General features: G+C 43.8%; 7 protein-coding genes across 7 annotated transcripts in view; 2 read left to right on the forward strand and 5 right to left on the reverse strand.

Annotated features, from left to right (window-relative positions):
• Positions 1–1,149: 1,149 nt before the first annotated feature.
• LOC121460394 (cystatin-9-like) lies at positions 1,150–4,456 on the forward strand. Its single transcript, XM_041670753.1, has 3 exons — positions 1,150–1,359; positions 3,340–3,453; positions 4,370–4,456. Exons 1-3 carry the CDS (start codon positions 1,150–1,152, stop codon positions 4,454–4,456), a joined length of 411 nt encoding a protein of 136 aa, XP_041526687.1.
• A 5,204-nt stretch (positions 4,457–9,660) lies between these two features.
• LOC121460395 (cystatin-9-like) lies at positions 9,661–12,643 on the reverse strand. Its single transcript, XM_041670754.1, has 3 exons — positions 12,422–12,643; positions 10,793–10,906; positions 9,661–9,766 (listed from the first exon to the last, which is right to left on the reverse strand). The coding sequence occupies exons 1-3, from the start codon at positions 12,641–12,643 to the stop codon at positions 9,689–9,691; spliced, it is 414 nt and encodes a 137-aa protein (XP_041526688.1). The 3' UTR covers positions 9,661–9,688.
• A 5,966-nt stretch (positions 12,644–18,609) lies between these two features.
• LOC121460025 (cystatin-13) lies at positions 18,610–22,578 on the reverse strand. The gene is made up of 3 exons (XM_041670124.1): positions 22,351–22,578; positions 21,341–21,454; positions 18,610–18,693 (listed from the first exon to the last, which is right to left on the reverse strand). The coding sequence occupies exons 1-3, from the start codon at positions 22,576–22,578 to the stop codon at positions 18,610–18,612; spliced, it is 426 nt and encodes a 141-aa protein (XP_041526058.1).
• Positions 22,579–38,690: 16,112 nt separating this feature from the next.
• Cst8 (cystatin 8) lies at positions 38,691–45,920 on the reverse strand. The gene is made up of 3 exons (XM_041670105.1): positions 45,690–45,920; positions 42,341–42,454; positions 38,691–38,774 (listed from the first exon to the last, which is right to left on the reverse strand). The coding sequence occupies exons 1-3, from the start codon at positions 45,918–45,920 to the stop codon at positions 38,691–38,693; spliced, it is 429 nt and encodes a 142-aa protein (XP_041526039.1).
• Positions 45,921–48,922: 3,002 nt separating this feature from the next.
• LOC121460014 (cystatin-12-like) lies at positions 48,923–53,487 on the reverse strand. Its single transcript, XM_041670107.1, has 3 exons — positions 53,293–53,487; positions 49,911–50,021; positions 48,923–49,038 (listed from the first exon to the last, which is right to left on the reverse strand). Exons 1-3 carry the CDS (start codon positions 53,485–53,487, stop codon positions 48,958–48,960), a joined length of 387 nt encoding a protein of 128 aa, XP_041526041.1. The 3' UTR covers positions 48,923–48,957.
• A 3,220-nt stretch (positions 53,488–56,707) lies between these two features.
• On the reverse strand, positions 56,708–63,153 carry LOC121460396 (cystatin-14). Its single transcript, XM_041670755.1, has 4 exons — positions 63,109–63,153; positions 58,446–58,672; positions 57,897–58,007; positions 56,708–56,788 (listed from the first exon to the last, which is right to left on the reverse strand). The coding sequence occupies exons 2-4, from the start codon at positions 58,659–58,661 to the stop codon at positions 56,708–56,710; spliced, it is 408 nt and encodes a 135-aa protein (XP_041526689.1). The 5' UTR covers positions 58,662–58,672; positions 63,109–63,153.
• Positions 63,154–67,466: 4,313 nt separating this feature from the next.
• Cst11 (cystatin 11) overlaps positions 67,467–69,512 on the forward strand; it is a 2,279-nt gene continuing 233 nt past the window's right edge. Inside the window, exons 1-2 of the mRNA XM_041670085.1 lie at positions 67,467–67,694; positions 68,418–68,522. Coding sequence (XP_041526019.1) covers positions 67,467–67,694; positions 68,418–68,522 — 333 coding nt within the window. The remainder of the gene's footprint in view (positions 67,695–68,417; positions 68,523–69,512) is intronic.

Here is a 69,512-nt window from a genome sequence, read left to right on the forward strand (position 1 = left end):
TGCTTGTAATTTCAACTTTCAGGAAGACAAATGCCTTGAAAAATAAGACCTAGGTTCCTAAAAGGGCAGAAGACTGAATTTCGGTGTGCTATAATGTGGATATGGCTTTTTCCCACATAACTTACAGTGAGACTCAGATTCCCACTTCGCCGTGGGAACAAGGCCTCGGTTTTATTCAAAGGAGTGGTTCAGATATGTCTTCCCAGTTAGCTGCTTGGATTGGAGATTATGGCCATCTCTCCAGAAATCCCACCCAGAAATTGTACTTCCTGAGCTGTAATGATCCGGACCACAAGAGGGCACCAGCGCCCACAGAACAGGCACATTCCTCACCACCCTGAGGGATCTCTTCCCCCCTCTAGTCCCCGTAATCTATCCGTAATCTATGTGCAAATGCCCGCCCCTCTGTTGAACCCCTCGAGGAGATAGCTCTGACGTGCTAGCTAGGATGAGGCACAGTGCGGTGGAGCGGCACACCCCTGGGACTAAGAAACCGGATTTAGGAAGTGCGCCTGAGATTGGATCTCGCCACTCTGGACACCTCAAGGCCTGCAACATCTCCCAGGGTCCTGCAGAAGAATGCCTGCTCCGGCTGGGACTCAGAGGAACATTCCTTGGGAATGTCAAGTCAAGAGCAGACAACTGACATCAATTCAAGAGGCTCCAATTCTCCCTTATCAAAATGCTCATCTTCTCACACATCTTAAATCTCTCCTTTCCTGGGTTATTGTCTCCTCCAGTGGCCCGCCCAGAAATGACCTTTCCCTAAAACCTGGTGCCAGCATAAATCTTTCAGCCCTTTCCTGTGGAGCATCGTGTGAAGGCTCTGCTGCACACTGAGAGGCACAGGAAACAAGGGTGGCTAGACTCAGATCAGGGGCCCCTCTGCCTCCCCCTTGCTTGTTCTCCCCCAAACCACCTGCCTGGCCCCTTTTGCTCCATCTAGGACAGGAGGCGAAAGAACAGTTTTGCCTGGGAGAGGTGGTACCAACTGTGGAAGGAACTTACTGTGATGGCAGAGAGGAGGCCCTGAGGGAGGAGTTTTGGGCCCAGGAAATGAACTTAAGGGTTAGACCTAAGCAAGTAGGGCTGTAAAAGCTAAGACAGGTGGCAGACCTTACAGGAGGCATACCGTGCCCAGCTGGGAAGATGGCTCTGCCTTGGGCATTATGGTTACTTCTCTTGGGTTTCCAAGCCCAGGGAGCTCACACATGGTGTTCTGAAAAGGATAAACTCTACATTGATAAGCCAGTCAGTGACCCTGACATAGTGAAGTTTGCTGTGAGTGCATTCAACAGTCAGAACAAGGACGAGTATGCCTACAGACCGGTTCACATCATGGGTTTCTCAAAGGTACAGGTGGGTGACCTTGTCTACTACAGTTACTCTTTCCTGACAGAGCAGGCAAGACAGTCTCAGACATTTGCAGTCTGTGGCTGAGTTACATATGACAAATCAGTTGTTCTCAGTGGTTTAGAATGCTTTTTTAGCCTTTACATTCATGAAATCTACTCACATACAGAAGGCTCTGGATATTTATGTCAAAATAACAATAATAATAATTAATAATAATAACTTTAGAATAGGTGCATCTAGGGAGATATTTCTACTGAGTAAAGAAAATATTTGCACAAAAGTTCCACAGACAAAGACTGAAAATATGTCAAATCACAATTTAAGATTTTTGCTAGTGTATATTTACCGTACACAATAATAGGCTTTGTGTGACGGTTCATAAATGCATATAGTGTATTTTCACAGTATCCATCTCCCATTTCTCTCTCTCTTGTCCCTCTCCCACCCTTGTTTATTTCTTTCCTCTTCCCAACTCATACCTTTTCTGCTTGTCTATCTTTTTTGTTATTGATCAAATGAGTTTAATTAGGGGTACTTACAGGAACATGGTCAGGTTTTCTTTAGAGGACCATGGGAAACTTACAAAGATATTCAAATGGTAAAGCAATTCGCAGGCTGGGAAGATGGCTCTGCCAGTAAAATGCTTGCCAGATAAATGGAGAGATGATAGTTGGGATCCCCATCACCCATGTGAAAAGCCTGACTCACAGGTACACACGTGATCCTAGCACTGGGAAGGCAGAGACAGGAAGGTCTGGAGAGGGATTGGTTTTGACCAGCCTAGTCTAGCTGGGCTTCAGTTTCAGTGAGATATCCTGTGTCAAAAAGTAAAGAGAAGAGCTGCTGAGAAAAACTTCTGGTGTCACTCTAGGCTCCATGCACACACATGTGTACACACATGCACACAAATGAGCAATTACAAAAATTGAGAGAGTGAACAAAAGAGTAGGCGGTGAGGACTCGCTAGCTGTCTTGTGGCCAGGGACAAACAGTCTTGAGAGCCACCTGCCAGCTCAGCTCCTTCTCTCAATTCTCTCCTACTCTGGGCCCCTGGCAGACTCACTCGGCTCATTGATCACATCAGAGCATCTTCTTCATCCTAAAATGATCCCTGGTAATGGGATGCCTACAGAATGTCCTCAAGATGTCAATACCCATCTCCTAATGTCACCCTTGTGGTCATGGGTGGGGGATACTTTGTTCCTCCTTTCTCAGCAGAAGAAAGGCAGAGGGCTTTCAGCCCTACACAGCGCTGTGACCTCTGGGAATCTCTGCAGAGCACTAGATGACTCTATTGTCTGAGCTCTCTTGGCTGGAGTCTCACCCGTGGACTATGGCTATGGATGAGCTATCGGCAGGATTGGCCTTGTGGGAAGAAAGAATGGGAAGGATGAGAGACTAGGGAAAGGATGAGGGAGAGACCGTGGGAAAACGCAGGAGAAGGTTTCTAGAGCACACATTATAAAAACTTATCCCTAAAGCCACCATTCCGATCCTGTGTGCTGGTGCATAGTGACTGAAACACGAGCATTTTTTCTTGATGTAGATCAGGTGACAGTTGTGACAGTATACTGCAGATCTGGCTTCATCTCTTTGGGCTGAGTTATCAGCAGAGCCACTACCCTCCCAGAGCCTGTCCTCTAGGAATTCAGGTATTGGTTCCGGCACCTATTGAGAGTGAAGCTTAGGCCTCATTTGGTAGAGTAGAATGTGGACACTTGAGGCAGATGATATATTAGTGGTATATGACTCAGCCTGTGACTTCACCTAGCTTCTACCAGACTGCCACCTCCAAACTCTTAACTCTCCAAGGTAGAGACTATGCCCTTGATTTTCACCTCCAAGAAAGAGATGCCAGGCCTTGGAAAGCTCCAAATTCATGAGACAGTCCAGGTCTCTCCCCATACTGACCACAGACCTGAGGCCGGTATATAAACAGGCAGCAAGAAGGGTCTGCTCATGTCAGGCTTTTTCTCTCTTCAGGAAAAGCTACCAGCAACTTTCCTCGTGAAGCTGAGGCTGAGAAGGACCATCTGTAAGACATTCGAGGATAGCCTGGACACCTGCCCTTTTCAGGATGACCCTGAACTGGAAAAAGTAAGGCGGGGCACCAGCATCCACCCCTTTCACAGTTGTGGGTGCTGCCAGGGAGAGAGAGGGGGTGCAAGAGCAGATGACAGAGCAATCCTTAAGGACCCAGGAAGTGACTAGTGGCAAATTTCCCAGAATTCCTTCCTAAGCCTTAATGAGAAAAGAGTCCCAAAAGGCAGGCAGCCTGGGTACAAGATACAGAGGCCTGGCCAACCTGTGCCCCCAACTCTGCCCACTCCCAGTATTAGCTGCCTGTTCCTTGTTGATGTCAAGGCTTCATGATGCCCATGCATCCTGGGCATGAGTAGCAATTGCTCATTGTTTGGTGGTCATCCTCCTCTCCTGGATTCAGGGGAAAGAACCTGGTGAATTCTGATGCTATATTAGGGACCCTTCACTGACATACAGCCTGAAAAAGGAGTGAGAGAAGGGGCCCCACTGTCTGCACTTCAGAACCTATGCCCAGCAGAAGGACCAGCAGCTTTTCTGAGGGACAATGAGAATGGCAACCTAATTCTTGGGATAATGCCATCCAGGGCTGGTAGACTTTCATCAAGAAAAATTAGTAGCTTAACTAATGACTTATGTCTGACAGTAGTCAACTCCTTCTGGAACAGAGCATCCTCTACTGTTCCTGGGAGCTTGCATCACACAGTAACAGTCCAGAAGTTCTTCTGTGGGTCACTTATTTATCGGGTAAGGACAATCACCCAAATGCCTCTGGATCAAGAGAAATCCCAGATGCAGACAGTTCACCACTCAATCAGAGTTTGAGTTGGTGGTTATACCTGTAGATCAAAGGCCCAAATCTTCCAACTGCTGGTCAAGAAAGGGATAAAGTTGAGTAGACAGGATCCTGACAATAAACCACAGGCTTCCTGAGCCTCCTTCATCCCCTGTTCTATTTTGATTGCTTCCTTAGACCTTCATCTGCTCCTTCACCATCAGCACCCCACGCTCAAAACAGTTCAACATGTTGAAAAATACTTGTTCTACTGGGCTTCCCTGACTGGGACCCACAGCACTGGTCCACGCCTGCTCCTTTTTCTGAAGCAGCAAATACAGGCTTAAGAAGCTCTATGCTTTTTGCAAGTGTCTGGGATTATATGTGTTTATTTCACGTCTCATCTCTTTATTTTCTGGCTCCTACATTTTTTTCTGTTCCTTCTTCCACAATGTTCTCTGAATTTTAGAAAATCCTTTCTAAAAACTATTATTATTAATGTGTATTTGTGTGTAGTATGTATATGTTCATGTGCCTAAGAAGGTCAGAGGTGGCCCCTGGAGGTGAAGATACAGAAGACACAATCATTCCAAAGATAAATGCAGCATCTGTGGATGTCTTCCCTAAGTCTACACAGGTACCATCCCATCAACAGTCAGTCATGGACAGAAGGACTCAGAGAACCTAGTCTTCACTGGTGAACTATTAGGAGACGAAGAATCATTGCATTTAGTTGTGTATCTACTGATGATTCCATCAAACTCCAAAAGGTAGTCCCAATCCAAGTGTCATACAAAGGTCCCTGATAAACTAGATGGTCACAAAACAAAGCCATAGGTCACGAATCTGGTAAAAATGTGGGGATGGTGGAAAGGTGGGGTATTAACAGGGATGAGAGGAAGATAAGGATAAGGGAATCAGAATACATAGAACACAGGCAAAAAAAATTCAAATAACAAAATCAGTAAAAAGAAAAAAATGTAATCTACTCTACCAATAAAATAAAAACCAGAAATTACCTCAACATGTTCGCGGAGCTAAAACTCTAGCTGCCTTGAAAATAATGCTTTTCAAAGATATAAAAAAAAACCCTATAATTGCCTAGAACCTTTTATTACACTCTGTCTCCAGAAAACAAACACTTAGGCCCTCCTCTCACAAAGTACACATATAATCAACTACTTAGCCATTGAAATATGGTGTATCTTCAGCTTTCTTCTCCTTTCAGTCCGTAAAATCTTGTTGTTCATGATGCGTATGCTGGCTAGCTTACATTAACTTGACACAAGCTAAAATTATTTGGAAAAATAAAAAGGAACCTCAATTGGGAGAATGTTTCCATAAGATCCAGCTTTGGGGCATTTTTAAAATTAATGATTGATGAGGAAGGATCGAACCCACTCTAAGTGATACCATCACTGGGCTGGCGGTCCTGGGTTCTCTAAGAAAGCAGGCTAAGTAAGTCAGTAAGCAGCACTCATTAGTGACCTCTGCAATAGCTCCTCTCCCTGGGTCCTGCCCTGTTTGAGTTCCTGTCTTGGCTTCCTTTAATGGACTGACTGTGACTTTGGATATGTAAGTCAAAAACAAAAACAAAAACATTTATTCTCCAGGTTGCTTTTGGTCATAATGTTTCATCACAGCAATAGTAACCCTAATAAAGACAATGGTAGAACATAGCTTTGTCATTGGACATTCCTGATGCATATAATATATGTATGTATATTGTGTGTGTGTGTGTGTGTGTGTTCTTCTTTGCCCAAATGAAGGCTACGAGTTTTATTTCTAAAAGTTTTCTTTATCTTAGTTTTTTATCAGATGTGAGATCCTAAGGAGGCCTCCAGCAACATAAGGATCTACTGACCAGGTGGTGCTCCCACAGGACCAATTGTGCTCAGTGCTCTCTGATGCAGTTGGAAGTCTTGGATGAGCCCCCTCCCACTGCAGGCTCCCTTGCTTTCAGTGTTGAGCTCTTTCGCTTTTGTTGAGCATCTCCTTAGAGATGCACCATATAAAATTATACTGTATTCAATATATAATGGTAGTTGGACCAGTCGTGAGGCCTTGCAGACTATAGGTTTTAGTGCATTTGCTAGAGCATATATTCACCAGATAAAAGAAGTTTTTCTGTGTGTTCATCAGCCGATGAAAGTCAGACCTTTCATGATCTAGAACCTGGAGTCTGGGTATGAAACAATACACTGGGAAAAGCGCTGTTAAAAACCACCATAAAAGAGCTGGGGATGTGACTAGTGCCTGCTTAGCATGCATAATGCTCAGTAATTGACCCCAGTACCACGGAAAAATAAAACCAAACCACTGGAAGGAGACAAATTGAGTTCTTCTCACCACTCACATGACAACAAAATCTTAGAACCTTAAGCCCTGGGTCCCCATCTCTCCACTCAAGAGGCCCCTGAAGACCCTCAGTTCTGGTATTCATGGAAGACCTCAAGGTAATACTAAACCAAGACTTTATTTTTCCCCTCAAACAGAGACTATCTTAGACCTGAACCACTCACCCAAGACCATAGAGAAAGAGTTCTTACTAGTATTACCCTCATGAAACACATGCCCCCTTTCCTCTCAGCTTGTGCCTGTTCCTATGTGGCTGGCTGGTGCTGGGTTTGGGACCTCACACTCACACCCCCAACAAGAAGCACTGACTGAATACAGAAAATGCCCACTTCAACCCAAGCTCTTCCTGTTTTCAAAACACTAGTTCCTTCCGTAAGCATGTTTACTGATGCTCCACGTGCATCTGATTGTTGAATTGCACCTTGACTTTTTCCAAGAGGTTTTTTCTTTCAGATTACAATCCATTGTTAAAATCTAACAACAAACAAAATATATTTCTAGACTATTATAAGAAAACTAAAAAGAGAAATAATTTGACAGTAACACAAATCCACTATCTGCAAATAGCTTCCCACCTGCAGTGATTTGATAATGGAATATTATATAAAAATTTCGAGTGACTATTTGCTGGTAGTCTGGGACACAAAAGATGCCACCCCCAGAGGACAGTCTGTTGGAACCCTTTAGAATGGGTAGTTTTCTCTGGGAAATTTGACAGTCAACTGTTCCAGTGAGCATTTCCAGGTCTCAGTAAGTAGGAAGAAAGAAGACAAAGATTTGAGATTCTTTTTTTTTGTAATTTTTTAAATTTATTTATTATGTATACAATGTTCTGTCTCTGTGTGTGCCTGCAGGTCAGAAGAGGGCACCAGACCCCATTATAGATGGCTGTGAGCCACCATGTGGTTGCTGGGAATTGAACTCAGGACCTTTGGAAGAGCAGGCAATGCTCTTAACCACTGAGCCATCTCTCCAGCCCCTAGATTTGAGATTCTAACAGCTTGACTGTCACTCAAAAGCTGAGCATTGGTCAACTCCTGCTAATTTTTACTACAGATCACAGAGGGGTTATCAAGCAGGTACAAGTCTCTCCTTTCTTGGGAATGTTTGGGAAAATAGCCTTTCTCTCTTGGCATCAATGTAATGAGGTGATTAAAAAGAAAATACTAGTTTCCATGCTATACTGCAAAGATTATAACTGTACAACAAACAGTTGTGAATTCTCTCGCTGGAATTGTTTGAAGTAACAGAATTGCCTAGGACGACTAAGGATCCAGAAGCTCTGAGCTGACAGGGCATCAGTGGTAGTTAGGGTGACAGCTGGCAGTGGGATGGCATCTGAGTGAGTCCCAGAACCACCCAGAGAGCTCTTATGAAGGTTTTGGAACCCAAGATCAAGAATTACCTAAACCACAACATGCTCATGTTTAGTAGCACATCCTGTTGAAACGCAGCCACTCTTCCTTGATCATACAGGGTTCATAACTGCATTCTACATATGAGATCAACTTAGTGGAATGAGGAACCATGGGGATCACAAAGGCCATGTGTGTCTAGACAATGCTTCTAAATTCAAAGGAAATTAGGACACAAAAAGAAAACAAAAGATTGATGTCCACATATCTCTTATAAGTAAGTATCCCCATGATCTAGCTTTCATCACTAGGTTCCAGCTTCTGACCTAAGCCTGGGACAAGCAAGGTATAACAGGTGATGGTTTAGATATTGGCCTGAAGAGCTGGGCCTAGCCCATGTCTATATGGTCATCCTGAAAACAAACCTGCTAACATGGTTGGACAATGGAATCTATCAAAATAGGCCTATTTGCTGGAACATGATGGACCCATGATTCTTGTTCTGCTGTGGTCAAGATAAAGCTTAGATCATGGAAGAATAGCCTAGAAACTGGGGAAGGTTTGTAGCTCTGATCACTAGGGACAACCTGGCTGACATGGTATGCCAGATTCTCCTTGGGTTGTTCTAGACTCTATAACCAATAAAAGCATCCTTACTCAGAGTGGGGCTAGAATCCCAGACTGTGGGCCTGCTTGGTACTGAGGTTGGTGTACAATATGGCTTTACTTGGAAGTCACCAAGGCAAATCTATTGTTGGCATCCAAAGCAGATTATAGTCTTCTCTCACCACCAGAGAGAACATTTGTTTCCTGAAGATGGGGACAGTTGAAAAGGGTGATGTAAAACTGTCATTCCTGGTGAGCGTGTCTCCTTTTATTTCTGCACTTACTTTAGGTGCTAAAATCTCACCTGATTTCTGAGCATTTGTGAGGATATGTTCACATGGCCACCCTTGCTCAAACTGAGGTTTCTATGGTGAATACTATGAAGCCCTCTCTCACCAGCTAGGTGAGGTCATGCAGAGATTATTAAGATTTAGTTTACTTTTAATGATGTGTATGGGAGTATGTGCAGCTGTGGGTACGGGTGCCCACAGAGCCCAGAAGAGGGCCCTGAAATTCAAATTCAGGTTCTCTGTAAAAAGCAGCTCATGCTCTTAATTGTTCTCTCGCCAGCCCAGAGTCCAGTGATTTTTAGTTAGCATTTAAGTGTCCTTGTTACTAATCTTGGGAATTGAGTTTTCCAAATTCTATATTCTTAACTATTTTATGGACACCTTGACTGATTAAGAAATCAGCAATTCTTTAGCAAATCAAAACCCTGCTTGCTCATTTTGTCACCAGGGAATCATGAAAGCCACTCTCTGAAGATCAGAGGCTACACACATACGCTAAGGTAAGAGTGGCAGAAGATCTACCTGGGCCCTGTATGGATATTTGATACCCTGGGAGACCACAGCCCTTGTGCTTCCTGACTTTGTGACAGCAATTCTGATACATCTTACTTACTTATGTCTCCTTTGTTCCCCCATCAGGAGCGTCAAGGTTAGGGGAACATCTTAGAAACTCAAACTGTCCCCACCACCAGCCCATGATGCTTCCTCTAAAAACACACATGGAAAGTTGTCAGAAATGCAATATTTAATGAGCTATTCTAAATGATGAAACAAGAGCAATATGAAATTTTCTTGGTTCTTATCCGCATAGTCAGTCTTGACACTACACAATGTTGCAAAACAAGGAACATGAGCACACAGAGGCCCTGCCAAGGATAACCGCTTCATGATGACTCCAACCTGAGGAACTATGAGCACTCATGCTTGTAGAGCTTGAACTCTGTTACCCAGGGAAAGGTACCAACAGTGAACAGGCAGATGAAGGTCTGAGGGAAAAGAATAAGAGAAGACATTGAAAGGAGACGGTGAAGGAAGTTTGTGGCTTGTGCTCCAAATAGTATCCATTTCACCCTTTCACTTCCATAGACCAATAGGTAGTAGAAGGAGACAAGGGCCTTTAGACATGATTATCCAGTGAACCCTTGGCAAGTGTTGACCCATATCTTGATCTAAAGCCCCATGGTAACCCAGGACACTTGCTTCCGTTCCATGGGCAGCAAACAGTGACCTATAGGCAAATATCTCGGATGTCCCTGTGTGATTCACATACCTAACAGTAATGGTAGAAAGCACCCTGCTAGGATTACCAACTGTGATGCTTGGTTTCAACTATCAACCTAACATGATCTAGAATCATCTGGGATGATGTGGGATTTCCCTCTGTATGCTGTGATGACCATTGGTTAACAAAGAAACTGTCTTGGGCCTGCACAGGGAACAGAGCTAGGTGGGGAAAACTAAACCGAAGAAGGAAGAAGGCAGAGTCAGAGAGAAGCCATGTAGTCCACTGGAGACAGACACTAGAAACTTTAGCTGCTAAGCGACAGCCCCCATGGCAATACATGGATTAATAGAAATGGGTTAAATTTATATGTAAGAGTTAGCCAATAAGAAGCTAGAGCTAATGGGCCCAGCAGTGATTTAATTAATACAGTTTCTGTGTGGTTATTTTGGGGCTAAGCTGCCAGGAACAAACTAGCGGCATCCTTATTACAAATCTGGGAAGATCGTTTCAAGTGAGGAATGACATAGATCAGGTTGGCCTACAAGAATGTTGATAGGGGATTGTCTTGATTACATTAATTACAAAAAGACCCAGCCTACTTAGGGGTGGCACTATTCCCTGGGTTTGGAACCTGCACTGTAATCACAAGAAACTTGTGTCCATTCGTTTTTTTCTCTACTTGTGACCACAGATGTCTTATGACTAACTGCCCAGTTCCTACTCTCCCTGCCTGTCCCTGTAGCCCTCACAGCTGTAAAAACCATGGAGGTGTGTGCTCTTGCCTTACATTATTCGGACTGTAGCTCTGCTGAAAGTGGCAAGTGTCGAGGCTTTCCTCAAATTTCTTGCACACGGTTCTACGCAGCTGAAGCTTCATGGAGTATACAGCTGGAAAATTCACCTGCACACAGAAAAAAAAATTGAAGTGAACAGACCTTTCTTGCCACTTAAGAGACTCTGTGACTGTGCTCAGTGTGTGATCCAGCTTCTTCTCCATTTGGAGTTCTTCCAAGGCCTGGTGTCAACTCTATGGAGACAGAAGCCAGGGAGGCAGTCTCTAGATTAGAGAGTTAAGAACCCAAAGTGGAAGAACCTGTTGGAAAGCAGAGACATCAAGGCTGAGTCCATTATCTCCAGTCCCTGTAACCCACATTCGGCCATAAAAACCCAGACTTCACTCTCAGCAGACACCTGAACTTACACCTGCATTCCCAGAGAACACAGGACATGCTCTGGCAGGGTGGTGGCTTTACCAGTGCTTACTGGATAGTCAGCCCTGACACAGATCTCCAGATACTTTCTCAACTGAGCTATAAGTAACACACCTGCAGTGCAAGCACAGCCCAAAGCAGTGTTTCAGGAGAAGCCTTGTTCCTTTTACAGTATGTGCTTCTGAAAACCGCTTAGATGTTGAGCAGTGATCTCAGAGGCCTCAGCGCTGGGCAGGGCTAGAGGTCCCTCGGCCTTTCCCTTGCCAGGGAAGGAGAATTGAGTGCCCCTCCCTCACAGCCAGAAGTGCAACATTGGAGATGAGCGTTGCTATCCTCACCACATTCTGTAAGGGTGTTATAGGAAGGTAAAGAGGGTCTGATGTGGTCAGTGGGCAGAGTGGGCCAGCCAGGGGCCCAGAGCAGGAGGGAATTGAGAAGAGGAGCTGTCTGGTGCTCTCTTTCTGTGCTCCATGAATCCCCAGCCTCTTTTCTGTTTATCTTTGTTTTACTTTATCCATTTTTTACCAATTACTGTTTCGGTTTGTTTGTTTTAAATTTTGTGTCTGACTTATGTTTCAGCTTCATCTACCAGCACCTTTATGTGTGTGAATCTTTTACTTACTGAGTGGTTTTATCTGCTTAAAAATGTCTGTTCTGGGGCCAGTGAGATGGCTCATCAGGTAAAGGCACTTGTCACCAAGGATGACAGCCTGAACTCAATATCCAATGTTTACATGGTGGAAAAAGAGAACCGACTCCCCTCTTTATTCTCTGACCTCTGTGTGTGCCAACACACATACACCACACACACACAGACTCACACACACACACACACACACTCACACACACACACTCACACACACACTCACACACACACACACACACACATACACTCACACACACATTAAATGAATGAATGAATGAATGAATGAATATAATAAAAATCTTTAAAAAGAAATGCTCACTCTAAAAATACTCATTTAAAGTGTTTCAAACCAATAAGAATGACATATGTATCTTGCATGTGGATAGAACATGATCTAATTTTAAAAGAATTTGTGTGGAAAAAGTATGTTAAACATTGAAATTGGCTGAATTAGGTTATGCATAACCTGCAAAAAAAAAAGTGGATTGCCCTCTCCTGTCCCTCACTGAGTGAGTAGCAGGTATATTCAGGCAGGACAGGCAAGGATGTGGTCACTTACCTCCTCCTTCCAGGAACTCAGGATATGTTCCACCCTGTAGGCGTATTCCTCCTGACTTTTCTGGTTGAATGTGTCCACAGCAAACTCCACTGTGGGAAGGAAATAAATAGAGGTGGCCGTTTCCTCATCGGCCTTTGAGACAGGCGTGATGAGGGACTGGAAGCTCAGGAAGAGCAGCAGAAGAACATGAGGGAGAGTTTTCCTTTCCTGTGTATAGGACATGGTGCCAGAATTTCACAGTCACTGCCTTGCCTGTCTCAGCCCGTCGGCCCCACGGGAGCTTGCTTATCAGGCCCAGCTCTAGCCCTATCATAGACTCTTCAGCTGGGGCACAGACTCCACCTTCTCAGATGTCTCTCTGAGTTACACCCTCTCCTATTCTTGTTTGCTCCAACAAAGATGTTTTGTTTTGTTTTTGATTTTTGGGTTTATTTGTTTTTTGGTTGGGTTTTGGCTTTGTATTTTTTGTTTGTTTGTGTTTGTTTGTTTTTGTTTTTGAGACAGGGTTTCTCTGTGTACCCAGGTTGTCCCTGGAACTCACTATATAGACCAGGCTGGCCTTGAATTTGGAGCTCTGCCTGCCCCTGCCTTCTGAGTGCTGGGATTAAGTGCATGTGCCACCATGGTCTGGTTTTTAAATCACCCCCAGTCCTGGAAAGAGGAACAGGACACCAAACAGGATGTGCTGGAGAGAATCAGCCAATGGGGAAGAGCATACTTAGATGTGGTCAGCCACATCTGCTCCTGATCTTCAATGAGACAGAGGAGTTGTCTTCAGAACCCTCCAGATTTGAATACTAAATCTAAGACATGGCCCTAAGACATGTGTGTGTTAGTGGAAGTCAGTGAGGCAAGGAGCGACTGAGATGCAAAGAATAAGAGAGAAGAATAAACTTTGAGTCTGAGGAGGCACAGCTGCTGGAGGCTCATGGGACATGCACAAAGCCTGCCTGAGCACCACTGGCCTGGGGCCTACGGGATTAGGTTGAGATGAAGACCACTGTCCTGTGTCACTTCCTAGTTGCTTCATAGCTTTGGTCCAACTACTGACAGAGCAATTGGTTGTGCAGTTGGAGGTTCAGTGAGAGACACTGTCTCAAGGAAATATGTGTGAGCAATAAAGACAACTGACCTCAGATGTGGTCTCTGTGTGCATGTGCACACACACACACACACACACACACACACACACACACTTTTATTGCTGACCACACATCTTCCAAATGTCCCTAGTGAAAAGGCAATGAAATAAACTTCCTTTACTATAGTTGTGGCACTTGATCACATCTTTTGAAAAGCAAAATTTTTAACCATCACCATGTTTCAGTTCTTTAAATATATATATGCATATATATATGGGTTTTATTTTATATTTCTAACTCATTGGTAGATGCATGTAGGACTATGGTGACTTCTTTCTCTATTCTTTTGATTTTATTGTTATGTTTGTTTTGTTTGTTTGTTTTGAGAATAGGGTATCAGTATACAGCCTAGACAAGTCATGAACTCATAATCCTTCTGTGTCTCTTTCTGAGGTTATGGGATTACAGACATAGAGATAGCTGGATAGATAGATAGATAGATAGATAGATAGATAGATAGATAGTAGATAGATAGATAGAACATTAGGGGTTTTTTTTCTCTGTCACTTTGCTTTCTGTCCCTTGAGCTTTGTTCTGGCCTCTGATTTTTTTCCCTTCTCATCCTTGCAGTATTCTCAGCAATGGTCTCCACTAGTGGACTCTCGTGTGCCTTGGTAACACGTTGTTGTTAATATAAACCTTGTTGCCTCCACACCCCTTTATGTTGAGTAACCCTATGAGTAACCCTAAGCTATGGCCACACACAACCTTTGCCTGTCTCCTTCCTGGATGTGGGGACCATTTTCTCCCTGCTTCCCAATGGTTGCACATGGTTCCCACCCTTGTCTTTTAATGATAGATTGTCAACTATGTCCCAAGAGCTATTTCCCGGCCACCATCTGCTGTGTAAATGTGGTTTATTGATCCTGGATTGCCCTCCTTCGTTTATGCATTGCTCATAGCTGTTCTTAAGACACAGGAGTAGCACTGAGTTGTTGGACAGAGAGCCCATGCCCCCCAAACACAAAAACAGTTTATCTTTTCATATTTTTCTTCCATAAGTAGTGTGCTTAGCTGGGCGGTGGTGGTGCACACCTTTAATCCCAGCACTCAGGAGGCAGAGGCAGGAGGATCTCAATGAGTTTGAGGCCAGCTTCGTCTACAAGAGCTAGTTCTAGGACAGGCTCCAAAGCTACAGAGGAGAAACCCTGTCTCGAAAACAAAAACAAATGAACAAAAAAGGTAGTGTGCTTAACCCTGTCTCAGACCATCCAGATATGGTCTTTGTAGTCTCTGATATATCATAGTACCTCAGTTATTCATGTTAGCTGCATTTCTGGGGATCTGTGACATGCAGTTCCTTCATGTATGTTGGTCTCCATAGAAGGCATACCTGGGAACATCTTGACTCATGTCTCTTTCTTTACCCAGAAGAAAGAGGTGTTACCTTGTTCAGAAAAAGAACCATGCTCCTTCTTCACCAACATCTCAGAAGATACACTCTTTCTATGATAAGAGAAGTAAATAATCAAAACTGGCAAAAATTTCCAGGCTTGTTGCCTATATTAGGGAATATACACGAAAGACAGAGCTCCAAGTTCTGAAGCTTAGACTGAGCGTGTGCCCTGGCCAGCCTGAACAAATTGTTAGGGCAAGGAGAAAGACTTTTTAGAGAGTTGACAAACTGAAAAGATGTAGCCTGTGACCAACAAAGACCACTTGCCTGGATGTTGTAGGTATAAGACTTGCATAGAAAACTGGCAAGGTAAGCTGAGCGGTGGTGGCGCACGCCTTTAATCCCAGCACTCGGGAGGCAGAGGCAGGCGGATCTCTGTGAGTTCGAGACCAGCCTGGTCTACAAGAGCTAGTTCCAGGACAGGCTCCAAAACCACAGAGAAACCCTGTCTCGAGAAACCAAAAGAAAAAAAAGAAAGAAAAAAGAAAACTGGAAAGGTGGCTCAGCAGGTAAAAGCACTTGCTGTCAAGCCTGAGGTTTGAGCCTGAGAACCCATATGGTGGAAGAACAAACAGACTCCCCCAACTTATCATTAGAGGCATACCCAAGTGTGCCTGATCACACACACATACCCAATAAACAAATAAGCAAACATGCATGGAGTCTAAAATGCATGCCAGATAGGTTGGCTGGCAGCAGAGTGGTTAGAAACTTCTGGAGTCTACTCTTCTGATACTAAGGCAGAGCTGTTGCTATCTGTAGGACGTTCTGAGTTCTGTGAATCTGAAGGAAAAAAAAATGCTGATTAGAAAGTCCCAGGGACTCACATCTTTTAGTTCCTTTCCCACGAATGGTTGATTCTGTGGATCATTGTTAGGACAGAAAAGGCTTCTTTTCAGGAGAGAAGGGGGAAGATAGCAAAGGGCTACGTTTCTAGGACATAGATAATGAAAAGCTACTCTTCCAGGGTGGGTGGGGAAGATAGAAGCAACTTTCCCTGGGAGACAGGAAAAGGGGAGACATTCTCTAGATAATAGTTTTCAGTTCTTGGGTGGCTTCAGTCAGATGTATTTCCTAACAAAGCCTGTGAAAACCAACAATATATTGCACAGCCTCATAGTCTTCAGAGTGACTTTTCAAATCAGCGAAAAGCTTGCAGCCTAGAGAGTTCACTCATCTCCCCTTGCTAAGAGTTCCCCCCGACCTGGAACTGCCCTTTTCAGGTCCACAGCTCTTTCTATATGTTGCTCTTCTCCAGTCAACGGTACAGATAGATCCAAGACTTAGAACAACACCTAGGGCAAGTGTAAAGGGATATTTTAATGGTACTCCCCTGGGGTGGATATGTATTTTAGTCCTAATGACATGAAATAAGATTCCTCCTTGGTCCCATGATCCTTATGGTTACGGACCAGATGATCTTTTGAACAAGGTCAGAATGAGACATTTTGCCAGTGTGTATGTGCCATTAGTTGGTTAAATTCCCTAAAAATAACTCATCTTTAAAAATAGGCCATTTATTTTTTATAAGAATGGGCATTAAGAGCCTGAGGAGATGGCTCAATTGGTAAGCTACTTGTCTTGCAGAGACAAGGATCCAAGTTTGTATCCACAGCTCAATATGGTGACACATGCTTGTGATCCTAGCCCTGAGGAGACAGAAACAAGAGGATTTCTGGAGCTCACTGACCAGCAAAGTTTTGTCAAATCATTGAGCTCTGGGTTCAGTGAGAGACCTTATCTCAAAAGATAAAGTGGAGATGGATAGAAGAAGAAGATAACCCATATCAACCTTTGGCTTACACACACGCACGTGCGTGCGCACACTCACACACACATGCATGCATGTATACTCACATGACAATACTTACATATGCATACACTATATACCACACTACATATATGCAAAAAAGAATTTATGTCAAAAATTAGAGTTGAGATGGAAAATACAACAATGAAAGCACTAGGTTTGGCTGACCCAATACAGTGTCCCTCCTGATGGAGACGGCACAGTGTGGCAGAGATCAGGAGAAGTAAATGGATCTGATGAAAAGTGAACTAAGAGTATTGGACTCCATTTTCTGGGACCAAGGTCATTCCTATGCAGAACCAAGTAACGCACTGAACTGTGTTCGGGTCTGTATAATTTCCCTCAGTGAAGGTCAAAGCTCTTTCTTCTTCCAGCACCATTTCCACAGCCCCCATGCACATAGCTAGGGGAGCAGCACCACAACACAACTGCCTGAGTTTCCCCATAGGGAACTCTAGATGATACAGTAGTGACTCTGCCAAAGGCCAGTGACTGGCTCTGCACAGGGACATTAACCCTAATCTCCCTCCATGCTCTATCTTATCGGTGCATGTATCTCAGATTCGGAAAGAGCCAGCAGGAACATCACCCCACCTTTCTCTAGGATCAACCAAGACTTGCTAACAAACATTCCAAGAGCTGGTATCCCAAGGTCTGTGTACCTTGCCCATAGGGAAGACCAGATAGAAATATGTACACAGCAGTGAGAAGGGGGAAAGACCACAGAGAAGCCACAAGGAGCAGTAGAGACAGTCTGCTCTCAGGGCAGGGAGGCTAATTCTATAAAACTTCCTTTCCTAGAGTCCTACACCCTGTTCCCAATCACTACACAGTCAGGGATCAGAAAGAGTGCCATTACGTTTAACCTTTCATCAAAAGAGGCACAGGCAATTATACCTGCTATCTGACCCTATACCAGGTCTCTGGGTGGCAACCTCACCCACCACACACAGAAGACAATGCCAGAAGTTGCTGCTCTCTGTGAGCCTTGTGTCACCTTGATCTCCTCCCTAAGCTCCAGAACGACTATGAAGGCAACATAGATTATCTGGACTTGTAGGTCCCGACCAGCCATCTCTGCAAATGAACTACAGTCCAGCTGTGCTATGAAGTGTAACTGGTGTTCTGGTTGACCCCAACAAATCCGCCCTCCCCTTATTTGTTTATAGGCAGGGAATATACCACTCAACCAGAAAATCATTGGAGAATTCTTTGTGAATTTTGCCAGATTGCGTCTTGAGCCAAGCAGAACCAAACAGAACTTGGAGGCTAAGGGAGCTCTGATACAAGACCACAACTGTCTTTCTCCATCTGCCCAAACCCTTACTTAAGATTATGGAAAAAAAAAGCCTTCTCTAGAGGATTCCTTAGCCTGTCATGCATGAGCCAAGTGGGAACTGATTTTCTCTGGAATGATCTGAAAGTGAAATGGGAAAATGAATGACTTCAAAGATGGTGACGCAACTGATAGGCACTTTGCTAGTGTTCTGCTAATTCCATGCACTTGTGTGAACTTCAATGAGTGAAGAAGGGACCCCATGGAGCAACTGTGAACATTGGAAAGTATTTATGTTTGGGACTTGGTTAGGTTAGAAATCGCATCCATCTATTAGAAGCAGATTGTCTTTCCTCAGAGATAAAGACACCACCTAGAGAAGGCTGCAAAACCTCAGAAAATAGCATCACTCTTTCTCAGTGTCAAATCCAAACCACACACACACACACACACACACACACACACACACACAATTAATGAAGTCAGTGGGTCAGCTGTGGTGGTCCTTTATCTTGCAAGCATCTTTATTTAAAAGTGAGAGTGGCAAGGTATACTGGATGCTGATTAGATATCTTTGCATTGTTTCTTCAGCATTTTAAGTTCAAATTTCCATGGTTTGGATCTAACAATAAAAATGCAAAACACCATCTAAAAAAGACAAGAATATAATTAATTAGGGAGCTATGGAGAAGGCCTAGTACAGTACCTGAATTTAGATCCCGAGCACCCATGTGAAAAATTCCGTCATAGTTTCACACACAAGGTGAGCAGAGACAGGCAGATCCCAGTAGCCAACCAGTCTACCAATCAATGAGCTCAATGAGAGAACTTATGCCCCCAAATAAAGTAGAGAATGGTCCAGATGTACATGTACATATACATAAAAACACACAGAGTTATATACCCCTAGAGAGAGATGGGGAGGGGGACAGAGTGTGTGTTAGTATGAAAAAAAGGGAAACGACACAAGTCCCTTTTTCCAGGTCCCAGGATTTAACTTAAGAAGACTAAGAGAATGAGTTGAGCATACCCATTGCACAGTGTGGATGGTCAATCTTGATCCTTAAGACAGATCCTGCGTTAAGATTCTGAACACAGGAAATGTTTGACCTTTCAAGTCTGCCTCCAGTTACAACCCATTTTCCTGTGATCAACAGAGGCCCTCTGCTGTGCCTAGATCCCAGTGGATCCTATTTTGTGGAATCAATGAAACTAGAACAGCACAGAGCCATGTGCTTCTCAGAGAACGTAGAAAATCTGTCCAGACACCAAGCAAAAACATCCTTCATGTGGAGAACCTCAGAGAGATGTGTGACCCGGTCTCAGAAGGGCAGCTCCCGCTCATGATAGGCAATGAGCACCCTTGTGTTTCTAGTCTCTCTCCTAAAAATCCACGTTAACTTAGAATAAAAATAAAAAGTTGAAATACCTCTATGGCACCAAAAGTGAATGATACGTGAATAATATCCTTAAGCAAAGATGATCAAGAAATTGCATCAAAATACGCATCATGCATAACAATTTAAAAAGCAGAGAGAATAAAAGCTTCAATATATAGGAATCTCTATGAAGGTTATCTTGACCTAGATGGGGCCCAAAGTCACTCCTGGAAGTGAGAAACTGGACAATTATCAAGAGTCCCATGGGGCTGGAGAGATGGCTCAGCGGTTAACAGCATTGCCTGCTCTTCCAAAGGTCCTGAGTTCAATTCCCGGCAACCACATGGTGGCTCACAACCATCTGTAATGAGGTCTGGTGCCCTCTTCTGGCCTGCAGGCATACAGGCAGACAGAACACTGTATACATAACAAGTAAATAAATAAATATTTTTAAAAAAGAGTCCCAGAAGGACCCACACTACCATTTTTATCTCTAGTACAATTTCATGAAGTTTTAGAATACATTTATGTACACATATACAACCTAATTCACTTATACAGCACAAACTGAGATATAAAATGTCTGTTTATCTGGCATTAATATTCATCCCATTGTGATAGACTGGCCCCTGTGTACCCATCAGGGCACAAGGTCTGGTAACACTAGAGCACAGCTGTGATGAGCCTCAACTCTAACACCAAAGATCAAAAGACAGTACATGGGATTCTATGTTGGACATCTAGAGCCATTCAGAAGCCCCACAGCCTCCCATGGCTTCCATGCAACAGCAGGCCTAATAGAATCAGACAAGAAGATTTCTTCCTGACACTCCCTGCTTCCAGGGTTTCAGTGAAGTGGTCATGCCACCCTGTTCACTGGCTCAGCTCCTCCTTGTACATGGCACTTGGGGAAGGGTATCTAGCAAGATGACCACTATCCAGGACTGCTAGCAGGGTCTGCTTATCTCTTCTTTAAGAAGGTAGGGCTGCAGAGATAGGTCAGTGGGTAAAGAATGCTGCACAAGCACGAAGACCTGAATTCAGACTCCGGCATCATGTAAAAGCTGGGGACAACATCACACATCTGTAACGTCAGCGCTGTGAGGAACAGAGACAGGCAGATCCCACAGGCTTCCTAGACAGCCCACCTACCCCAAATGGCAAGTTCCATCCTCAGTAAAAGACTGTGTCTCCAAAAGTAACATGAAGAGCAAGAGAGGAAGATAGCCATCATCAGCCTCTGGCATGCGCTTGCACAGGAACAAGCATATATACATCTACCACTACTGCTGCTGCTGCTGCTGCTGCTGCTGCTCCTGCTGCTGCTGCTGCTGCTGCTACTATTGATAATGGTAATGATGATGATGATAAAATATTATTTTTAGTAATAATAAAACTATTTTCCCTCTATGACTTTGTACCAGAGAAGCCTCAAACAGAAGGAATGAAGCTTGAGTAGCTCCAGCTTTATCAGCCATCCTCTGTGAGGCACTGCACCTATGATAGTGAGTGACCCACCATTCTGGAATATTCCTGCCAGTATACACCATAGGAGCAAAGTGATTGTTCAGAAGAACTCTATCCAGAATTCACAATAGCATGAAATAATGAACTGGCTTTGCTTTAAGCCTACTTTCATGTGTAATATACATGTCCCCCTCTATGTGTGCTTGTATGTATTTGTGTGTCTTCCTGGTTGTTTGAGCATGTATATGTGTATGTATATGTCTTGTAGAATGGAGTAGGATGGTGTCAATGATAGATAATAGAAACATCTCAGGTCTGAAGTCTGGCTACTACAGTCTCAAACAGCACAGAGTTTAAATAAGAAACTAGCAAATGTGTTAGACCTGGCCTGACAGTGTTCTTTTTACAGAGGTAAGACAGGGGCCATTTTTCTCATGTCACTTACATACCTTTTTCATTTTAGGATTTTGTTGAAGCAAGCAGTTTTCATTTTCTCCAACACTTTTCTTGCACATTGTCCGGGCAATGTTTACTTCAAGATAGTACTCCAGACTGTCTGTAATCTGTCAATGAGTCATACAAGTTAAATGTCATAGAAGAAACCAGCACCAAGTAACCCCTCTCTCTGGTAAGCCAATATGCCATTGGCTTCTTAGGGCTAGACTATTTTTCTTGCTCTTCTTTGACTCCATATCTCCTGGCAGAAGTTTTGAGATTATTTGAGGGAATTCTTATCTTGACATCTTTCTCATTTCCCTCTCACAATTGTTTTATATTTGTTTATTGACCTTTTTTGTTTTTGGGGGGGTTTGTTTTTTTGGGGGGTTTCTCTGTAGCTTTGGAGCTTTTCCTGGAACTAGCTCTTGTAGACCAGGCTGACCTCAAAACTCACAGAAATTTGCCTGCCTCTGCCTTCCAAGTGCTGGGATGAAAAGAATGTGCCACCACCACCTGGCTGACATTATTTTGTTATTGTGTGTATACATGTATATGGTATATGTATGTATCCATGTGGGTAGGTATATTCGTGCATATGGGTGCCTGCATGCACCAAGAGGCCACAGGTTGATGTCTTTTTGGATCACTTTCACTGAACCTGGAGCTCATTGATTTTGCTAAGCTAGATGACAAAAAAGATTCAGGGGTCTGCTTATCTCTGCCAACTGCCCCAAGAGCCATGCACTGTCATGTCCAACATTTAAATAGATGCTGGAGATCAAATTCAGGTCCTCACTTTACCAAGCCCCCTTCTTAGCCCCTGGGTTTTTTCTTTTAAATAGCAAGGATCCTGAGAAGGAAACAAGGAAATTAAAAAGAGTATTCTCCAGTGAGAACTAACCATAGAGACATCTTTTGGCCTTGTTTCCATTCCTATGTAGTAGCTATCCCTGACACTAATCTTTGTCCCCCCCAAAAAAAGACCAAGGGAAAAGGAATTAGGAGCAGACACTGCACCTACCTGCTCCTGAGATTTTAGGATGTTCACCACCTTGAAATTGTACAGGTCCTTGCTGGCCTTGTTATACTCTTTCATGGCATACCAGAGTGCTTGCTGCACATAGACATAGGTTTCGGGGATGTCTTCAAATGGCCTCACAATCTTCGGTGAGCCCCAGGCTTGGACCCTCCTAGACACAAGGCCCACTGTGATCACCAGGAGCAGCAGGGCCTGTAATAATCTGGCCATGGTATCTCATTTAAGGAGACACATGCCAAATTCTTTTCTTCTTTCTAGAGCTGGTGTGGATGTAGTCAGTAAGGCCCTGCTGCCTCCGCAGGTCAAATAATCCTTTCACCTCAACTCCTGACACTGCTGTGGGTTAAAAGGAAGGGATTTCTTTTAACATCATTACGATACTGTACTATAACGAGAAATACATATTTGATTCCCACCCCCCACCCCCCACCCCATATTTCTATCATTAGAACCCTGGTATTCCTGAGTGATGGTGAGAGAAAGATATATACTGTAGCAAGTCCTTTTCAGCCATGTAGAAGTTAACTCTTGGTGGGCCCTTTGGTAACAAAAAAGACAGGACTCATTGCCTGAGATTCTATACAGGCCTTAAAGGCTGTGTCCCCAGAACTTCCCCCATTGGCTGGGCAGCTAATTAGAACTCAGACCTTCTTGCTATCCTGAGACTTGTTAGGCCCTGTGTCTCTTATCACTCACTCGTTGCCATCTTCCATGGGGGTTGAATGCTGAGTGGCCCCTTTACGAGGAAGGAAAATGAGCTTAGTAAGAAGCCAAGAAAATGCCTAAGGCTGCTTGATGGAGGCTTCCAGACTAACTACTGCTGGTCCCACCCTGTTAACCTACCTCAATCTAGGAGACATTCGCATGTTAAGTCACGACCTGGAATACATATGTGCTTTGGAGGTTATCCCATCTTACCAGAGAAGATAAATTGAGTTGAAATATCTAAGCTCTGGGCAAACTGGTTAAGGCGTGTACAGTATAGACAGTAGCAAACAGCTTAAGAGACACTGCAAGATTCTTGAGAAGTGGAAAGGCTACACTTAGGTGGTGCATAGAATGTGCGGGCAGACAGACTTTGTTGACTCCCCATGGGAGGTCTTATTCTGAGGAGCAGATGGGGATGGAGTGGAGAGGAGGGGGGAATGGAAGGAGGGGAGAGAGGGGCAACTGTGGTTAGTATGTTAAAAAAAATCTTTTAAATAAAAAAAAAATGATGGTAGAACTAAGAGACATGCATCTCGCACTGAGTGTGAGCATGACACATATAACCAGGGTACTTCTGAGGTTTTAATCCACTCACTCTCTGACACATCATTCTGGCCCCGTGCATCCTCTCCACAGGTAATGTTCATCTACTCATGCAGCAGGCTCTCTCAAGTGGACAACTGTGTTTCTTTATTGATGTGTTACAGGTGAATCAGAGCTAACTGTTCAGTGAGTCTTTGTGTTCTCTGTTCTCTGGATTACTTTCCTGGCCCTCGAAGACCACCCTGGATACTCTTTTCTGTACCATGTCTAAACCAAGCTCTCAGCCATGCTGCTGATCTTTGGGCCTTAAAGAAACTGCTCTGCCCCATAACTGGTACCTGTGTCTGCAGTGAAGATGAAGATTAAACGGCCTCTAGCCCCAGGTTGTTCTCCATCACTATTCCAGCTCAGGCATCTGTGGGAGTTTAAGTCCCAGGTGCTTCTGGCCTATGACTCCACTCTCCTACCAGGTGGTCATACCTGCATCCCTTTGTGAGGTAAGCCAGCCTCTCTGATGCCGTTTTAGTCAGGATACCTCAGACAACCCCATCAACCTCTGGCCCACTGCTCTTGTGTGGCGTAGGAGGTTTTTCTGTTCATGTGTTGCTTTCATTGGCTAATGAATAAAGAAACTGCTTTGGGCCTGATAGGGCAGAACTTAGGTAAGCAGAGAAGACAGAACTGGATGCTTGGAAGAAGAGCAGAGTGTGAGAAGCCATGGATCTTCTGCCTGAGATGGATGCTGGTTAGAATCTTGCCAGTAAGCCACAGTCACGTGGCAATACACAGATTAATAGAAATGGGTTAAATTAAGATGTAAGAATTAGCCAATAAGAAACTAGAGCTAATGGGCCAAGCAATGTTTTAATGAATACAGTTTCTGTGTGATTATTTCAGGTGTAAGCTAGCCGGGTGGCCAGGACAAACAAAGGGCCCCCCTCACCCCTTGCAACATTTGTATTGTGTGACACTATTCCAGGGAGAAATGAACAAAACTATATATTCGTTCCAGCTAGGAAACCAAAAGCAGAAAAAGTAAAAACACCCCCAAAGACAAACTTGGTAAACCAATAAGTTTTATTAGGGTTACTTGCAGAAATATAAGTGAGGGCTTTCTCATAGGAGTAGAAAGGACTCAAAGACAGCTGCATCAAATTTGTCTCTAGTCTTTTTAATGATAGCCATCCTAACAAGTTGATGTGAAACAACTGATAATGATTTGACAACTATGTGACAGTTTTTAATTGCTATATCAAAGAGCTATTGTTGGCTAACCTAAAAGCTTCCTCCATCCTGACTAGTTTTCTTGGTACTAGAAGGTTCTATGCCCTCTTCCAGGGGAGAAGAGTAATCAATAGTCTTACTCAGTTACGAGTCCTGCAAGTCATCATAATGACTGGCCTGGCAAGCTATGCCTACTGGTGCAATAGAGGCACAAATGTTACAGAGTAAATAAACACTTTCTGCTTGGATTTAAAACCCACTCTACAAGATGAAACTTATGCCTAGTACCATTAATTGGGTCAAAAACTCATTATACTAAATGGTCATATTATTAAACTGCTCCCTAAGTTCTCATCTTCATGCCCTCTCAACCCTCATCAGAAAAGCTCCTTTTACTGGTAGAATGTGATTGTCTTAGCTAGGGTTTCTATTGCTATGCTGAAAACACGATGATCAAAAAGCAAGTTGGAGAAGAAAAGATTTCTTTGGCTTCCATATCACTGATCATGATTAAAGGAAGTCAGTACAGAAACTCAAGATGGGCACGAACCTGGAGGCAGCTGATGCAGAAGCCATCGAAGGGTGCTGCTTACTGGCTTGCTCAACCTGCTTTCTTATAGAACTCAGGATAACCAGCCCAGGAAAGGCACCACCCACAATGATGGTCCCTCCCCCATCAAACACTAAGAAAATACGCTATAGGCTTGCATACAGCTAATCCTTCTTTATTTTACATACCAACACACTTTCCCCTCCTTTTTCTTCTCCCTTCCCTCTTCCCACTCCTTTTCTACCCTCCCCCCATTCACTCCTCCTTCATCTCCATTCAGAAGGGGTAAGGTATTCCATGGGAGTCAATACAGCATAGCATATCAAGTTGAGGCAGTGCCAAGCTCCTCCTCCTTGCATCAAGGCTGGGTACAATAGGGAATAGATTTCAAAGAACTAATTCATGTGTCAGGGACAACTCCTGGTCAAACTAGGTGCCCCCAAAAAGACCAAGCTACACAACTGTCACTCACATGCAGAGAACCTAGGTGGTCCCATGCCAACTCTTTAGCTATCGGTCCAGAGTCCATGAGCTCCTACAAACTCAGGTCAGCTGCCCCTTTGGGTTTCCCCATCATGATCTTGACCCCTTCCCTTGCTCATATGATTCCTCCTCCCTCTCTTCAACTGGACTCCCAGAGTTTGGCACAGGGCTTGATTGTGGATCTCTGCATCTGCTTCCATCAGTTACTGGACCAAGACTCTGTAAAGACAATTAGGGTAGTCACTAATCTGATTCCAGGAGAAGGCCAGTTGAGGCACCCTCTACACTATTGCTAGGAGTCTTAGTCCTGAAAGTTTCTCTAACACCATGTTTCTCTCTAAGCCCATAGTGGCCCCCTCTATCAAGATATCTTGTTCATTACTCTCCCCCTCCATCCCAGCCCCAACTGGACCAACCTGATCCCTCATATTCCCATCCCCCAAACCCTTTATCCCTGCCCCACCCCCAATTCATCCAGGACATCTCATCAATTTCCTCTCCCCAGGGGGAGATCCAAGTGTTTCTCTTAGGGTCCTCGTTATTACCTAGCTTCTCTGGGGCTGAGGATTGTAGCCTGGTTATCCTTTGCTTTACATCTAATATCCATTTATGAGTAAGTACATGTCGTGTTTATCTTTCTGGGTTACCTCACTCAGGATGATTTTTTTCTATTTCCATCTTTTTGCCTGCAAATTTCATAATGCTTTGTTTTTTCTGCTGAGTAACATTCCATTGTATACATGTATCACATTCTCTTTATCCATTCTTTGTTTGAAGGGCATCTAGGTTGTTTCCAGGTTGTGGATATTATGAATAATGCTTCTGTGGACATAGTTGAGCAAGTGTCCTTGTGATATGATTGAGCATTCTTTGGCTATATGCCAAAGAGTGGTAATGCTGGGTCTTGAGGTAGATTGATTCCCAATTTTTCTCAAAAACCACCATACTGATTTCCAAAGTGACTGTACAAGTTTGCACTCCCACCAATAATGGAGGAGTGTTCCCCTTACTGCACATCCTCTCCAACATAGGCTGTCAATAGTGTTTTGATCTCAGCCATTCTAACAAGTGTAAGATTGTATCTCAGTTATTTTTGATTTGCATTTCCCTGATGACTAAGGATGTCGAACAATGCTTAATGTGTATCTAAGCCATTAAAGATTCTTCTGTTGATAAGTCTCTGTTTAAGTTTGTACCCCCTTTTTAAGGGGATTATTTGTTATTTTGATGTCTAGTTTCTTGAATTCTTTATGTATTTTATAAAAATATATGTATATTCTTTTTATGTAGTATATATACATACATATGTGTGTGTGTGTATTATCAGTTCTCTGTCAGATGAGGGGGTGGTGAAAATACTTTCCCATTTTGTAAGCTGCCATTTTGTTTTATTGATAGTGTCCTTTGCCTTACAGAAGTTTTTCAGTTTTAGGGGGTCCCATTCATTAACTGTTGATCACAGTGACTGTGCTGCTGGTGTTATATTCAGGAAGTGGACTCCTGTGCCAACACATTCAAGGCTACTTCCCACTTTCTCTTCTATCAGCTTCAGTGTAACTGAATTTATGTTGAGGTCTTCAATCCACTTGGACTTGAGTTTTGTGCAGGACTATAGCTATGGATCTATTTGCATTCTTCTACATACAATTATCCAGTTATGCCAGTACCATTTGTTGAAGATGCTTTCTTTTTTTTCCATTGTATATTTTTGACTTCTTTGTCAAAAATCGGGTGTTCCTAGTTGTGTGGACTTATATCGGGGTCTTCAAATCGATTCCATTGATCAACATGTCTGTTTCTAATGCCCATACAAAACTGTTTCTATTACTATAGTTCCATAGTAGAGCTTGAAATCAGGTATGTTGATACCACCAGAAGTTCCTTTATTGTACAGGATTGTTTTAGTTATCCTGGGTTTTTCTTATTCCATGTGAAGTTGAGTATTGTTCTTTTGAGGTCTGTGAAAAGTTGTATTGGTATTTTAATGAGTATTGCATTGAATCTGTAGATTGCTTTTGAAAGATCACCATTTTTACTATCTTAATACTGATTCATGAACATGAGAGATCTTTTCATTTTCTGATTTCTTCTTTTATTTCCTTCTTTAAAGACTTAAAATTCTTTTAATATAGTTTGCCTTTCACTTGTTTGATTAGAGTTACCACAAGATATTTTATATTATTTGTGGTTGTTATAAAGGGTGCTGTTCCTCTGAGTTCTTTCTTAGTCCATTTATCATTTGAGTATCATAGGGCTACTGATTTTTTTTAATTTTGTATCCAACTACATTACTGAAGGTGTTTGTCAGCTATAGGAATTCCCTGGTAGAATTTTTGTCATTTATATATGCTATAATATTATCTTCAAATAATGGAAGTTTCACTTCTTCCTTTCCAATTGGTGTCCTCTTGGTCTCCTTTTGTTGCCTTATTGCTCTAACTAGAACCTCAAGCACTATACTGAATAGATATGGAGAGAGTGGACAGATTTGTCTTGCCTCTGATTTTAGTGGGATTGCATTGAGTTTCTCACTGTTTAGTTTGATGTTTACTGTCAGATTGCTGTATGTTGCCTTTATTATGTTTATGTATGATCCCTGTGTCCTTCTCTCCAGAACCTTTATCATGAAGAGGTTTTGGATTTTGTCAAGGCTTTTCCAGGATCAAATGAGATGATCATGTGGGTTTTTCCTTTCAGTTTGTTTATATGGTGGATTACATTGACAGATTTTTATACATTGAGCCATTCCTGCATCTTTGGAATGACGTCTACTTGATTATGGTAGATGATGTTTTTGGTGTGATTTTGATGTTTTGATGTGTTAGATTACATTTGCCAGTATTTTATTAAGTATTTGCATCAATGTTCATGAGGGAAAATGGTCTGTACTTCTCTTTCTTTGTTGCATCATTGTTTGGTTTAGGTATCAGGGTAACTGTAGCCTCATAAATAGAATTTGGAAATAGTCCTTCTATTTCTCTTGTGTGAAATAATTTGAGGAGTACTGGAATTACGTCTTTGGAATTCTAAGTGAATTCTGCATTGAAACCATCTTACCCTAGGTTGTTTTTGGTTGGGAGACTTTTAATGACTGTTTCCATTTCTTTAGAAGGTACATGTCTTTTTCAATTGTTTATCTGGCCTTGATTTAATTTTGGTATGTAGTACCATATCAGAACATTTTGTACACCATAACTATATATAATCCTGACATGAATTTTAAATCAGTTTAAGGGATAACATTCCGCATCATGGGTCTAACAGTCCCTCCACACGGTTGTGAAAACTATGATTTAAATAAAATATGGTATTTCTGTAAAAAAAATTGTCCATTTCTTTTATATTTTTCAATTTTGTAGAGTACAAAATTTAATCTAATGATTCTCTGGATTTTTCTCAGTGTCTCCTGTTATGTCCTCTTTTTTGTTTCCGACATTTTTAATTTTGGATATTCTCTCACTGCCTCTTTTGGCTAGTTTGGATAAGAGTTTGTTTATCTTGTTGATTTTCTCAAAGAACCAACTCTTTGTTTCATTGATTCTTTGTATTGTTTTCTTTGTTTCCATTTTATTGATTTAAGCCAGAGTTTGATTAGTTCCCACCATCTACTCCTCCTGTGTGAATTGATTCTTTTTGTTCTAAAGCTTTCAGGTGTGCTATTAAATCACTCCTGTGAGATTTTTCCAAATTCTTTACATAGGAACTTAGTGCTATGAATTTTTCTCTTAGCACTGCTTTCATTGTGTCCCATAAGTTTGAGTATGTTGTGGATTCATTTTTCATTGAATTTTAGGAAGTCTTTCATTTCTTTATTTCATCCTTAATCCAGGTTGTTAATATGAGAGTTGTTTATTTTCCGTGAGTTTGTAGCCTTTCTGTAGTTTGTGTTGTTGTTAAGCTCAACTTCCATGGTGATCCAGTAAGATACAAGGGGTTATTCCAATTTTTTGTATCTGTTGAGATTTACTTTATGACCAAGTAAGTCATCAGTTTTAGAGAAGATTCCATGAGGTGCTGAGAAGAAGGTATATTCTTTTGTGTTTGGGTGAAATGTTTTTAGATGTCTATTAAGTTCATTTGAGTCATAACTTCCAATAGTTCCCTTGTTTCTGTGTTAAATTTCTATCTGGAAGGCCTGTTGATTGGTGAGAGTGGGGTGTTGAAGTCTCCTACTATTAGTGTGTGGGGTTTGATGTGTGATTTAAGCTTTAGTAATATCTCTTTTACAAATGTGGGTGCCCTTGGAGCATAGATGTTCAGAACTGAGACTTAATTTTGATGGTATTTTCCTGTCGTGAATATGAAATGTCTTTCTCCATCTCTTTTGATTAATTTTGTTTTGAAGTCTATTTTGTTAAATATTGGGATAGCTGGCATTCAGGCATTTACACCGGATGCTCCCAGTGACTCAGCAGGACACCTCAGCAGTAGCAGCCAAGATGTGACACTATAGCCGAGCGGTGGTGGCACACAACTTTAATCCCAACACTAGGGAGGCAGAGGCAGGCAGATCTCTGTGAGTTCGAGGCCAGCCTGGTCTACAAGAGCTAGTTCCAGGCATATTGGCAAATACAAAAGGCAAAACAAATCAAAGGCTGAGTGAAATAAGGAGACAAGTGAATCCATGATTAGTTTCTGTGAATCAAACTTCTAACTCAGTAAGTGAAGTTTCTGTGCACACATAAAGTACCTGGCACACATCACCTTACCACATGAAAGCCAACAAAGGGCATGGGGGAGTGCAGATAAGGAAACTTTAAAAACAGGAAGAAAAATGCAACTGGGTAGATGGAAGGATCAAAGGCTGGTTTTGAGCTGAGACGAGGTGCCAGGTAGGACCCACATGTTCCCTGGGCAGGACAACAAAAGGAACCTGCCCACTGGGGCCTCTTCCTCTGCCTCCCACACCTGCACCTCCTAAGTCTCTGAATGCTCTCTTGGGGTGGGGTCTGGAGGCTGAGCTTTACTCTTCCTCCCTCTACTTTCATCTTCCCTGCCAGGTGAATTTCTTCCATGGACCATCAACTCCCAGTTATGAGCTCCAGTCTCCTGAAGAACTGGTTTCTGACTTTCAGATCTACCAAAGTCTGGGCAATAGACTCTGCAAGTGACCCTCAGATGAGCACTTCACTGTGAGCCATGCCTCCTCTGTCACTTCCTGATGTGAGTGCCCAAGCAGTGTGTGTGACAATACTCATATCCTTGGGGTGTGTACTTGTCACCTGGCAATTCTGCCAACATTTGCTATTTTGAGGTACTGATATAATTTGAAATACATTCAGATTCAAAATTATTACATCTCTGAAATGAATCATGCTTAACACATTAAACACCAGAATATGTAGTATAAGTATTTGCTGGAATCTTCCAGTTTGTCTGGCCCTGCTCTAGACAGTGTCGGGGACCCATCAAGCAGGGAGAAATTGGTGGCACTCTGTGTGCAGGTGGGTCACAGGGAACCCGCTAACTAAGCAGCCCAAATCACAGTTTGCAAAGGCTTAAGACAGAAAAACCCATAATTCATGGTATTTCCCATCAGGTCCAATCAGGCGCAAGCATACATCCTGACGAACATCTAGCCTGTGAACCTCCCTGCCACGTGTGATCAAGCATATAGGTGCAGCTGGGTCTAACAAATTAGTTTAGAGGAATGAAAAACAGGCTGCTTATTATCTCCCATAAACAACAGCCTCCAGCATTTCAGGAACTATCTGTCCTTGGGCTTGCAGATCAGAGGCATTTTATGGATCTCTAAGGCATAGTAATTAAAACTTAGAATATAACTTTGGCTCTTTTCTTAGGAAAATTTGTCTCATTCATATCTTTGAGATCACTAATGTCATTTTAATCCACTCATAGATGATTATAGTTGTTGCTTTTTGTTTTCTGTCCCAGCAGTGGTGCTCATAGCATTGTTTTCTCCTCTAGTAAACTGAAAATCCTCCATGACAGTTCTTTTATTTTATTATATTTTATTTCTATGTATATGGGTTTCTCCCTGCATATATGCCTGTGCACCACATGTGTGCCTGGTGCCTCCAGAGGTCAAATGAAGACATCAGAGTCCCTAAAATTATAGTTATAGACAGTTGTCAGTTGTGATGTGGGTTCCAGGAATTAAACCTTGGCTTTCTGAAAACACAGGAGGTGCTCTTAACCTCTGAACCATCTGGCTACCCAGCCCCAGGCACCACTATAGTTCTTTCTACTCATTTAGTTCTTGCATATTATGAAATCTTAGAGATGTTGAGATGGAGGAGCCTGTACAATGAGAACATAAAAGCACTCAGGAGGGACAAACAATGGGGTGAAGATAAGAGAAAAGACACCCAAGCCACAGAGGAAAACAAGACCCAGAGATGGAATGTTCAGCTACTGACCTTGGAAGCAGAAGGCTGCCTTTGGAAAGGCTGCTAGCAGGAAAAGCAAGCACGTTCTGCAGCAGGAACCAACAGCAATGTCTTCAAAAGAACAGCCAGTATCTTCACCAGATTTGTCAACAAATACCAAGTTTGACTTAATATATAGGGTTTAGATGAAGGGGCAAGACACACAGTGAGTAATTGGTGGAGAAAATTTATTAGTGCCTCAAAAGAAGGATGGAAGAGAACACACTAGGAGAAAGTAACCAGGTGTTGGCAACTCTTTCATTAAATCGTTCCAGCTGAACCCAAACTGTATGCCCCAAGAGAGTTACCGAAGTGAGTTTCATAGCGGGTAGGATAGGGGCAAGATTTAGGTCAGCTGGTCAGGCTATGTTTGGTACCACATCCAAAAAAGGGTGTGGGAGCATGCTGTCTGATACAAGCCCTGGCAAAGACAAAGCTGTTTTCTTCCTGGAAGGGATGTATTTGTCACAGGAGTCAGGAATCAAGACCCATCATCATTATCTAAGTTAGGGTTACTATTGCTGGGATGAAACACCATCACCAAAAGAATTCTGGGCAGGAAAGGATTTGTTTGGCTTATGCTTCCACAACACTGTTCATCTTTGAAGAAAGTCAGAACAGGAATACAAACAGGGCAGGAACCTGGAGGCAAGACCTGAGGCAGAGGCCATGGAAGGATGCAGCTTACACTCACCCACTCTACAGCTTTCTCAGTTGGTTATTTTTTAAAACCCAGGATTGTCAGCCCAGGGCTGGCACTACCCACCATGGACTGGGCCCTCCCCATCAATCACTAATTAAGAAAATGCTCTATAGTCGAGTGTAATGAAGGCATTTTCTCAGTTGATTCCAATGACTCTAGCTTGTGCCAAGCGGACATCAAAGAGCCATCTTGTAAGAACCTAGTCTGTCAGACACCAGCCTCGACAAAAATACCCTCTTCAGAGTGGAGGCATGGGAATTTAGAAATATAGTAAAGAATACGAAGACACAAATGAAAATAATAAAATGCAAAAACAAGTAAAATAGCAGCAGGGGGGAATTTTTCAGTGAGTACTGAAAAGTCACCTGTGTTTAATCTCCAACAGGTTAATAAACCCCTGACACCAAAACGTAGGAGTGAAACGAAAGACTGCGTTAACATACAAATTGAAAGTCACAGGCTACATTCACAGCTCAAGCCCTAGACTCATGCCCAAGACCAAACACTCTGTAGGCAAACCACTCCCTGGGTGAAATTACAAGTTATTTCCATTAAAGAAGATTGGAACTTTGTTGGATCCTTGAACTTTTTGTTTTAGGTGGGAACCAACTACTTCCCTATTTCAGGAGTAGGTCTGGAGACTAACCACACCTGTTGACAATAGCCTTGAGAGAGCAGAACTAGGTGGGACCTTTGTTTGAATTAGCACAAGAACCTTAAATGAACTAAAACAAACAAGACTCAAACTCTCTGACCGTTGGCCTCTTTGGGCCTCCACACTAGTCTTGGTGGACTGAGACAAAAGAACATCTCTATTTAAATTATGTGATAGGGTGTTAAACCCTAGCAGAGGGACACCATGTGGAAACGCTGAGTCAACAGTACGAGGAATCTAGGGTGGAGCAGGATCCTGGTGTTCTCTTAGTTTCTATCCACCACCAGCCTCTCCAATTCTTGACATGAACAAATGCAACTTTTCCATTTTTATATGAAATGTGGAAAGACGCTTCCAAACAAGACCCCACACCTTTTCTTACAACATACTCACCATGGGAAATTCCCTTCCGAGCAGACATTCTAGTCATCTCCAGGTGAGCAAAGCTAAAGTTCCTGAACAGAGTTGTTGCAGTTATTGCCACCTCTCCACACGGCTCTGTCCCAGACAATGACATCCCACATGTCCGCAGGCCACCTTGAGCCTTTTTCATCTAAAGGACCTGGGATCTGCCAGAGGGAAGGATGCTGTGCCATTTCTCAGAGAGAAAGAGGTCTCATGAAGGTTTGCCCAGTTGAGGACATGAAGTCAGTACCATTCCTTTTTTGATTAACACTCTTTAAAAGCCACTGAGCTTGGAAAGGAAAGGGTCACATCTTGTATTCTCCACAGATCTATCACTTACAGTCTCTGGCTGTACTGGAACTTCTTCTGTAGGTCAGGCTGGCCTTGAACTCAGAGATCCACCTGACTCTGCCTCCCGAGAGCAGGAATTAAAGGGGTGTGCCACCATGCCCTGCACACCAGTCACTTTTTAAATTTTTTTTATTTGAATGCTTATTTTTTTATTTATTATGTAATGTCTGCCTGCATGCCAGAAGAGGGCACCAAAACTCATTACAGATGGTTGTGAGCAACCATGTGGTTGCTGGGAATTGAACTCAGGACCTTTGGAAGAGCAGGCAATGCTCTTAACCGCTGAGCCGTCTCTCCAGCCCCAGTCACTTCTTAAATAAGTGCTAAGCTGTAAAAGTTGAGAAGCCACAGCAGGATTCACCCTGACACAGGAATCAGGGTTCAGGACCACCAGGCTGTCATTCAAGTCAGCTGTCTCTAAAGAGAAGATTGCATGATTTGTAAACCCATGTGGGTGTTCAATACAGTCACGGGACCCATCTCAATAATGGGGCAGATTCTGAGAACTCTATCTTTAGATGATCTCATGTAGAAACATTCTAGAATACATTTACACAAATCTGGGTGATGCTAACCTATTACTCCACGTAGCCTCTTGGTGCTCATAAAAGACGAGGCAATCAGATTTGTGGGGCTTCTGTCAGTGTCACATGGCAGGCTTTTGTACCTAAACTTCCTTTTAGCAATAGGAGGACGCTCTGAAGTAATGGTAAAGTCTACTAAATACAGAAGCCATAGCAATCATTCCCCATCACTATCAAGTACACGGGGCAATGGTACAGTTGATGTTTCCACCACAGCCAGCATCAGCGCAAACATGAGTGCAGGGAACGTGTGGTGTTACAAGGTTCAGAAAGGCTGTAGCATCACTAGCGGGAGAAATGTGTCAGCTCCATTGAAGAGTTATAAGACTACGATCGTACGTGGGGTCTACTGTATACCTGGACATCCTTCTGTGGTATGGTACTGGACTCTGACGCTAGACCCAGAATCTTGCTACAAAGCTGCTGAATTGGGAAAGATCCTCAGAACTTGTCATTTCGTCCTGCCTGCATTCCCTTCACATGAAGGAAGCAAGACGATCAGGAGGGGGACCCCTCCCTGGGATTTTTGAGCAATCTCTGACTTGAAAACTGGGCCTTTTCTTAATGGTGAAGCTTGCTCTTCGGGGTCAAGTTCCTCTCCTTAGCTCTGGATGGAAGCTGGTATCCCTTTTATTGTACTGACAAAATGAGGCTGCGAGAGGATGTGTAGAAGCCCGCCAGCCTACCTGCAGGGGGCGCTAGTGAGCATCACATCAGCAGGTATGTGGTGAAACAGGAGTACCGACTTCTGTGAGAGCCCTGAGGGTTCTGGCCGTGATGCACTGAAGTGAATCTGTCAGAAAGCTTAGGGTGTAGAGGGGTGTGTGTACCTACTGTGGTGTCCCTGAAGGAAGGGCAGAGAACAGGGCTGTGGGGCAAGTGTTGTGTGAAGAAGACAGAGCACCTGGGCAGGGTGGTACCACAAAGTCGATTTCACAGAAGGGGCTGTCTAGGCACCGACATCACCTTCTTCCTGAGGATGCTCATCCGAAGCAGAGAACATACACTAGGGAAGGACCTCCGAGTCACACTCCAGCCAGCCCCGCAGAAGGTCAAGGGTACAGTACATTCAGAGGAAGGCTGGTGAAGTGGGGCAAAGGCTTCTCTTGGCTAGAACTGTTGAGCCACAGAAAATATCAAGTAATTTAGAAAACAAGGAAAATGCACTGAGTGTGAAGAAATAATGTCACAATTCAAATCCACTTTTAAGTCTTCAGTTTCCTGAGAGTGGAGCATTGTTCTGGGGTTTTTATTTTCAGCACACTAACGTGATTGTCAGGGGCTGATGTGGACGGCATACTGCTCAGGGACACAGAACAATTAGACTTGCTATAACTAGGTGTGTATTTTGCTCACAGATTCCAAGGACTGGAATATAGACATTTTGGAACCATTGTTCAGCCCCCTTAAACTCACATTGCAGAAGATGTAGAAGACACATCAGGAGAGGACACCAGGAGCGTGTGAATACAGCTGCTGTGAGCTGGAGTTCCTCGGTGAAAAACACCCTAACATTTACACCAATTGACCCCATGCCCATCCTTGCTGCCCCACAGTCAACACTGGCCAAAATGTATCATGGGCCCGAGGTTTGGCCGCCATTAGTGACGTTTCTCTATGGTGGTTCCTGGGAGCCACAGCTGCTGTGCAGTAACAGTCATGAGACCAGCACAGTCCAACACCTTAGTGGAAATAAATTCTAGGCACATGGCAGATGACAGGCAAGGCTCATTTGTGAGACACACACACACACACATACACATCACACACACACACATTCATTTGTGTTTCCGGAGCTCAGAAGGATACAGCACAAATATAAAAGATCTAGCATATAAATCATATTTAAATTCATGTTCAAACAAAAAAAACAGACAAACATATTCAGAGAAAAAACTGACTTTTTAATTTTTTTAAACCTAGAGTCCAATTAGTACTGCAACAAGATGCTCTCAAAGTGCAAACTGACTTCCTTTGCCTTTTCCATGTTTCAGGCCAGCATTTTCCTTTCACTTCTTGGTTGCAGAATGACAGGAAGTCAGAACATAGTTAAGAGACTGAGGCAGAATAACCTCCATTTTGCCCCTTGGAAACTGCCTTTCCAGCCTCTACCACAAAGACACCTGCAAAGAATTATCAAAAAAGGACACCCTGGACTTGGGGTTGCTCCCCAAACCCTCGGGAGCTACCACCTGTCCTAAGCCCTGGTGACCGTCTTACCTTGTTCACTGACAGACCACAAATCATCTGATGTGTCTAACTGCACCCACGACGTAGAAAAGTCCCTCCTAAGATGCTCTTGCAGGACCACCTACTGCTTCCAGCCCCATCCACCCCTTTAGAATGGTCCTCACGTTCACACAGGTCACACATGAGCAGACGGGCTTGGCTTAAGTGCGCAAGGCCTTATGCCTTTGAGATTCATGACTTCCTTCTGTCTGGGAAGAAATAATGAAATCTTTTGTCAACCTGACAAAGTGAATAAATCCCGGCTCATGTTGGGTTCATGGAATATGTGTCTGGCCTTCTGAACCATGCCTGACACTACGTTTCAGACAGATATGTCACTCAAAGATCACGGGTTCCATCCCCAGAACTATAGAAGTGAAATAAAAATGTACAGGTCTTTTAATTTTTTTAAATGGTGGTAAAATACATCTAACACAAGATTACCATCTTAAACATTTTAAGTGTACATATGAGAAGTGCTAAGCAAAGTAACACTGATAACTTGTTCATATCACAAAACTGGAATTCTCTATTCCCCATTAGATACATAGGTGTTTTTTGTAAGATTTATTTTTATTTTCTGGTTATGAGTGTTTTGCCTGAACACACACACACACACACACACACACACACACACACGCACATGCACATATATGTACAGCACACGTATATCTGGCTCCCATAGGAGCCAGAAGAAGGTGTTGGATTCCCTGAGCCTGGGGTTCAGATGGTTCTGTGAGCTGCCATGTCTGTTCTGGGGATCAAACTTAGGCCCTCTGAAAAGTAGCAAGTGTTTTTAACCACCATCTCTCCAGCCTCGACATGATCACTTTCTGCCAAGGAATTCTACCTCTTGCCATCATCTATGTTCATCCACTTCCATCTCTATCTCCCCCCTTCTCCCATTTCCCCTCTTGTTCCTGTTGTATTTTTCTCACACATGAATGCATGCTCACACATGAATGCATGCACACAGATACATTCAGGCAACACAGTTCACTTTGGTCTCTTGCTTTCTCTTTCTGACCATTTCTCAAATTGGCAGAAGAAACAAAAGTCCCCCAATTCACAAATCACACCTCCCCCCAGGGATGGGCTGTTCCTCCTGACATGGTGATATCCCGCCGGGAACTCTTAGACAGGAAGGAGCCTCAGGTCCAGAGAGGCATCTAGAAGAGGTCTTTTGAACAATACCCACCAGGTTCAGATCTCTTTAAGGGATTATTATCCAATCAAAATACATTTCTCCTTCCATTGACCACGTGGAGCAAAAGTAGTCCACACTTTGGTGGTCCTGAAGCTGGCTACAGGTGAGGGTCCATCTTTGGTACCAGGGCAGAGTCCCTATTTTATCCCTTTCCTTTAATGTGAAACTAATAAGAAAGCAAGCAGGGGAGGCACACACGAGCAAAGTGATGGTGGCAGCCTTGAACCAACGTTGCTCTTTTATCACAGAGAAAGGCAGACTCAGAAGTGGGAAGGATGCTCCACGACATCCTTAGATATCTTTGCAGTCCTTGTCCAACAGGGTGAACACGCCATTCCAGGGAAGCGCTCCGACCAAAAAGCTGCAATTTACTTTCTGAAAAAGACAGTAACAGTGAAAATCAGTAGCATGTCCAAAGGAGAACTACCCTGTCGTTAGGCATCAGCCTGGGAATATGGTAGAATAAAAGTCACCAACTGTCCTAAAACTCCAGGGAGCCCAGCACAAAACATAAACTTAAAATCACAATCTTCCAAACAACAGTGAATGACCAATCAGATGTGAGATGATGTTAGGACGTGCCCAGGGCTGATATGTTTGTCCTAGTGAGTACCTTCTATTGTCTGGGCATGATACCCTTTCTAAAACTTAGTGTGTGGAGACAACTTCAGTCAAACATGACGACACACTCTGTTCATTTTACTGGCAAATGTTTGCTCAATACATACAGCAGAGGCTTTCAAAATGTCCTCTGGGGATTTTCTTAGAATGAAAATCCTTGAATCAGAAACTACAAATGGAACCCAGCCATCTGCAGGTGGAGCCTCCGTGTGATGCTGGTCTCTTTTTATGCCAGAGAACCATCCGAGTAAAGAAAGAAAAGCAGATACCTCTGCCAAGCCAGGCCGTTCACTGTTGTGTTTCGAGCGGCAGGGCTGCGTCCCTGGCATGCGGCCGCCCGCATGGCTAGCTTTACCCGAAATAATTATACAGAAACTGTATTCTTTTAAACACTGCCTGACCCATTAGTTTCAGTTTCTTATTGGCTAGCTCTTACATATTGATCTAACCCATTTCTATTAATCTGTGTAGCCCATGAGCTGCCTTACCAGGAATGATCTTAACCTGCGTCTGTCTGGAGTGGGAGAATCATGGCGACTCCTTGACTCAGCTTCTTTCTCCCAGCATTCCGTTCTGTTTACTCCGCCTACCTAAGGGCTGGCCTATCAAATGGGTCTAGGCAGTTTCTTTATTAATAAGAAATCACTCCCACATCATTTCCCCTTTTTTTGTTTAAACAAAAAAGAAAGGCTTTAACTTTAACATAGTAAAATTACATATAGCAAAACAGTTATCAAGCAAGAATTACAGTTACAATATTTATATCTATTTTATCTTTTATCATAACTAAGGAAAACTATAACTATCTATTCATTCTTCAACTCCATCAAAGACTCCAGAAGGATATAATACTACCTAAGTAAACAAGAAATAAGAAAACTCTAGAAATGACAGAGACATCTTGCTGCCTGGATAGTCACCCAAAGTTCTTTTGTATGGTTGGGGCATCCATCTTCAGCCTTCAGGCCCATAGTATCCAGCAGACATTTCCATGAAGCAGGAAATTTCAAAGACAGTTCAGTCACTATCTGCTGTGTCCTGCAGAATGTCTCGCAGACTCTTTCATGAGTCATGAACCCCAAAAGACCGTCTCACCTTTAGGCAAGTTCAGCAGTCCTCTCTCTGTGGGTTCTCTGTGTCCATTTTATGCAACAGTCCAGGCAAGAGCAGTTTCTTGCCCAAATGGCTATCCAACTCCATAAGGATCCTCTTCGATGCCCATCTTCCTCTCGAAGTAGATTAGTGCTGCCAGGAGCAGACATGTCTCATTGTCATGAAAAGTCCTAAGTTATTAAAATATTTTAAATGCCATATTCTGTAGCCTTTGAGAGATATGAAGAATGCCTATCTGAAATATATCTCTATATATCTAGAAAATCTAAGTAACATGACTACAAACTTGACTATTATGATTATCCATCAACAACCTATATTTCCTAATTATACATTACATTTTAAAAATGAACTACACAATCACACCTTATTCAAGATCAAAAATACATATACATATAACAAAATTGACCTTAAAATCCATACCAATGCAAATTATTCATACCTATATCATATCCCCCTTTAAATGTAAAAGAACATTTATAAACAATATTTTGGGAACATGGGCGCAGTTTTTTCTCTCCAAACTGCTTCCTGCTGAATGGGGGCGCTGTTAATCAGATCATTTAGGGTGTAACCTGTGTGTCAGGTTTATCTCAGTTGCCAGTTGAGTGAAGTAATTTTCTGAAGATGTTCACAACAACCTTTCAGGAGGGCGTGGTCTATCATACCAAATCGGAATAGAAGAAATAAACAGCGTCTCATCCTCTGTGAAAACAAAATAAGAAACTCCTTTCCAAAGTATCATGTCCTTAGATCCAAATTTTAAAGTCAAGGCATTTTCACAATATGTATGTTGGATTAGTTCAGCAGCATTTATAAATAAATATCTTTTAGCATCTGTTGCTCCTTCCTCAGCATTTAAATAATTTAAAGAGAGCATAATAGCATACAGTATCAAAATTCTCTGTGTATTTTCCATCTTTGTGCTGCTTTGTTTTAACCTCTATTTTGTTTATTTTTACTTTTAACTCTTTGTTTTTTGAGACAGGTTTTCTGTATCTTTGACCTGAAGTAACTCTGTAGACCAGGCTGTCTTTGAACTCTCAGAGATCCGCCTGTCTCTGCCTCCCAGGCATTCGGGATTAAAGGTGTTTGCTACTACACCTTGAACTCACAGAGATCTGTTAGTCTCTGCCTTCTAGGCACTGGGATTAAAGGCGTGTGCTACCACACACAACAACTCTCTTCCTTTTTTTGTTTTTTACTTTAAGAACTTCAACTTTTAGTCTGCATATATTTTTAACACACTTTAAACCATTCAGAAATTTTCTCTGTCTTTGAATCTCTCTTTACTGTACTTTGAATCTCTCTTTTTCTGACCACATGAATCTTTAATTTACCAAGCAATCTCAGTAGGACTAAAGGCGTGGCTTTGCCAGCTAGATCCAGTCCATTCCTTAGCTTTCCAGCCTCATGGCGGATATACACAGCGGTGATAGGCTGGAGGAGTGGGAGGACCTCCCGCAACAGTTCACCAACCTCAGCTTCACCATGGAATGAATAGTTTAGGGCTCCGCACTAACTTGGAGATCAAGACATATAGGCTGTGTCCAAAAGCCTCTTAATTAAGCCCATCATGTCATGTGCTGCTCTCCACCCCTGCTTGAGCCCAGTTTTTGTCAACTAAAACCCTAGGAAATTGTAAGCCAAGAGCTCTCTGAGAAGCTCTCAGCTGGTGCACAAATGGTAATGGGAAAATGAATGGTATAGCTTCCTCATCTCCAAGGTAACCCAAGTCTGAGATGGGCTATGCTTAACAGGTGAGAAGTTGTCTGGGCTAGATAGTGCCTAATCTCCAGCACCTGGAATAGGCCTGCTGCAGATCAATAATATCTATGTGTAGATGAGTATGCCAACAGACTTCCTTTGTGTCTACCCAGGCATAAGTGATTCACCTCACCAGCCGGGGAAGCAAGTCTCAGTCCAAGAGGACAGACTTTCAGTGAACAGATGCCAATGGTTTCTCCTGCATCAAAAGCCCAGAGTCGTGGAAGCCTTAGAGTAGGAGTGGCCTTGATGATATCCTTCATCTTCTACTCTGAGGGCAGCAAGGTGGGCCATATGGGATCCCACATGGGGAGCCATTCAGACCTCCTACAATAATAATCTGGGCACCCAAGATTAACCAGCTACCTAGAAGCCTTGATAATCCCAGATGGGACTTGAAGCCACTTACGTTTGTCATAGATGACTCATTTGTCACTCACCTTTTCCAGTTTGGAGTTTTTTTGAGTGACGCAGTTTACAGTATTGTTTAGAGGCTTTTTACAATTGCTGCGGGCAATCTGAACATTAATTTGGTATTCCATTCGGTCTGTAATCTGTCAATGAACAATGGTGCAATTTTAATTTTAAAAAAATGTTTTTGTATAACTCCCAAAAGCTTTGGTAAACACACAATCCTTCTCGCTTTATCTACAGACCTCCATAAGGTTGACTTCGATTTTTACTGTGCTCTAAAGATGGGCAGAAGTGACTCTGGCCTGTGTTGGAGGGATAAGCTGGGCCCAGGGCATCATCACCAGCAGAGCTACACATTGGGTTTGGGAGTAAGTGATAGACTTAGAGAAAGCCGAGAATACTGTGGACTAGACCATCCAGTTCATGCAATCCGCATCCAAAAACCTGAAATAAGATATACTCTAAAATCTGAAATTTTTAGAGCATCAACATGATGCCATGAGTAGAAAATTCTGCACCCAACCTTTTGCCACCAGTTGCAGGCAAGACACAAACACAGCCACTCAATATTTATTTTATGCCCATAAATTAGGATGGCTTAGGTCAGAGATGCATTTGTTTACAGTGACTGAGAGGAAACACAGAGGCCCATAATGGTCAAAGTTCTGAGACTAAATGATTCTTCAGTGATCAGCCCTAAACAGGGGCATCTCTCTGTCTCCCCTGCAGAAGCTTAGGGAACATTGTAGAAGCAAGCACAGAAAGACTGGGAGAGTCGGAGAACACGGATGAGCGTTGTGAGGTGCCATCTTCTGGGGAGGAGGGAAAACTCAGGGACTCTTCAGTCCTCCAGACGAAGGTGTCACTCGCTCCCCTTCTATTTTCAAGTACACAGAAGGCACAGAAGGTTCGAGTATGTATCTAGCAGTTGATCCAAGTTTCTAAAAGAAGACTCTCAGCACTAGGGCTGACACCACCTGCCCACCAGGCTCACCAATCTGCCATCTCTGCTAAGCCAGCCAGGAAAGGTGAGGCTTTTCTGCTTGTGACCACAAAGAATTGAGAATAAAAGCCAGGAGGCTAGGTATTGCTGTCATGTGGACATCCTGACTGTGTCCCCACAAACTCTTTATAAATAAGTTAGCCAGGTGCTATTTTTAAAATTCAAATTTGGGAACTAGGGACATAGTACAATAGCAAAAGGCATGGATAGATCATCATGAAGATTCTTGATTTAACAACAACAAAGAAAGAGAGAGAGAGAGAGAAAGAGAGAGAGAGAGAGAGAGAGAGAGAGAGAGAGGGAGGGAGGGAGGGGAGAGAGAGAGAGAAAGAAAAGAGACAACCTTACAACTCAAATTTGATCACAGGAATCCTAAATGCTTCCTAGCCCAAATATTTGTGTGTTCCCACAACAAACTGAAAATCTTGGCCCTCCCTTAAGGCCAAGCATGGCCTGGTGCCATGCTGGCAGCCTTACAGGAAGGATGTAGACCGCCTGACTGTACTTTCCCACCCTCGCGTCCCTGGTCCTTCCTGCCGACCTTTTGCAGCAGATGCTATCAGTATTGTTCCCAAACATAGTGCCAGCTCCTGTGGTTCTTGCTTGGGACTTCCTGCTCCCAACAGGAACCAAGAGCTCCTAGACCAGCTTTCAGCAGTGGGCAGAAGGGGATTGGTAGATAAATAGCCCAACCACCCACAAAGTAGCCCAGCCTGCTGCATTCTGTATGCCTTCCCAAGGTCAAGAAGACCAACTCCATCAGTCTCATTAACTCATCCCTGGGTCAGCCACCTTCCACTGCCGTGTCTCCTTTCTCTCCTACCCTCGCAGAGCCTGCTGTAAAGGCCTCCAAAATGCACCACCTGCCCTTGAATTCTACCATGATGCTCTGCTTCTGGGGAAGACCGCCTCCCAACAGCCTCCCCCCACAACATTAACTCCTGCTCTGACTTCAAACCTTTCCTTCCAGGTCACGCCCAAGACAGTGACAGTTCTTGCCAACACTATGTACTGACACCATCCAGAAAAGCTGACCACCTCCCGAGGCCAGGACACCACTTAGAGACTCTCATTTTAATAGTAGATTTGGTCTGTTTGGTACAGCATTTATACATTCTACAGGTGGAAAACATTGTCTAAAACCTTCCCCTGACAGTCTGATCCCCTGTGCTGTACCACAATGCAAAACAGAATTCTAATTTCTGGCTGAGGGGTTTTCTTTTTGGTTGGACTTCTGGCTCACCATAGTCTGAAGAATGTTGTTCATTTCACCATCCCCCTCACAGGAGCTAAGACAAAAATGGCTCACGAGAAATTTACTACTACCAACTGTTCGTGCTACCTGAGCACCAAAGAAAGTGAACGAGAGGCTGTAAAAGAGGGATTGTGGAGTGCAAATCATCAGTAAAGGATGCTACATCATCAGCATCATGTCCTAGAGATACAATGTTGAGGACATGTTTTCCTGAGACATGGGGAAACATGAATTGTCGTAACAGTGACGTCACTGTTGAAAACCTCTCCAATTCAGTCACACCATCAACTAACTGAGGCTTCAGTTTCCAATTCCTGAATTGCCATTGGGGAAGAGGTTATACAAAAGAGAGCAGTAAGTACTGTGTTGCAAACTCCAGGAAGCACTGTGCCCATTGGATTTATGTGGACCATGTTTCTTAGAGCTGGGCAGTGCATTGCTCTGTAAAAAAGGACACACTTTTGCGATAAAATCAATGTCTTCACTTCTACTAAATGCACATTGGGTAAAACATTAACACACATATCCCAGCAGCTCAAAACACATAGAACTCTTGTAAGGGACCTGATTTCAGCTCCCAGAACCCGTATGAGTGGCTCACAACTGCCTTAACTTCAGTTTCCAGGGTGTCTAATGTCCTCTTCTGTCCCCCATAGGCAACTGCACACTCCCCAACCACAGGCATGCATGCACATAACTAAAAATAAATTTAAAAATTAAAATTAAATAGTACAGGACACTCTAGTAGTTTATCCAGTAGACAGTTACATGTCCCTCTGTATAACCCCATATTCCCTGTTCTGTGGAGCACTTCTCTGTAGCAACATTATTGGAAAATATTCCTGGTGCTTCATTTTTCTCCTGATCTCAATAAGCGTGAGAGCATTCGATTAGCAGTTCTGAGTTACTATGTTAATATACGTGACTAAAACCTGTGTCGGGCATGTGTGAGAAGGGTCGTGTGAGTCTACTGCTTTTGTGGCTGTAAGTGTGTGACTCGTTATGCACACACTTAGGATTGTGCTGCTACCTTGTATTCTCATTTGTGTTCTCTCTCAACCTGGCCTTCGTCTGTGCCACCGTATGTAAAAGTCCTGTCTGAATAGACCTTTCTTACCTGAAGCTTGGCATGCAGTGTCCTGTCCACGAGGAAGACATACTTGTCCTTGCTTCCCTTGTTGTATTCTTTCATAGCAAACCACACACACTGCTTCACATTGGCATTCGAGATGTTGATAGATTCAAAGTACCTCAACGCCTTCACTTCATTCTTGGCTTGATCTGCACCAACTGCCAGAGCCACTGGAATGATGAGGATGAGCATGAAGGGCCACACGTATTTTGTCATGGTCCCTCGGTCAAAAGGCCAGAGAGGTGTTTGCCCTCCACGTCCTCTTAGAGCTCCGTTGCTGTAGGTCTGCCAAATTAAATAACACAGAGAAAAGGTCTCTGAGTATTAATTATTGGTGGAGCCATAAGGATCGCTCAGAGGGTTAAAACTGCAGAATCTGAAGACATGAGTTCAATCATGGGATCCACACATTTTATGTTACGCACACAATCTCTCTCTCATGCACACTCACACACACACACATACACATACATATATATATATATATATATATATATATATATTTTTTTTTTTTAAATATCGACTATGGGACTACGGAGATGCCCCAGTGGGTAAAAGCACTTGTAATGCAAACATGAGGGTGGATGTTCAGATCCCCAGTACCCACAAAATGCAGGGTGGGTCTCATGGCCTGTTTCTAAGTCCAGCATACTGGAGGCAGGGCAGACAGAAAATCAATATAGTTAGCTAAACTAGCTAAATTCTTGGGCTCTGTTTTCAGGTGAAAACTCCTGCCTCAACGCAACGAGATAATAACTGATGTCAGCCTCTTGCCTCCATACGTATATTCACACAGGTGCACAAGTAGCTTTCTCTCTCTCTCTCTCGCTCTCGCTCTCTCGCTCTCTCTCTCTCTCTCTCTCTCTCACACACAGGAACATCCATACACACATGTGTGACTGCCACACCACAATACACATGCCAAACATCCTTATTATGTTTATTGCAAGGCAGCAGAGCCTTGCAATGGGAAAATGTGTTCCTTAAGACACAATGAGCATATTCAAGGAGGCTGAAACAAGAAAAGATGAAAAACAAAATGAGGAGGATTATATCAGACTTTGGAAATAAAGCTGTGGTTGCAAGAATCAGCAATGAGGATGGCATCAGTCCAAGGTTAAAGACACGATAGTGTGTAGCTGTCCTTGCAGGTCTATCATCTGTGGAAGGCTGAATGGCTTTTGTGCAAGATTAGCGTCCTGGCAGAATCTTTGAGAACTGTTTTCTTATCAGGTACACGGTACAAAGTCGACCTCCCCATCAGAGCCTCCAGCTTTGTTTTTCATTAGTGGATCTGGCTAAGGCCCAACGAAATGACTCCGTTTTGCTTCTGATAAATTTTGCAGCTCAAGGATCTTACAAGAACCCACCTTCTCAGTATCAGTATAGCTGGATTCAAGACACAGCTCTTCGGGACACCCTTGAGAGCCACCTGTCTCCTGTCTAACAAAATATACCAATAGCACCCCTAGTTAAAGGGGTTCTGCCTTTGGCCTTTGCCTCTTGCCTCCATCCTGGGTATGATCCATTCATCTAGAGAAACATCCTCTCCTGGGAGACCCTGACATGTTTCCACATGGCCCTGTGCCTGCCACCACCTACTGTGTCTTGTAAGCTAGAACTATGAAAGCTGGTGTGCCCCAGTGTTCACTGGCACTACCCCTCTCAGACTGTCCAACCTGCTCGTCCTGCTGGGCTCCTTCCTCACTCTGGCCACTCCAGCTTGTGGCTCGTCTGTGTCTCTGACACACTCAGCTCACACTCACGTCCTGGCCAGGCAGCTCTGTAAGCCCTGACCTTGAGGCCCAGGTCCTTAGAGGGAGGCCATGCTTTGTGATGTAATATAGCACCTGTGACAATGTCTCATAGCATCTGTGACATCTGTGACCGTGCCCCATAGCGTCTGTGACCATCCATGTCTCATAGCATCTGTTCAGCCTCTAGCCTTTGGCTCCAAGCAGCTCAGAGGCCTGGAGACAGCAGGCAAGCACCTTCCATGTGGGGACTTCATGTGCCCACTTGTGCCTATCTCGGCCTATCAGAAACGCTTGACGCTTGGCCCCTTGGCTTCATGTGTTTGGACCAATAGCTTCTCCCTCCGCTGTTCGACCAGATCTGGGCCTGGGAGGGAGGAAGCAGGCTGCACATGTCAGAAGGCCAAAGGCTGCTGTTGTGCTGCATTCAAGGAGCTGCACAGAACTGCTCCTAAAAACCTTATCCCTGGGCATGATGACAAGCTCATGGGAATCAAAGACCGGGAAAGAACTGACTCTCTGCCATAGATCACTGAAACTGAAGTTACCAGAGACCCAAAGTATAGGAGGAAAGATCTCACAGGCTTCCATTCTGGGTATTCTTCCAGACAGTACTGCTCCTGCCTTCGCTACTCTGCAATGCCCCACCCTCCCACTTGCCAGTCTTACATCCCTCCGAGGGCTTTCTGAGAATCTGAGGGGAGAAACTCAGTGTTACTCAACCTGGAGGCAGCACCGTGCCTGTCTGGACACAGTCAATGATGCTGAAAGTTATAGAAGCCAAAATGGAACCTGAGTGGGAACATGAGCTTCCAGGAGCAGGTGAGAACATTGAGATGAAGCTACTGTTTGTTAAGACGTCACACCAGCCACGAGTCAACACTCTTGTCAGCAGCAATCATTGTCCATAAGGGTAGAACCTCTGTCGTTTTCAGTTCCTCTCTCTCTCTCTCTCTCTCTCTCTCTTATACACACACACACACACACACACACACACACACACACACACACACCATGGCCTATCTCTATCATCTGCAGAAGGGTCACCCACTGTGATCCGGGTCCCTGAGATGAAAGCAGAAAGGAATGCAGGGGACTGTTCCATGGAAGCTTATTGCCTTCCTTCTGAGCATATGAATGAGGGAGTGGAGAAATTGTAGGATGAATGAATGAACTACATTTACAAACATGAAATGATGGAAAAATGAATGAATGAAACTTTGAAATAAACAAGAAACTGTTTCACAGAATCTACTCAACACTCTGAACCTGCAAGTGAGCTGATAATAATGACAATAAAGTTGTATCATTGCTCATCACTAAGAATGGTATCCGTGGCAAATAGATAAAACAGAAAACCTTAAACACTGTTCAGGGATCCAGAATGTTCTGTGAGATGATTTTAATTGTGCTGGTTCTAAAATGCTCTAAAACTACAAACAGTCACCCTCAGAGGAAAGGGGACTTTGACTGCAGGTACACAGAGATGGCGGCCCCACTTAAATCTCCGCACAGGTACTGTTCATGACGGTGAACTGAGTTATCCAAGGCAGAGTCTCCATAATATAAGTGCAGCGCACCTGAAAAGGAGTTACAAAGCATAAATTAGAAAAGCACAATGCATTGAGGCTATCTAGATAGTAGGGACTCGGTTTGCCCAAAACTAAGTTTTAAAAAAGAAGAAAAGGAAAAAAAGCTAAAACACATTAACCTAAAGACTCATAAAGCTCAAAGCTCCACCATGAGAAATGACAGATTGCAAAATCTGAGCCCACGGTCTCCTGAAAAAGCACCTGGCTGGAACTATCACCCATCTTAAATCTTTCTGTCCTCACAGCTTCCCTAACACACGTGGTGATAGATGAACTTTTGCCCCTCCCAAGGGTCCTGAAAGTCAGGGAATTTCTTGACAAATGATCTGTTTAGAAACTTCCCAACAGAACACACAAACGCATCCCAAGTGAGGGTACTTGAAGGCTGTTAGTTGAAAAGTGAGACCAAACCCTGACAGAATCCCCCTGACGGGTAACCATCTATAAGGTCCAAGTTCCCATGGATCACATGTCAGCTATAGGACAAGGATGTCACCAAGAATCACCCTTGAGACCCTAAAGGAAAAGCCTGAGTGAGCAGACAAACAGTTCTCATTCCTCACCACAAAAAAAAAAAAAAAAAAAAAAAAAAAAAAAAAAAAAAAAACAATGGAAAGCTGATGACCAAAGGGAACTCATGTTTTTCCTGGACCTTCAGAGGTCTCCGGAGGCATAGAACTAGAACTACAGGGAAGATTATATCATAGGTGGAGTCCACGTGGTGTCTGCAGGTTTTCTGTGGACAGTCAGTGGGGGTATGAGCAGAGGGCTGCTCCAGCCCTGGGAGATAGGGCCTGCCTGCTTAAGACGCATTCTTTCCCAAAAGACTGTTGATAGAAGGGGTTGATTTAATCTCAAACCTTTTTCTCTCCTTGGCCCTCCTGCAATGGGCAATTGTCAATGTCTTCTTCAAATTTCTTACAAATTGTACGGCCCATCTCCAGGTCTATTAAAAACAGCAATTCATTTCTCTGTCAAGAAGAAATTGCAAAACTGTTAGAAAACTCGTCAGAATAAGTGAAAGAGAGCTCAATATAAAAGCCAGCAGAAAATGTGAAAGTCCAAGCAAGCAGCAATAAATATCACATATCACATACAGTCTTGTTTCTCTGTTGTTTTATGGGGAGGGAGATGTTTGCTGTGGGTTTTTTTTTCTTTGTTACTGTGATTTGGCATTTTTAGACAACGTTGGTAGAGCCCACAATGACATCCAACTTTCGATTTTACTGCTCCTCGGCTTCGCAAGTGCTAGGGTTACAGACATGCTCTTTCTCAGCCTTTCTCTTTTAAATCTATTTTTTCAAATTTTTCTTTTAATTCTGCACAAGAGATATGTCCACTTATGTAGGGATATAGCTCAGTTGGAAAGTGTGTGCTTAGCATGTTCAAAGAACAAAGTTTGATGCCCAGAGCTCCTAAATATCTATTAAGAACAACTAGTGTTCTGGCTATTACAAACAATGCTGCTGTGAACACAGTTGAGCATATACTTTTGTTGTATGATAGGGCATCTCTTGGGTGTATTCCCAAGAGTGGTATTGCTGGGTCCAGGGGTAGGTTGGTCCCGAATTTCCTGAGAAACCACCACACTGCCTTCCAAAGTGGTTGCACAAGTTTGCATTCCCACCAGCAATGGATGAGTGTACCCCTTTCTCCACAACCTCTCCAGCAAAGGTTATCATTGGTGTTTTTCATTTTAGCCATTCTGACAGGTGTAAGATGGTATCTTAAAGTTGTCATGATTTGCATTTCCCTGATCGCTAAGGAAGTTGAGCATGACCTTAAGTGTCTTTTGGCCATTTGAACTTCTTCTGTTGGGAATTCTTTGTTCAGCTCAGTGCCCCATTTTATAATTGGGTTGATTAGCCTTTTACGGTCTAGTTTCTTGAGTTCTTTATATATTTTGGAGATCAGGCCTTTGTCAGTTGCGGGGTTGGAACCTAGATGCCCTTCAATGGAAGAATGGATGAAGAAAGTATGGAATATATACATATTAGAGTACTACTCAGCAGTAAAAATCAAGGACTTCTTGAATTTTGCATGCAAATGGACGGAAATAGAAAACACTATCCTGAGTGAGGTAAGCCAGACCCAAAAAGAGGAACATGGGATGTACTCACTCATATTTGGTTTCTAGCAATAAATAAAGGACATTGAGCCTATAATTCGTGATCCTAGAGAAGCTAAATAAGAAGGTGAACCCAAAGAAAAACATATAGACATCCCCCTAGATATTAACCTTCATCAGGCAATGAAAGGAGACAGAGACAGAGTCCCACATTGGAGCACCAGACTACAACCCCAAGGTCCAAATCAAGAGCAGAAGGAGAGAGAGCACGAGCAAGGAACTCAAGGCCATGAGGGGTGCACCCACACACTGAGACAATGGGGATGTTCTATCGGGAACTCACCAAGGCCAGCTGGCCTGGGTCTGAAAAAGCATGGGATAAAACCGGACTCTGAACATAGCGGACAATGAGGACTACTGAGAACTCAAGAACAATGGCAATGGGTTTCTGATCCTACTGCACGTACTGGCTTTGTGGGAGCCTAGGCTGTTTGGATGTTCACCTTACTAGACCTGGAAGGAGATGGGTGGTCCTTGGACTCCCCACAGGGCTTGGAACCCGGTCTGCTCTTCGGGCTAATGAGAGAGGGAGAGTTGATTGGGGGAGGGGAGGGATATGGAAGGTGGTGGCGGGGAAGAGACAGAAATCTTTAATAAATAAATAAATAAATAAAAAGAACAACTAGGGTAAGCACCGAGTCTCCCCTCAGTCCTTTCCCCACTGGGAAATACCGAGTGAACATCCAGGGTGCCACATAGTCACACAGTCAAGTCCACAGCAAAGAACCTGTACATGGTGCAGCCACACCCATGCCACTATGACAATTATCAAATGTTCTAAGCAGCATCAGAAGTACCTGCTGAGTGAGTGATTCCGTGACCTAGAGTAGGACCCTGATGAGACAGCCTGCCATGCGCAGACAGAGCAGGGAACACAGAAGCCCATTTAAGATTTGTCTTTCATGTAGGTGCTGAGTACACAGAGCACTCATCTTTCAAGTACTTAAATGAAGTGGCTCTTGAGTATCCCAATATTATTCTCAGTATCTATCAAAAATCCTATGCAGGCTATTTCCTTATACAGAGATGTCTGCTCAGACTGCTTCATCCCTCTTGTTCTGTTTCTGCTGCTCTTTGCTTGATTATTTATGTTCCTAAACACTTAATTCAGAAAAAAGGAACCTTGGTGGTACCAGATCAGCACACACCACATCTGCTCCAAGACCCGCTTTGTGGTGGTCAAGGCACCATTCTCTCTAACATGAGGTCTGAAGCTTCTTGTCCAGTGGCAGTGTGGGCCACTACACTCAGTAAGCCTTCAGTGAAAGACTTGGTGGTTCGCCTGAAGAGCACCATCCAGTGGATTCCTAGTGCTCCCAGCTTGGCATCCTTACTGCCATACCCCGCTTCTGCACACCTACATTTCAGTATTTCCTTCTCTAAGATACAGTCACAGAGCACAGTACATCCTACCAAGAGACTCAAGACTCTTAAGTACATTGGCTCATCTTTCCCTAAGGGTCTTGTGACAATGCACATTTCCCACCCACCCAAAGAGCCATCACTTTCTTACCTTCTTCAGCTCCCAGGACCCTGTGTCACTGCTCTTACCCCACCTCATCCCATCTTACTCATGGGTTTGGGGCCAGCTTATGTCTTCGCCCAGCATAGCAGTCTGAAAAACTGGTTCCCTGTGTGATTCCTCAGCTGACTGCCTGGACGTCATCTCGGCAGTGATGTTGATGTTACGAGGTACCCAGCCTACATCCCCACCTTGCTGAGCAACGCCCAGCTCATCCAGCTCCCCAAGGGTGCCTGTCACCCTGACACACTTGCTGTTGACTGCCACTGTGTGGGGATCTGTTTCTTCTCCTTTCCGTGCCTGCCATTCTCACCACCTGTCTCTGCTGTTCTGGCTTCCCTCAGCCCTGATTCGATTCCCCTCATCCTGAACTCAGATTGGGACATTGATGCCGCCCTACTACCTTGCTTTTCAGAAGTTGCACTCACTTTAAAATAAGCCCAAAATTCTGAGTTTTTCTAGCACTATTAGGTATTTTTTTAAAATAACATTTACCAAATGAAAGCCTTGGTTTCGACTTACTGCAAACCCAAACAGCCCCCAGCCCTGCCGGGTATGAATGCAAGCCCCACACAGGAAGCAGGCTACTGACCTGACTCTGACTTCTCCGGACTCTCAGGAACTTGTAGGCAAAATTATCATCCTGATTTTCATTGAAGTGAAACACTGCATACTCCACAGAAATGCTAAAATCCTCACTGTTCTTGTTGATTTCTACAAATCTGAAGCTGCAGTCACGAATCCCCATCACAATAAGCCCCACCAACAGGAAGGCCTTCCACAACATGGCTGTCTTCCGTGTCCGCTCTGGGAGCTGAGGATGCACGCATTGGTAGAGAGGTGGCGCAGCTGCAGCTGGTGATGCCAGTCCACACAGCCCCGCCCACCAGAGGCCCCGGGGTGCTAAAGTCTTCATTTTGACTAGGGCAGCTGACTATTGCCATCTTTACGCCTCCACCTTGTCCCTCCCTCCATCTGACAGTAGAAGGTTGAAAAGGAGGACATATTTTCTACACCTTGGGGACATAAGCCACAGGCTTATGGGCATTCGTGCAACTTACCCTTTGCCTGCACATGCCCAAGACTGCCTTCCCCAGCCTCGGCCCACTCTGATAAGAACTGATAGGAAGTTTGGGATTGTAAATCCAACTGGTTTGCCGTTACTGCTCTAAACTCAAAAACTGGTGGAGCCACAGAAACTCTCATGAAGTAAAAGAGGTTTGAATTATTGGGAGTTAAGAATCAAGGGCCCATGACTTTGGCATCTGAGAGGAGCCCAGTGGGAGGGCTCAGAGTCGGGACTGGAAGATCATCTTCTCTACCATCTCTGCAGTATAGCGGCCAGTTCATCACCTCTGCCTCCTTCCCTGACACCTGCCCGACCTAGGCTTTGCAACCCATGTACTAGGGAGAATCAGAAAGGGAGGCAGTGGGTCTGTAGGGATAGACAAAAAAGGCAGCCATGGGCCTTGAAGCTGACTGGACCCAGAAAGAGGCACCTACTAATATATTCAGACCCTGCTCTGCCACTTGGCCCTGTGCCAGACCTCTCAGGAAAAATACTCCACATTCTGCCTTCCTTCTGGAGAAACTGCAGAGATGGCAATAAGGCAGGGGATGAGTGAGCTGGAAAGGCATAAATGGTGCCATCATGGGAAAGGACTTAGGCTCAAATGGTCTTCCCCGCCATGGGATAACAGGATACTTGAACCTTCATGATTCTAAAAATTGTCCCAGAAACTAACCATTACCCCCGGGATAGAGTAGGAGCAGAACTATAACTGTTGCATAGAAAGGGACAGGACTGTGGACATGATTGGAACTACCTTCCTGCAGTGTCCAGGTGGGAGGAAATGATCTCACAAGATGGCCTAATGATGGACACTGTCTTAGTTAGGTTTCTATTGCTGTAATAAGGCAGCATGACAAAAATCAGTATGAGGAGGAAAGGGTTTATTTCATCTTATAGCTTGTTATCCATCATCCAAAGAAGTCAGGGAAAGAACCCAAAGCAGGAACCTGGAGGCAGGAACTAACTCAGATGCCACAGTGAATGCTGCGTACTGACTTGCTCCTCCTGGCTTTCTTAGCCTTTTTTTTTAATACAACTCAGGACCACTTCCCAGGGATGGCACCACCCACAGTGGGCCGGGCCTTCCCATGCCAATCATTGATCGATAAAACGCCCTACAGATGGCTTGCCTTCAGGCCATCTGATGGAAACATTTTCTCAACTGAGGTTCTTCTAGCTTGTGTCAAGTTGACCAAAAAAAAAAAAAGAAAAAGAAAAACAAACAAACAAAAAAACAAAACAAAACAAAACAAAACAAAAAACCAAGACAGGTGGTGATGGTTAGGGTGGCTAAAAATGCAGATATCCTTCCCACTGTAGTACTTCAAAGCACGCCTGAACCCCTTGCTTTACCCCACCCCAACACAACACCATACATGCCAAGTATAATTTTTTTAAAGAAATAAGAATGGGGGCTGGAGCCGGGCGGTGGTGGCGCACGCCTTTAATCCCAGCACCCGGGAGGCAGAGGCAGGCGGATCTCTGTGAGTTCGAGACCAGCCTGGTCTACAAGAGCTAGTTCCAGGACAGGCTCCAAAACCACAGAGAAACCCTGTCTCGAAAAACAAACAAAAAACAAAAAACAAAACAAAAAAAAAAAGAATGGGGGCTGGAGAGATGGCGGAGTGATGAGAGTATTTACTGCTCTTCCAGAGGACTGGAATTTGGTTCTCAGCACCTATGTCAGGTAGCTCTTCAGGCACTTGTACTCATACGCATATACCCACATACAGACACACACGTGCACAAACACACAGACATGCACACAGAGACACATATACGTAATTAAAATAATTAAAAAATAAAATCTTTTTTTTAAAAAAGTAAGAATGTTTTAACCATGTGTTTTTTAAAACATCCTATCCTACCCGGGTTCACTCTACTAGCCTGTTTATCACTTAGAGATTTATAAATTTTCAAGCATTTCCCTCCTTGATTTCTAGATAAATTCCATTGCCATCAGAGAACACAATCCATATGACACCCATTCTCTGAAGTTCATGAGGATGTAGATTATGGACCAGAACATGCTCAGTTTTGGTAAATTATCGACAGGTTCAAAGAGGGCATGTTCTGGACTTGGATGATGTCCTGTGTAGCACAAAATCAAATTGGTTTGATAAATTTTCACATTTTGTATGTCTTTGGTGATTTTTACTCTGTGGAGCTGTCAGTTACTGAGAAAGGTACCTGAAACTCTCAAATTAGAACCATGTGTTTTTCTAGCCCTGTCAGACAGTCTGTGGTATTCGGGAGGACAAGGCCACCTATCTTGTCATTTGCTCCTTTTTACCACCGCTGAGCCGGGGCCTGGTCCCACTGCAGAATGGACACCACTGTGAGCCTGGTTCCTGGCACAGCAGTAGTGAGGAGACAGACGACTGCGCCCTGGAAGAGAGTTTGTAGTTCTTTTCCTGTTCCTTCTCTAGCTTTGTCGGTTGTAACATCACTGTGGTGCCTAAGCCAGTCTCTAACTTGTGAGTTTCCAAGATCCTCCCACTCAGCTTCCTGCTTCACATGAACTGAGGAGTCTAATTTACTCAGACATCCATGCCTAAGGCAGTGTAATAAAATAAGACAGTTGCAGCCAGGTGGTGGTGACACACGCCTTTAATTCCAGCGCTCAGGAGGCAGAGACAGGTGAATCGCTGTGAGTTCAAGGCCAGCCTGGTCTCTAAAGCTAGTTCTGGGACAGTCAGGGCTACACACACACACACACACACACACACACACACACACACACACCAATTGCTTATTTTTAAAAATGGTATCCATGGCAAATAGACAATATAGAAGAGCCTAAGCATTGCTCAGGGATTCAAAAGATGCCGTGAGATGCTTTTAATTGCATTAGCACCACACAGACCTTGGACTCCAGATAGTCACACTCCCAAGGAAGGAAGAATACTATGTGTAGCCAGAGTCCCTGTGCCACTTATGCTGGCACACAGGTGCTATTCAGGATGGAGAATTGGGAAAACCAAGGTCGGGCATCTACTTGGAAAACACAGTGCACCTGAAAATATAATCACAATAAGTAAGTTAGAACATTAAAATGCATTGTGATAATGTGCAACATGCAGTAATAAAGTTGAAACAGCCATTTTATGGAAGTGGAGACAATAAAACTCAAATCTCCACTTGGACAATGGACACAAGTCACAAAATCCCCTCACCTAAGACAAGGGGGTCCTGAAAAGGCACCTGCCTGGGGTCTTTACCCTGAAGCATGCTTTCCTCACAAATCACCACCCACCTTCCACCCTGCAACTTATGATGATGGATGAACTTCTCCATCTGACCCAAGGATCCTGAAGGAACCAAGGGATTGCTTGAAAGAAGACCCCATCAGGGCGCTTCCCAGCTGAACAGCAGCACAAACCACTCAAAAATGATGCTGCTTCAAGGCCATTAGTAAGAAGGTAAAACCAAATACCAACACAGTCCCCCAGTGGAAAGTCATCCTCAAGATGCCAGATCCCATGGATTACGTGTCATATGGGACAATGATGTCACTCAGAATCACCCAGAATCTATCAGAAAGTCAGAGTAAGCAGATAAATTAAATAGTCCCTAACCCCAAGACATGAGCAAAGGAGGGATGATGACACTGGAGGAATTTGTTTTCTCAAATCCAGATGGTCTCTAGACCACAAGGAAGCCAGGTGGGCATCTGCAACAAAGGGCTGCTATGGGCGTGGGAGTCAGGCTCTGTCTGCCTAAGATGACCCCTTCTGTGTTATTTCTAGTAGGTCAACCACATTCCAGTGGATCACCCCCACATTCAGGAATAGATGGGTAGCACAAACGGAATTAATTGGTTAATAAAAATAGGACATGAAGTTGGAAATAAAGGTAGATCTGAAAAGTTAGGGGAGAACTGGGGAGAGAACATGATCCAAATACACTGCAGGAAATTCTCAAAGAATTAATACAAAATTTTTCGAGATAAAAATAAAGTAATAAATAAGCAAATAAGGGGAGACGATAGCCCCTTCTGCTTCCAGTGAGGGAGCCCTGAGATGTTTGCCCACACCTTCCCTCCATCTAGTCTCAGGCTTTACTTCATTATCTTTTCACTCCCAAAAGATCAGTTGTAGCTGCAGATAGTTTTATTATCTGACCTTTTTTTCTCCTGAGCCTTGTAGCAATGGGCAATTGTCCGTGTTTTTATCGTGTTTCTTACAAATTGTGCGACCCATCTCCAAAACCATTAAGAAAATCATTGTCCATGTCTGTTGAAAAGAAATTATGCAAGTGTTATTTTTATAACATAAATACAAAAACAAGAAGACAATCAAGTAGAAAATGGGCATTGCCTGGATATGCATGTGCTTATAAATAGGCATCTATATGGTACATGCCATCATTGTATGTCAAGAGAAATGTGCCTATGAGGGCCACATGTACCAGTCTTCTTTCAGTACTTCCTGCTACTTCCTGCTAAATTCTGGCACTCTACAGGGGCATGAACACATACAGTTATGGCACATTTACAGGACACAATCAAATCCTAAACAACAAGCAACCTGCACACACTGCAGCCATACATGACAATGTGACGACTTTCAAACATTCCCCCTGAGCAGCATGTGCCAGACTAAGAAATCTGAAAATCAGATGAAGAAATGGGGTCTGTACATGAAGGGGTAAAGCTTTGTATGTGGACTCACCTTTTTCTGGGCTCTCCCAACTTCCAGCAACCTGTATGTGTTCTCTTCTGGGTTGTTGTCATTGAACTGAGCCACAGCAAACTCCACTGATGCCACAAAATAGTCTAGATCCTTAGTAATGTCTACGAATTCTTTGTCAATGGTCCATAAATGAGTGCCTAGCACAATCAGTCCTACAAGCAGGGGCACCTTCCACACCATAGCTGTCCTCTGCATCAGCCTAGGGACTGGGGACACACGGGAAAAGGGATGGAACAACCACAGTTGGTAACGCCCTTCTCAGCTCAGGATCCCACATAGTCCTGCCCATCAGAGCCCTGTGCTCCTGAATGCCTTCTTTTGTGTTTCTGTCTAAGCCCTTATCTCCACTCTTCTGCCTTCTTGTTCCTTCTCACTACCCCAACAGAAGGTAGAGCAGAAAGACACGTACCCCACCTCGTGGTGGCACCAACCCTGAAGTGACAAGCATCCTCAGACATCCCCTCTGTATGCACATCTCCAGACTGTCCCTGAGCCTTGCCAGGGTAGGTCCCACTTGTGCTGCAGCCCCATTTGTCATTACACGAGGCTGGAGAGGATTCCCAGGGCTCGGAGGAAACTCCTGAGAAGTCTGACGAACTCATTCCTGGGAAGTGGAATCAGTTGTTGCCAAGCCTACCCGTGACCTTGCCTGCAATACACACCACCTGCCAAGTTCAAGGCCAATCATTTGGGGGTGCCCATGAGCTGCCTTCTTCCTACTGTCCCGGCCCTCTTTGGCCAGCAGCTCCACCTGACTCCATTCTCCTTGTTTTCTGTGCTCATTATCAGTTCCCTTCACTTCTAACCTGCTCTCATCTTCTCACATCTTTTCTGACCTCTGGGCTGTAATTATGGAACTGTTTCATTCTAATCACCGCTGATTTCAAATCAGCTCTCGTTTACCAACTTCTAACTCAAGCCGACCACAGGCAGAGAACATCTGTCTTACCTTTTTTTTGAAATGTATTGAGATTGATTTTTATTGTTATCGTTGAGAATATGACCACTATTTCCTGCGCTTTAGAAGAGCATATTTGGTATATAGAATGTTAAGTCTGTACATTGTAAGTCTTGGCTTACTGGATTCTGTAGTGGATATTTTGTTTGTATTTTAATAAATAAAGCTTGCCTAAAGATCAGAGAGTAAAGCACTCCTACTGGTCAGCCTTACAGACTAGGCAGTGGTGGCCCACGCCTTTAATCCCAGTAGTCACACTAGTTTGCCATAGAAACTGGACGGTAGTGGGGCACACCTTTAATCACAACCCTAGAGAGGAATGTAAGATGGGAGGAGACAGCTCTCACACAGTCTCTGAGATTCCTGGAGGCAGGATCACCAGTTCAGACTGAGGTAGAGGTAAGAGCCAGTGGCTGGCTGCTTTGCTTTTCTGACCTTCAGGCAAGCTTTATTTATTACAACAGAAATGAAGAATCACTACAGGACTATGCAGCACCATGGCTTCAGGGAATCTCTGACCTGGTATCTAATTCTTGTGCCACATTTGAGATAAGTCACTCCTGAATTCACGAAGACACAGTAGAACACAGCAGAGTTACCACCTGATGTTAGACTATTGTATACTTTTGGAATAATCTGAATGCCATGCATCCATAGAAAAGTAAAATGCCTCCCTGCAACCCATCATTTATCCGTAAGTAGTTAGTGTATCCTCAACAAATTCAGATTCAAGCCCCTGCCCCAATCCTTCATCCAAAAGTAGTTAGTGTATCCTCAGACTCAAAATCAAGTCCCCAAGTCATTCCTCGATAAGTGGATAAAAAATGATCCACTCACATCCAAGTAGATCAAAGACCTCAACAAAAATCTAGCTACACTGAACCTGATGGAAGAGAAAGTGGGGAATAGCCTTGAACACACGGGCACAGGAAGCAACTTTCTGAATTTTCTCAGACTCAGGATCAAGAACCCTACAGCCATTTATCTATAAGTGATTAGTAATCCTCATCAAACTCAGGATCAAGATTCAGTGCAGTCAGTCATCACTGGAAAAGAGCAAGAATTTTCTTCCTGGCATTTGACAAAATACTTGGGGAACTTTGCTGAAAGGGCAAGTGGCCATTTGAAAACATAGGCACCAGGTGAGGCTGCTTTATGTTTTATGTTTTAACAAATAAAACTTGTCTGAAGATCAGAGTGCAGAGCTAGCCACTAGAGGCCAGGGAGTAGTAGTACACACCTTTAATCCCAGGAGTTTCCCGATGATATCGGATTGCCCCGTCTGTCTGTTGTTGACCTACATTCGTTGGACCAATGCCTGCCTTTACCGCATCTCCTACATATACCTGAAGGCCGAGGTCTCCTATTTTTGTCATTCCCAGAAGAGATATTATTCCTAGAAATTCTTTGCCTGCAATTCCTTTGCAAATGTCCTAATTTACCACAATTAAAACACCTGGCAGTTTGATGTCTCCTCATTGCTTTGGAAATCGCTTCTCCTACCCAAGATTCATCATTATAGCTAAACGTCTCAACATTCATCGTATGCTGAATCCATTCATCCATAGGTGCTGATCTAGACTTTAAAGGCCCAATAATCTTTTTGCATTCTATGTTTGCATTCTCAAAAGCTAGAGATTCAAGAAGTATTCGTCTAGCTTCTGGGTCTGTTACCCCTATGTCCAGAGCCTTAATTAATCTTTGCAAAAAGTCAATAAAGGGTTCTCTCTGTCCCTGCCTAATTCTGGTATATGATTCAACCCCTTTTGCTGGATTTTGTATCCTATTCCAAGCATTTAAAGCTGCTTGGTGACATAGACACAGTACTTCATCGTCATAAAGAGCTTGGACCTGTGGATCAGCATATTCTCCTGCACCAAGAATTTGATCTTGGGAAACCTCAATACCTTTTGCTCTTCCTTGCTGTTCCATATGTTTGGATTCTTCTCTGAAATAAATTCCAAACATCAAGGAAGGTCCATTATCTAAAACTGCAGAAACTAACTGATGGAAATCATGGGGAGTAACTCTAGCATTAGAAGCCCAAGTCCTTATCATTTCCTTTACATATGCATTGTGCAAGCCAAAATTAACAACAGCTTGCTTAATTTCTTTCAGATCATTCATTGTTATTGGCGTCCATCTAGCTTCTCTGACTCCCTTTGAGCCTTTAGAAGTTGATGCTTTTTCAGAATTAAGTATAGGGTATGTCACTAGAACCCTGGGTAAGCCAGTTCTAATAGCTGGTGGAGGCATTGTATCCTGTCCTTGTGCCTCCTTACTCTGTTCACCAGCTGCAATAATTTCCCCAATCTTTTCCAATCTTTTTATCATTGTCTCTCTTAAATCCTGAATCTCCTGACCTGTATATATTTCCAGTGATTTCACTGAGGTATCAATTTTTTGGTCCCCATTCTGCACCTGTGATTCCAAAGCTTTAATTTTTTCCTTCAAAGATAACATGTCCTCCTTAAACTTTTCTTGTATATCATGTAGATTCCCATCTTGGAGGTACATTCTGTCTGTTACCTTATCAAAACTTTGTGATAAAGTCTGAAGGTCAAATTCAACAGCCTGAACCCTTTCAGGTAACTTTCTAATACCCTTGGATATGGAATCAATTTTGTCTGTCATAGTATCCACTTGTTCAGATAACCTCTGATTTTCAATAATTTTAATCCTGTCAATTAGTTGTTCATTATTAGTTCGTAAAGATTCTATCATTCTTAGGAGTGCCATATTCTTCTGTTCATTATTAGTTTGTAAAGATTCTATCGTTTTTAGGAGTGCCATATTCTTCTGTTCATTATTAGTATGTAAAGATTCAATCGTTCTTAGGAGTGCCATATTCTTCTGTTCATTATTAGTACGTAAAGATTCAATCGTTCTTAGGAGTGCCATATTCTTCCTTAATGATAGAATATGGAAAAGAAAACCGAAGCCTAGTAACAAGCAAATTAAGGTATCCCCATAATCATATAAACCTTGTATGATGTAATTCATTGTATTAGTAAATATAAATTTACTAATCCATTGTATTAGTGAAAACAAAGCAGTAAAATTTGCGTTAGAAACGAAAACTGCCATATTACATATTATCCAGCAGGTGGCGCTGTTGCAGAGTCGCGGTGAAAACATGGTCCTATTTCAGTGCCTTAGTAGATGTTAAAAACTGGAAAATGCAAGTTTCTCAACAAAGTAAATGTAATTAAATCAATTCCAGAGACGGAACCAGAAACCCAGAATCCCGGGGTAGAGAAGAGCAATCTGGAAGCCGCTTATGCCTCCACGTGACAGAGTCACCCTGAGGGGTTGCAGCTTTCAGCAACCACGTGCTCTGGTTCGCACCACTTAAGAGCTGTACTTGCAAGGGAGATTTAAAAATGACTCAGAAAAGAGCAAACCATGCGGGCAGAGACTATGCGGGCCTGTGTAGTTTAAATCCATGTGGGGAGTCCAAGGCCGCTGCTGCAAGGCACAGGTGGCGGCTGAGGAAGGGAGGGCTCCTGCCTAGCCAAACTCGCGGCTGCCGCCAAGCCGAACTCGCGGCTGCGAGCGGGGAAAGGAGAGGTTCTGAAACCAAACGTTGGGTGCCAAAATGAAGGCGTAAGTCACAAACAATGCCACACCAATTCGGGGTTATGCTTATTAGGGTGGTATTTATTTAAAGGGGAAAAAACTTACAGATCACTGTCCCAGGCAACAGCCCTCTACGCAACCAGGAAAGGAGTCTAGTCGCCGGAGCAGGAAGTGAAGAGAGAGAGGAGAGGGAAGTGGCCGCTTTTTTAAAGGGAGAGAAACCACGCCCCAATGGGCTGGTACCTCAGCGGTGATAGGCTGGAGGAGTGGGAGGACCTCCCGCAACAAAACATTAGGCAGAGAATAGCAAATCCTGTTGAAGAGAGAGAGGAGGGATTGTAAGAGCCATAGGGGCCAAGGACATGATAAGAAAAGCCACAGAATCAACTAACCTGACTCATAGTGACTCACTGAGTCTGAAGCAACAACCAGGGAGCCTACATGGGGCAGACCTAAACCCTCTCCATATATGTGACAATTGTGTGGCTTGGTCTGTTTGTGTGACTCCTGATGAGAGCAGGGGCTGTCCCTGATGTTTTGTCTAACTCTTGGAACCTATTTCTCATACTGGTTTGCATTACCCAGTCTAAATACATTGGGAAATGCTTCGACTTATTGCAACTTGACATGCCATGCTTTGTTGGTACCCATGGGAGGCCTGCCGCTTTTGGAACAGAAACAGAAGAGTAGTTTGAGGGAGAGGTGGAGAAGAAATGGTGGGTGGAGGGAATTGGGGGGAGTTGAGGGAGGGAAAACTGAAGTTGATGTAAACTAAATAAATAAAATTTGAAAATTTCTTTAGGTTATAAAATAAAGATAGCAGTATGTAGCTGTCAAACAAAGCAGATTCCCTTTGCCAGGCTTGCTGAGGACTCAGTTTGGAGGACAATGAAGAACACCAGGAAGCAGAACGTGGGCCTAACCTCCAGCAAGTGTAGAAGTACGTGCTCTTTGAGACCAATGCATGCAGAGCGGAGAGGCTGCATTGGTCCATCTCAGCATAACTCAGAAAATACAAGTTTGAGGAAATTCTAAAATATCAGAATACTCTTCAGTGCTATTAAGGTCATGAAGATCAAGGAGATGAATAAGGAGCCATTTGGGACAGGAGAAGATCAGAGTTGCTGGTGACTCTGTCACTTAGAAAGAGCATTTGGAGTGAGTTCCCTTCCAGGAGCCCATTGCTAAAAGACCCTGGACACACTCAGGACTCCACAATTAGCTGAGCTAAGGCCATGTACTGCTCCTGGATTCCTGATGACATTTGAGGACAGCGAGAGGGTAGTTCTAGTGCCAGCCCCTGAGTGCAGTGGTTGCTTGCACTGGGTTATGGAGAAGATCACACTTATTTACAGGAATTAATAGTAAGTTTGAGAGTGAGGAGGCAATTACATCATTGATTCTTTCTCTGATATTTCCCAGGTATAGCTGATATTTCTGATATTCTTTACCCTGAAATCTATTACGGTTTGAGATAAAATTTTTTAACCTCAGCCATGCCAGGGTATGGCAGAACATTTGGCATGTAGCGACAGATGAGAGCGGGAACACATGAACCATCAGAGTGGTAAATACAGTGTGTCCCTATTGCAGTGCTATGGCTGCTCTCTTGTGGTTTCAGCAATGGGAAAGTATTTTTGCTTTTTGAGAGGAAGGATAATGAGTTACTGTGGCTAGGAGTCTCCTAAGTCCAAGGTCACCTCTTTGTAGAGGAGTTGGCTGAGACACAGAGAGATAGGGCAACTGTGTTGCTCAACTCAAGTCCCCCAAGGTCATCAGAAGAAAGCACTGGCTTAGCTCCAGGCTCTCCTTACTCAGGCAGGTGAAGGCTCTCTGGTCTGATAACAGTGGATGCTGGGGGTACCAGCAGAGTGACAGGCAAAGGCACCTTCTTCAGTGTGTTGATAAGTCCGTGAGTGTTGTGTATACCCAGGATTCTACCCCACTGAGAAACCTGTCTCACAGGGAGCACAAAGGCTAGGTCGAGTCCCTGGCTCCTGCCTGTCACATGCACCCTAGCTGTATTAATATACATGTGTGTGTGTGTGTGTGTGTGTGTGTGTGTGTGTGTGTGTGAGAGAGAGAGAGAGAGAGAGACAGACAGACAGACAGACAGACAGACAGAGAAAGACAGAGAAGAGAGAGAGAAAGGTGCAGAAAGAGAAAGAGAAAAATTCTAGAGGAAGTGGAGGGACATGCAAGGAGTTTGAGGGGGGAGGGAACTTTGTGGAGGTGATGACTTCTCTTTCTTCGTGAGTGCTCATGGTGGGAAAGATATCAAGGAATTGCTCTCCAAATGACACCAAGTAGGTTATGGGGATTTTATGGTGCAAGTTTCGGACCACAGACTCTTTCCTACAAGGATTCCCACCCAATGAGGCCTCAGTTAAGGTAGCAGTCATTTGTAATTGAGAAAAGCTATCTTTGTTTCAGTTCTGCTCCTAGTTTTGTGAACTGCATTGGTGTTAATCTTCTGTAGCGGCATTTTGTTTGTATTTTAATAAATAAAGTTTGCCTGAGGATCAGAGAGTAAAATAGTCACACTGGCTAGTCTTACAGACCAGGCAGCAATGACACACACCTTTAATCCCAGGAGCCACACTAGTTTGCCATAGAAGCCAGGTGGTATTGGTGCACACCCTTAATCCCAGAGCTAGAGAGGAGACAACTCTCAGACACAATCTCATTCTGAGGTTTCCTGGAAGCAGTATCACCATTTTGGGACTGAGGTCGAGGTAAGAGCCAGTGACTGGCTGCTTTGCTTTTCTGATCTTCAGGTTGAACCCCAATATCTGTCTCTGAGTTTTTATTAATCATGCTTCAATGTTCAGGAGTATGGGTGAGGGGTTACTCATGGAAGTGTGGATGACTTAAAGGGAACTCTATCCCTGAAAAATCCCACTCCAGCATGGGCAACGACTCCTTGAGCTGCTTGAACAACTTGCAGACAGCTAGGCTGGGGAGGCTCTTCTCCCCAGGAGTTATTGTTTATATAACTTCGAGAGGGAGGTACTTTGAGAACTTTTTCAGACTTCAAAGATTTTTGCTACTTCCTTAGTCTCAATGAGCCTTCCCCATTAAGAGGAGGATGCTCCAATTCAGAGGAAACAGCTACACAATGGTCAATGGGAATATGCACTTAGGGTAGGAATGGAGATGCATGTGTCTGTGTGTAGATGCATCTATCAGTGTGAGTGTGGATACATACGTTTGCATGCATGTACATGTCAGTATGAGAGCAGGTATGTGCACTCACACCTCTGCCCTAGGAACTTTCACTACCTGTCCTGGGATTGTATGCTTCTAAACAACACCCTACGGCAGTGGCTCTCAACCTTCCTAATGCTGCAACTTTTTAATACAGTTCATAACGTTGTGGTGACCCCTAACTGCAAAATTATTTTTGTTGCTACCTTATAACTGTAGTGTTGCTACTGATACGAATTGCAATGTAAGTATTTTTGGAGAGAGAGGTTTGCCAAGGGGATCACAACCCACAGGTTGAGAACCACTGTGGCCTTACAGGCTTACTGAAACATCTCGTGAGCTGACATCACACAGATGGCTGCATCCTGCCAGCCTCTGTGCCTTTGACCTTGCCATTTGATACCAAACTGGAGCTCCTGTGGGGTCTTATCTTGCTGAAACCCGACTTGGGAGGCAGGAAAGTCTTGGCATCCCCTCCTTCAACTCCCTAGCCACCTCTCTGAAACATGGAGTCAGCCACACTCCGGTGTCACTAGCTTTCCAAAGCGAGGCTCTCCAGGTCCTTGCTTCTCTCTCTCTCTCTCTCTCTCTCTCTCTCTCTCCCTCCCTCCCTCTCTCTCTCTCTCTCTCTCTCTCTCTCTCTCTCTCTCTCTCTGTCTCTCTCCTAGTCTCCTGCCTGGAACTAGTCTTCAAGAGCCAGGTCAAGGACAGGCAGGGCTTCCTCAAAGCCCAGCCCCTCCTCCTAAGCTTCTCCTTTCCATCATCCTGCTGATTATATTATACTTCCTGAGATCCAGTACCCCTCATGTCTCCTCCATTCCCTTTCCCTGAAGTGTTCTGTGGCCCCTCGTGATTTAAGCTCAGTAGAAAGAGGCCTCTGGCTTAGCTTCCACTGAGGGAGTAACAGTCCCCAGAAGTGTGTGTTGCTTGAGAAGCCAGCAAAAAGTAAAAGTGTGAGTGAGTGTGTGTGTGTGTGTGTGTGTGTGTGTGTGTGAGAGAGAGAGAGAGAGAGAGAGAGAGAGAGAGAGAGAGAAAGAGAGAGAGAGAGAGAGAGAGAAACTATGCAAAATGAATGAGAATAGGAGTGTGCTTGCCAGTCATTGCAAAGTGTCCCTAGAGTAGGCAGATGGGAGGAGAAAGAAAGGAGACCCGTGGGTGTCGCTGCATGCTTCCCTTAAGCCAACTCAGGACAGCCATGGTCAGCATGACCTAACAGACGAAGGGGGCAGCTCTTCCCAATCTTCTCCAGCTGAAGGATGATGGCCAGACCTTGGAAGGCGCCACAGCTCCTGTTGGCCATTCTGGTGGCCCTGGTGGCCTTCAGCTACCAACAAAAGAGGAAGACATATATAAGCGTCCTCAAAATGAGTACGCTGGATTCTTCTGCGCAGAGCACACTGAAGTATGTCACGGAGGAATACAACAAGAAAAGCGATGACTTGTACAACTTCAGGATCATCCGCGTCTTGGATATTGAGTCTCAGGTGAGTGTGTGTGGCTTCCCTGCCTCTCCTCCACAGAGGGACCCAGGAAAATCCCAGGTGCTTGTTTTGGTAGACTCTTACTGTACAGACTAGGTTAGCTTCAACCTTGCAGCCTTACTGCTCCAGCCTCCCCAGTACTATAATTGCAGGTGTAACCTACCATTCCCAACTGGAAGTGGCTGTTTTAGGGGAAATGCACATAAGCTAGAACGAACGAATCTGTCCTTTTGATGCTAACCAACAAATTACACAGCCAGGCCAAAGTGCCCCAGTTGTGTGCCTCTTAAAGTAGTGATATTAGAGCCGTCCGTGCTATGTCCATCTGGGACCGCCAAGATGCCATAGTCAGTCTGAAAACTTACAACACAGGACAGGTAGCCTACAGAGATGAACCTGGTTATTATCTGGCCACTCACAGAAAATGTGCACATGGTCCTTCCTGGAACTATTAGCCTTTTCGATGATGTCCAAGGGATGTCTGAACCCATAGAGAAAGATTATTTCTGGTAATCTTGGTGGCTTCTCAAAGTTTTCTGGTAGTCATGGTGCTGTTTCAGTGAGTGATTAAAAGAGGCCTGGAGTTAGGCAGGAAGGAGAGCAAGGATCCCACAACTATGCAAGGCTGTGCCCTTGCCATTGAACATGGTATATTGAGCACTGGGCATGAAGCCACAGTGGGGAGAAGGGGTCATTCTCCATTTCTTTTTCCCTCACAACCCACAGGTAACAGACCACATGGAGGTACACATCACAGTGGAAATGCGAAGGACCTCCTGCTTCAAGACAGAGAAGAGTACCTGTGATGTCCAAGAAGGGGAACTTTACAAGGTGCTAGACAAGCTCATTCTCACAAAGTGATTTTCCATGAGTTTTTCTTGGTTTTAGCATAAGTGAGGGCAGACTTACTTGGGATTCACCCAAGATTGCGTGGAAAAAAAAAAATCTCATGGGTAGTATCTCCTCTTTCAAAGAGGGAACTAGAGTCAGAAAAAGCTGAACCATTGCTTGTTGGTGCTAAAAAAAAAAAATCACAAGAAGGAAGATAGGATCCAAATGGCACAGTTGGGAGACTGAACTACAGAAGGACACCCTAGGCCAAGGGAAGCAGTTAACTCTTAGCTGTATTTTAGCAGGAAGTGAGAAATGCATTTGAAAATAATTTGACTGGCACACGGGTAGACTAAGGAAAACAAGCCTGTGCGGGTAACCTGCTGAGTGACCTTAAGCCCCAAAGGCACCTCAGTCCCCTGCAGACTTCATTCTGATCCAGCACAGTCAGGGTGTGTCTAACACACACCTTTAGGCTGTGAGTCCTAACAGCCCTATAACCATCTCTTAACTTTCCTCAAAGTAATTTGAGCAAGGATGGCATCATCCTGGTTGATGTCTAAATTTTTAAAGTAATCATTAATAGCTTCATCTTTTGCTTACAACATGTTCTTGTTCAGTTCATAAGCTATATATGGTAAACCTGGTAATAATGACGTGGAGGCTCTCAACACACAAATGTGTTCTTTTCTAGGCTCCCTCTTTATATTAGAACATAAAATTCAGTGGTCTGCATAAGTGAAAGGAGAGATAGGTAGACAGTAGGAAGAATAGGTGAAAGAATAGAAGGATAAATGTGTGGATGAACGGAGTTAGAAGTATAGATTGTGAATGGGCGGGTGGGTAGGTAAACAGACAAAAGGAAAGAAGAAAGGGAAAGAATGGAGGCAGGGGGAGGAAGAAAACTATGGAGGAGAAGGGAAGAAGGGAGAGAAAAAGGGGGGTGTCTGATATTCTCTTTCATCTCACCGTGCATTTGAGCCCCTTTAT

This window comes from Microtus oregoni, unplaced genomic scaffold (genome assembly GCF_018167655.1).
Source record: "Microtus oregoni isolate MIOR12 unplaced genomic scaffold, Mior012 000020F_ref0000438, whole genome shotgun sequence".
NCBI classification, from domain to species: Eukaryota; Metazoa; Chordata; class Mammalia; order Rodentia; family Cricetidae; genus Microtus; species Microtus oregoni.

Bases quoted from the DNA above. Each gene is read 5' to 3' on its own strand.
- LOC121460394 (XM_041670753.1), top strand. From the start codon at position 1,150: ATGGCTCTGCCTTGGGCATTATGGTTACTTCTCTTGGGTTTCCAAGCC. The intron at 1,360-3,339 runs GTGGGTGACCTT...TTCTCTCTTCAG, and splicing joins TGGGTTTCTCAAAGGTACAG to GAAAAGCTACCAGCAACTTT. The intron at 3,454-4,369 runs GTAAGGCGGGGC...TTGCTTCCTTAG, and splicing joins ATGACCCTGAACTGGAAAAA to ACCTTCATCTGCTCCTTCAC.
- Cst8 (XM_041670105.1), bottom strand. From the start codon at position 45,920: ATGACAAAATACGTGTGGCCCTTCATGCTCATCCTCATCATTCCAGTG. The intron at 42,455-45,689 runs GTAAGAAAGGTC...GTTCATTGACAG, and splicing joins CACTGCATGCCAAGCTTCAG to ATTACAGACCGAATGGAATA. The intron at 38,775-42,340 runs GTGAGTGACAAA...TGTCTTTTTCAG, and splicing joins AAAACTCCAAACTGGAAAAG to AAAGTAAATTGCAGCTTTTT.
- LOC121460395 (XM_041670754.1), bottom strand. From the start codon at position 12,643: ATGTCCTATACACAGGAAAGGAAAACTCTCCCTCATGTTCTTCTGCTG. The intron at 10,907-12,421 runs GTAAGTGACCAC...TTCTGTGTGCAG, and splicing joins TGAGTTCCTGGAAGGAGGAG to GTGAATTTTCCAGCTGTATA. The intron at 9,767-10,792 runs GTAAGGCAAGAG...CTTTTCCCTCAG, and splicing joins AGAGCTACAGTCCGAATAAT to ACCTTCATCTGCCTGTTCAC.
- LOC121460396 (XM_041670755.1), bottom strand. From the start codon at position 58,661: ATGCAGAGGACAGCTATGGTGTGGAAGGTGCCCCTGCTTGTAGGACTG. The intron at 58,008-58,445 runs GTGAGTCCACAT...TCTTTTCAACAG, and splicing joins TTGGGAGAGCCCAGAAAAAG to ACATGGACAATGATTTTCTT. The intron at 56,789-57,896 runs GTCAGATAATAA...TTATATTTTCAG, and splicing joins AAGGCTCAGGAGAAAAAAAG to GTGCACTGTGTTTTCCAAGT.
- LOC121460014 (XM_041670107.1), bottom strand. From the start codon at position 53,487: ATGTTGTGGAAGGCCTTCCTGTTGGTGGGGCTTATTGTGATGGGGATT. The intron at 50,022-53,292 runs GTCAGTAGCCTG...TCTTCTTGACAG, and splicing joins TCCGGAGAAGTCAGAGTCAG to AGAAATGAATTGCTGTTTTT. The intron at 49,039-49,910 runs GTTTGAGATTAA...ACTCCTTTTCAG, and splicing joins AGGGCCAAGGAGAGAAAAAG to GTGCGCTGCACTTATATTAT.
- LOC121460025 (XM_041670124.1), bottom strand. From the start codon at position 22,578: ATGGCCAGATTATTACAGGCCCTGCTGCTCCTGGTGATCACAGTGGGC. The intron at 21,455-22,350 runs GTAGGTGCAGTG...ACTCATTGACAG, and splicing joins TCCTAAAATCTCAGGAGCAG to ATTACAGACAGTCTGGAGTA. The intron at 18,694-21,340 runs GTATGTAAGTGA...TGTCTTTTTTAG, and splicing joins AAAATCCTAAAATGAAAAAG to ATGGTGTTTTGCATTTTTAT.